General features: G+C 38.1%; 2 protein-coding genes and 1 pseudogene across 2 annotated transcripts; 1 reads left to right on the top strand and 2 right to left on the bottom strand.

The window, feature by feature from the left end:
* Positions 1-31,827: 31,827 nt before the first annotated feature.
* LOC145163818 (G-type lectin S-receptor-like serine/threonine-protein kinase At4g03230 pseudogene) lies at positions 31,828-33,370 on the top strand (annotated as a pseudogene).
* Positions 33,371-33,604: 234 nt separating this feature from the next.
* On the bottom strand, positions 33,605-36,768 carry LOC145162478 (G-type lectin S-receptor-like serine/threonine-protein kinase At1g11330). Its single transcript, XM_079081613.1, has 7 exons — positions 35,413-36,768; positions 35,170-35,319; positions 34,917-35,086; positions 34,605-34,815; positions 34,290-34,527; positions 34,031-34,178; positions 33,605-33,938 (listed from the first exon to the last, which is right to left on the bottom strand). Exons 1-7 carry the CDS (start codon positions 36,200-36,202, stop codon positions 33,645-33,647), a joined length of 2,001 nt encoding a protein of 666 aa, XP_078937739.1. The 5' UTR covers positions 36,203-36,768; the 3' UTR covers positions 33,605-33,644.
* LOC145163817 (G-type lectin S-receptor-like serine/threonine-protein kinase At1g11300) lies at positions 36,215-36,682 on the bottom strand. The gene has a single exon (XM_079082570.1). It carries the CDS (start codon positions 36,680-36,682, stop codon positions 36,215-36,217), a length of 468 nt encoding a protein of 155 aa, XP_078938696.1.
* Positions 36,769-72,089: the final 35,321 nt, after the last annotated feature.

The raw sequence follows: 72,089 nt of genomic DNA, 5'->3' as shown, positions 1-72,089 counted from the left end.
ATTTAATTAAATACATACCTGCGAAGGTGGGCTTTATCTTCCCATCCTTGATATCCTGCAGATACTTGGGGCAGCTTCGTTTCCAGTGGCCCTTCTGGTGGCAATAGAAGCATTCTGCTTCCTTGGGGTCAGAAGAGGGCTTAACAGAACCTGCTTTGGTCCCACTAGAAGAGGAACTATCTTGGGTCTTACCCTTATGGTGGCTCTTGGAAGGAGCCTTCCTCTTCTTACCCTTTCCTTGGCCGATTGCCAACACAGGAGCAGCTACAGTAGAGGATGATGCAACAGATTTGTCCTTGAGGTTGCTCTCAGCTGTCCTCAGGAGCCCTTGGAGTTTACTCAGGGTGACCTCTTCCTTGTTCATGTGGTAGGTCATCCTGACTTGGTTGTAGCAGGGAGGCAAGGAGTGGAGGATGATGTTGATAGCCAAATCCTCATCAAACTTAACATTAAGTTTGAGAAGACGATCAACATACCTTTGCATTCTTTGCAAATGAGATGTTAGGGATTCTCCACTTCCCATCCTAGTGGTGATCATGTTGGTGATGATCTCATAGCGCTCTTGCCTCGCGCTCTGGTGGTACCTGTCCAGCAAATCTTGATGCATTTCATATGGATACATGTCCTCATAGGACTTTTGGAGTTCGAGGTTCATGGTGGCCAACATGATGCAATGAACTTTCGTTGCATCACGCTCGTGGGCCTCAAAGGCAGCCAGCTCTTCAGGAGTAGCTTTTTTTGGGTTAATCTTCTCAAGCTTCTCGTCGAGGACATATTCACATATTCTTTGTCCTCGTAGCGAGTTATCATGCGAATGTATCTCATCCACTCGTTGAAGTTCGAGCCATCAAATGTCACCTTTTGACACAGGTTCATCAACGAGAATGACCCAGAAGTGTTGTTGTTTGCGTTTGCGTTAGACATCTGAAATAGAAAGGAACAAAGTTTGATTAGAAATGAATCCCCAATTAAACACCCAAATGAGAATTTAGGGCTAGGATCCAACAACATTAGATACAACTTAGAAAAGGGATGTCGTAATCTAAAAGTAAATAATATTGAAGGTAAGTGAATGACGATTCACTAATTTTCACCATGCAAAACGAAAAGAATTAAGTTTTAAATGTATTTGAAAATTCCTAGACTTCTTTTGAGATTCATTGAACATTTCAATGGCATGTTTAAATCTCGATATGCACTTCAGATTTGCGACTGGGATGCTGAGGATCGCAAACAAGTTTGTGAATAACCATGCGAATCAACATGGTGCACTCAATGTCTTCACCACCTAATCAATGTGCTGGTTAGCCATGCACGCTCCATTGATCTATGATAAAACATCGAGCCACCCTTTGTTATCAATGTCAATCCCAAATTAGTGTGCCGGTTAACCACGCACGCTCCACTAACGTTTGACAGGGTTACAAAGTGTAATTCCATTGAATAGCATCATTTTCACATTTTACCCTAAAGTAACTAAGACTGGGAATTTATAAAACAATGTAGTTACTTTAATATTTTCATTATACTTATAATGAGGAACTAAATGCCCTATCCTATCCGTTCGGCTAACGACCCTCCACCAGTCAAGCAAGCGGTAGGTGTGAGTGTACACCCATTAAGCGCCATTTTATAGGCAGCAACCTTATACCCATCTTATAGACTGGCTTCGTGAATGAGGCCTACTAGCGATAAGACTAGCTTATTCTTATACATATATATTAATTAATCTTGTAATAATATAATAGCATAGGGTTGAATTTTAAACTTGTAAAATTCTAAGGGTTTGAAATTTAAATTATTCAAATTAAACTTTTAATCACAAAATTCAAATTTCAAAACTTGAGGGCAAGTTTTTAACTTTTCAAAACATAAGGGATCAAATAACACATAATTTAAATTAAACAATTAATTTCATAATTATCTATATTTGACCTAGCTTTATTTTAGTCATTAGATAATTACCAAATAATTTTAAATAATCCATATTTATCATATAAACAACCAATATTCAAAAGATTTGAAATTATCTATTGTTTTTGCAAGGATAATCATTTAATTAAGATAAAATTCGGATTTTAACTTCAAAAAACGATTTAGGCATTATATCCAAGACAAAACAGCAACTAAATCCCGAAATATCCTCTGTCTGACGCTCGAACTCGCCGAGTCAGCTCTGAACTTGCCGAGTAGGGGCCAACTCGCCGAGTCCAGATACTGACTCGCCGAGTTGAGTCGGGCAGAGGCAAAAAAACTCGATTTTCAGCAAGCAAAACAGTTAAGCATCACATACAATTGAAACCAATCAAGGCTCTGATACCACTGATGGGTTTTATACATAAGAACAATCCTATGTGCTCATACAAACCCTAATGCTTGGATCTAGGTTTCTCTATTGTACATGCTTTGAATCCAAGTCTTGCAAACCCTAAACTAGCATACATATTATCAAAATAACAAATAACATCAGATCTAGATGTTTACCTCTTCAAATAGCTTGAATCTTCTTTGCTTGAGCTTAGAATCACACTTGTAATTCCTCTAATGGATCACAAACACCAAGTAGCAAGAAGGCAATAAGATAGAGGAGGGAGGATGCTAGAAATCGGCCTAGGATTTCTCTTGGAAGAAGTCGTAGCCGAAAATCACATGTAGGGGTCTCTATTTATAGTGTAAGCTCCTAGGGTTTCATTCTAAACCCTAATTGATAGCTTAGCCACCAAGCAGCCCAAGGAACCTTCTGGAATAGGGCCTTGGACGAAATATGATGATCCTTTCATCATATTTTCGTTCCCCCTCTTGTCCATTAGGTTTCCTAGCCCAAAATTCAACTATCACACATTTGATAGTTTATACCCCTTTATTTAATTAATCTCTTTTAGTCACCAAATTAATTCCTAATTAATTTATGACTAATACTAATTAAATAAATATGATTTATCCTTTAATATATTATTCTTATAATATACTAATAAACCATAATATCCTCTCTCTCATATCAAATTACCTTGTCAAGTTGCTTTGGTGAAGGCAACCCAAAAGGACCATACACAACCGGGTCAAGTACATACCAAATATAGTTACGGGCTTAGACACTAATCCAACACTAAGCCCACAACCAAACAAGGAACAGGAATGAGGAAGAATGCACACATCCCATTGTTTGTTAGATCATCGTTGTATATAACCCCGACGTATTCACTTGGTACTCACAGAGTTAACTGTAATAGTTCCTTTATATTTGATGAAAACATTCTTTAAGAAAACCCTTATTTCTTTTAGTAAAAATAGTAACCACAATAGTTCCATCTATAATCACTTAGTTTATACAGGCTATATATAATCTAATATCGAACGGATAGTTAGTTGTATGAATATACCCTAAGCCCACAACCAAACAAGGGACATGAAGTATGGCGGAAAGCACACATCCAACTACCTATCGGGTATTAATTATATATAACCATGATGTATAATCTAAGGTGTTATAGAATTAACCACCTAAGGTCCTTTCAGTTATACTGGTTTAATAAAATGGATTAAACCCTTTACTGGTAAGTTTCTAGTTTTGTCTATCAAATGTTCTACTTGAAAAGTATGTTTTGTACTAGAAAACGGTGTATTAAATTTGTATACTATGACCTGGCCCAAACCTGGTACTCCTTATGATAACTTGGTGTATACGGAATATATATGTAGCTAAGATTGGATAGATAGTAGGTTGGGTGAATCTGCTCTAAGCCCAAAACCAAACAAGGAACAGGAAATGAAGCGGAAAGCACACATCTTACGACCTGTCGGATCCGATTAATATATATTCCTGATGTATAAACTAAGGAATCATAAATTTAGCATTATAGGCCCCTTCCTACTGAATGTAGTAGACTCGACTGTTCTGTTTGTCGTTTGAAAAGATGTAAGTTTTCCTTAGTTTATAACTAGCTTTACTTGAAAATAGTTTGCATTACCTTTCAAGTGAGAATATCACAACATGAAAGTAATGGGAAAATGTAAGTACGCAGTAGTCTTTTAAAATGACTACTGAAGTACTGACTACCTTAAAAACCAGATTGTTTTAATAAGGTCATAATGTGATGTGGTTGTACCCATACTATACGCTCTCCCTGCAAGAGATTCTTGTTACAAAACGCGTCTTCAGCAAACAAATTGCTAAGCCGTGAAATAGTCTCACATTAAGGTTATCTTGATCTTGTATACCACATTTATTATCACCTTTTGTTTAGAACAATGAGTTAGTGATCATTGGTATAATTTTGTTAATCATGATTTGTTCTTCTGTTATAGTATATTGTATGTTCTCTTTGTTATAGCGGATAGTATGTCTCTCTGTTGTATTGTATCTTCCTCCCTATTTCTCTTTATAGTATGTTCTTTATGTTATCGTGTATTATATCTACCTCCCTGTTTCTCTTTATAGTATGTTCTTTATGTTATCGTTTATTGTATCTACCTCCCTGTTTCTCTTTATAGTATGTTCTAGTGTGAACTGAACCCCTAAACTATACCTATTATAGTTTACTATTACGTTTACCTTGAAGTGTTATTGATTTGAAGAAAAGACTCATTTATCTACTAAGTTATGATTGTACTTTAAAACGGACTTTTTATAAACTATAAAGTAACATAACTTTAAAAGAGTTTTTGAAATATTTTGATCACTTATAAATACATAAGCAATCTGTTGAAATGATGTTTATAACAAAACATTTACACAATTATCATTGTGTTCAACTTGTATTCCCCCCCCCCCCTAAAAGCATTTAAAACAGTTTAACAAATTGATTATAGGGGTATGAACTCACCTTATGTGGGTGATTCATTCGAATATGCGCGTAAGGATGAGAAGCTCCAATAGTGAAGTCCCGAGACACATACGAGTCCTAAATGACATATATGGCATGTATTGGCATGAAAATAGTGTTTAAAAGCAACTAAATGCAAGGAAACACCTCTAAGGACTAGGAAACACTTGGACCAAGTGTTAGAATCACATGTGATTCATCTAAGGGGAGTGTACGACCACTAAAAGGAGTGTGTGGCCATGGAGTGTACGACCGTACACTCATGGTCATAAGTGCACAAAAGTTTGCTTGAATGATAGGGAAGCTTGTGGGACTATTGCTCATCAAGTGTTGAAGCTAGATTTGCATTTTGGAGTCCCTTTTGGGGTGTTTTGAGGGGTCTACGGCCACACATAGGTGTACGACCGTACACTCCTTTTGATCTTAAGTTTTGGACGATTTTAAGGTGTTAAACAAGTGTTCCTAACATGAACTAAGCATAGGTAAATAATAGCTCACCTTACTTCCTGTTCCTTGTTTGGTTGTGGACTTAGGGTATTCAGGTTATTTATCCGAAGGTCGTTTGAATCCTAATTATATATTATATATATGTATATAGGTATAAAGGTTCCTTCTTTCATTCAGTTCAATACCTTTGGGTAGCAAAGGTATACACACATGTTCATACATTCAAACAACGTTACTAGTAAACTATAATAGGTATAGTTTAGGGAGATACTAATACTATTACTAGAACAGTGAAACATACAATGAGTCAATTCATACATGAGTCGATAACATACAGATAGAGAATACTATGATGAGAAACAAACAATACCATACAAAGAGAACATACATATATGCTAGACAGGGAGAGAACACACAATACAACTAGCACATACATATACTAGAACATTACTAAAGTTATGTGAGCCACATAATGGGGCATGGCACTACCTGTCATGACCGTTTTGTATCCAGAATCTCCTTAAGTGGGGAGCGTATGAGTTTGTGTATAGATCTATACTGGATTGACTATCCTACACCTTGTTGCTCGCTATAGTGGGACTTGCAAGTCTACGGGTGCCAAACGTCATTTCTTACGATGTCTTACATCGTCGTTTTTCTAGAGTCGGTAGCAGGGTACAGGCCGATCACATGGTACTTTAAATAACCATTGGTTTAAGGTAGTTAGTACAGCAGTAGTAACTTAGTACAACACTACAGTACTATTTCATTTTCCCATTGCATTCAATTTGGGATATTCACACGATAAACAATAATGTAAAAACTATATTTTTGGTTAATGATAGTCAGAATTAGGAAAATACACACTCTTACAAGAGACACACCCACAGATACTAGATGCCTTGCTAGAAGGCTACTTTTAGTAGGAAACATAGGGTTTTCTACGGGAGTTCAAACAATTACAAACTTTTACAAACTTATACAATTACAGACTTACAAACACTTTCATACAAATACAGACACTAATATACTTATGATCTCACCAGCCTTAAAGCTGATAAACTCTTTCAAAATAACTTGTATTCTCAGGTCACCAGTAGACAGGTACCAGAGCCAGGTTTTGAGAAGATGGAGCTCGTTCAAGACTCATCTTTTATTTTGATTCATATTTTTGGTGTCTATTAAACTTTACAGAACACACTTGTATGAAATTATATTATTAATGCAATGGATGATGTTGTTGCTTGTTTACTACTTTGCATTGTTGTGATACTGAACATGACGTCCTCCACCCCCAAATGTTTCCGCCGTTCCGGTTTTGGGGTGTGACATAAGAGAAATTTAAGTCTCAAAGATTCTATTGATTTATATCCACAGGTTTACAAACTCTCAAAAACCCTAAATGCCCTAAAAATCTAAATTTATGAAATTTAACCTTAAAAATTCTATAAACATAGTTATGAACCTCATAATATTATCTTCTAATAATTAAAATTATAAAAATGCATTCAAGGAAAATAAAATTTAACTCATTAACATTTACGCTTAATTGATAAATCAAAAATCAAGGTTTTATGACTAAAAACTTGGTTTTAGTGCACATTTTATATAAAAATTGAGATATTTTATAAAAGAACTTAAATTTTATAAAACAAAATGAATGAGAAAGGGTTATTATACTCAAATTTTCGGATCCCTCTCTCCCCATATCTCTCTCTCACACTCTCATTCTCTAACACACACACATCTCTCTTCTTTCTCTCTCTAGAAAACTCTCTCTACCTTCTCTCTAATTTTTTTTTCTCTCCAAACACCACTCCATTTTCTCTCTTCCTCCCCCAAAGAACCACAAAATTTCTCCAGAAAGTAAGTCCAAGAACACTCAAGATACTTAAATCTTCATCATATTGTGGTGTTCTTGAAGGTAAAATCGATTTCTACTTTACTTTTCCTTCAAGTTTTGCTATTTTCTTGCACTTACTCCTTCTTCTCCTTCTTCATCTTCTTCAAACTTGTTTTCTTTTTGTTAAAATGGTTCTTGGAACATCATGGATGTGTTTTAACACCATGCATGTATGATAAACAAGGTTGCATGTTCATGATCTTAGTGCAAAAATCGATTTTAAGGATTAAAACATCAAACTCAAGTTAAAAGTTTTTGAGAAACAAAATTTTGTTCATAAATGCATGTATACATTTTGATAAGATTTAATCTTTTGATATCTGGAAACATGACTAAAATATGAGTTTATCATGATATATTTAAAATATTTCAAAAGATTTACTCAAGGAAATGATGAAAACTCACTTTTCTAACAAAATTTCTTAAAACCTTGAAATTCATTATATTTCCACAATTTTTCAAGTAGTAGTGGTAAAAGTTTGTATAACCAAAAATTTACCATTTTTGAGTGTAAACTCTTAGATTTATAATTTCACTTAGCAACTTGTTTCAATTTTAACTTGATACAAAAATATGTGGAACTTACACCAAGATAACTTTGTTCCAACAACTTGAGAGTTTGTGAAATTTCGATTTTAAGGAGTATTAGCATGAATTAGCAACATTTCAACACACATAAACATATAAACATACAAGTGCATGCAAATATCCAAGGATTTTAACAAGACTTGATTTGTATCCCCCCCCCCCCCAAAAAAAGAATGAAAATTTGAAAAGAGTGGGGTTTGAAGCTCACCTTGGGTAGTTGAAGGGTGTAGTTGAAGTGATGAGAGGATAGTTTGTTGGGTTATGAGCACTATAACATTCCTATGGTGCACATGCAACCCTAAATGCTTTGGATCTATGTTTTCTCTAATTATACATGCACATTTTCAATTTTCCAAAGCATTATCCTAACTAGCATACAATTGAACAAATGAATAAAACATCTAGTTAGATGACATGCCTTTTAGAAGGACTTGTAGTTCTTGACCTTTGAAAGCTTGAGAACCTCAAGTTTGATGCCTCTAATGGTTCACAAACACCAATATGCAAAAGGTGGCTTAAGAGAATAAGTTACTTAGCTCAAAATGAAGGTGCAACCGATTTTGGTTCATGAGGGTTCTATTTATAGCGTTGCACATGCTAGGGTTACACTTTGTAAACCCTAATGACCCATGAATTTCCACATTCTAATGCTCCATTGATTTAACCTCCATGGACTATCCATGGATCTACTCATTGGATTATCCCATCTAAATAATCATGGATCATTGGCCCACACTACAATAATCATTGATTTACAAAATCAATCCTCATATATTTAATTAGTCTCTTTTGACCACAAAATTAATTCCAAATTAATTCTTGATCAATACTAATTAAATAATTTCATATTAATATATTATACTTGTAATATATTAATAAACCATAAATAACCTTATTCTTAAAAGTCCATCCTATCAAATTGCACTGTTGAAGGCAACCCAAAAAGGACCATGCTACAATCGGCTCAAGTACATCCCAGTTATAGTTATGGGCTTAGACACCAAATCCAACAAAGTTTTGATCCTAAACACTTGGAGTGTTTGATGAACTTGTGGAGATTATGATACCCTAGAGTTGTTGACACATAATGTCGTGTAAATGGAAGGAAATTAACAAGATGATGTGTAGGATCACTATACAAACTTGCAATACTTACTAGGATTTAGGAAATGTATTGATGAATTACGTATCCTTAAACCTTGAACCTTGAATTCTCAAAGAGCAAATTTAGGAGTTCACAGTAAGTGAATATGAGAATGTGATATGGAAGAAGGGAGTTTTTTCCAATATAAGAGAAGGAAAGGTGACTTGATCTTTGCTTATATTACTGAAGGATAAAGCCTTGGAAATGGTTGAAATGTCCCAACCTAAAGTAAAATGTATTTGTCTTTTCCTTAATTCTAATCCGTAAACACCTCAAAATATTCAAGCATGGGCATAAACACATGTGGTTACGCCCTAGGATGGTTTTCCCTTTGAGTTTTCGCCCAATATGTGGTCCACCAAGAGTGTTTACCCCCCTAAGTGGGTTTCCCTTTGATTTTTCGCCCAAAATGTGTACACCAAGGGTGTTTACGCCCCTAAAGTGGGTTTCTTTTGGGTTTACGGCCAAGGATGGCCCAAGTAAGGGTGTTTTCGGCCCATTACAACCCAATAGAGGTGTTTATGGTCAAGGTTGATTTCCATAATTGTGTTTACGTTTTGGATGATTTCTATACATGTATATATGCTTCTAGTGATTAGGAAAGTCAAAATGATAGCCTTGAAGTTTAAGCATTCAAGGTTGCAACATAAACACAAGTCCTTATGTCTATATCAATTGACTCTTATTTGATTTGTAATAATCATTAGGGCTTAGGGTAACATGAGCTCCAATTATATATCATAATTGTATCATAGCTAAAACATTTGCGTATACAAGACCCTTGGACTGGGTTTTGACCTAAAATTTCTGGTTGTGACATCATCCCCCGTTAGAGGGAATTTCTTCCCGAAATTTATTCTAACGTGGCGTTCATGAAGTAGAGAAGAGGTGTGGATACTTTTGCATCATCTAGTCCTCGCGCTCCCGGGTGAAGTCCTGTCCTCTTTTGGCGTTCCACCGAACTTTCACAATGGGGATGCGGCTTTGTTTCGTTCGCTTCAATTCTCTATCCATAACTTCCACGGGTTCTTCGAAAAAGTGAAGGTTCTCATTTATTTCGATCTCATCAAGCGGAAAAACAAGAGTTTCGTCAGATAAACATTTCTTTAGGTTTGACACATGAAAGACGGGGTGTACATTGTTGAGTTATGGTAGTAACTGCAGCTTGTAAGCCACCGGGCCGATCCTGGCGAGGATCTCGAAGGGTCTGATGTATCTTGGATTTAGTTTTCCGCGCTTTCCAAATCATATCATCCCTTTTCAGGGAGATACCTTTAGTAATACGCGATCGCCGACTTGAAATTCCAAAGGTTTTCGTTGTCTGTCAGCATAACTTTTCTATCGATCTCTGGACGCCTTCAGTCTTTCTCTAATCCGGACAATCTTCTCAATGGTTTCCCTGATGATATCGGGTTCTATAAGTGCGCATATCCGGCACCTGTCCCTTTTCCAGTTGGGTGTCTCCCACCTCAACCCAACCCAACCCAACAGAGAGGTGATTGACATTTTCGTCCATAAAGGGCCTCAAAAGGAGCGACTTTGATACTTCTGTGATAGCTATTGTTGTACGAGAATTCCACTAATGAAAAGTGGGCATCCCAAGCCTTGCCGAAATCTATCACACAGGCCCTTAACATGTCCTCCAATGTTTGGATGGTCCTCTCATTCTATCTATTGGTCTGGGGATGGTAGGTGGTGCTCATATCGATCCGAGTCAAAACCGAGAGGTAAACCTACTATCTCTATCCGAGAAAATAGTTATTGGCACGCCATGTAATCTCACCACCTCATTTATGTAGATCCGTGTCGGTCTCTCTATTTTATACGTTTCCTTTATTGGTAGGAAATGGGCGGATTTAGTCAACCGATCGACAATCACCCAAATGGCATCCAGCCCGTCTGCCGACTTAGGCAATTTGGTTATAAAATTCATTGTTATTCGCTCCCATTTCCACTCGGGTATCACTGGTTGTTGTAATAAACCCGAGGGCTTCTGATATTCTACCTTAACCTTGGCGCAAGTCAGGCACTTGCCCACGTAGGTAGCAATTTATGTTTTCATATTTGGCCACCAATATTGTTGGTTGATATCCCGGATGGAAAGAGTATCGTGTCTTGTGTGCTTCATTCATGACTACGTCTCTGAACCCTCTGAATTTTGGGGTCCAGATCCGGTCCATGAGGTAGTATGCTCCGTCCTCTTTGATTGTGAGATTCTTTTCCATTCCACGCAAGGCTTCGTTTGCGATGTTCGTCGGCTTCAAGGCTTCTAATTGAGCCTCTTTAATTTGCGAAGTCAAGTGGGAATGGATGGTCATCGCTAGTGTTCTTACCCGACGACCCGAGTATTCCTTTCTGCTTAGGGCATCGGCCACCACATTGGCCTTGCCCGGATGATACTTGATCTCACACTCATAGGCATTCATCAGTTCAACCCATCACCGCTGTCTCATGTTTAATTCCTTTTGGTTCAGGATATGCTGGAGGTTTTTGTGGTCTGTGAAAATAGTGCACTTTGTCCCATACAGATAGTGCCTCCAAAATTTTAGAGCGAAGACCATAGCTCCCAGCTCGAGATCATGTGTGGTATAGTTTACTTCATGGGTCTTTAGTTGTCTGAATGCATAGGCTATGACCTTCCCACGTTGCTTAAGCACACAGCCTAACCCCTGGTTTGATGCGTCGCAATATACCACGAAATCTTTTGTTCCCTCTGGAAGCGACAACACAGGAGCACTGTAGAGGGCTTGTTTCAGGGTTTGGAAGGCAGCTTCTTGTTTTGCACTCCAGGTGAAAGGTACACCCTTCTGGGTTAGAGCAGTGAGTGGCTTGGCGATCTTGGAGAAATTCTGAATGAATCTCCTGTAATAACCAGCAAGGACCAAGAATTGCCTGATCTTCGTTAGTGTTCTCTGGGTTGCCTAGCCCTTAATTTCTTTGATCTTGGATGGGTCCACATGTATTCCCTCTTTACTGACCACGTGTCCCAGAAAGTCCACTCTGCGAATCCAGAACTTGCACTTGGAGAATTTCTCATACAGCTTCTCCGCCCTTAGTGTTTCCAAGACCTGCCGTAGATGTTGGCCATGCTCTTCTTTACTCTGAGAATAAATGAGTATATCGTTGATGAATACAATTACAAAGTTGTCGAGGTACGGTCGGCAGACTCGGTTCATCATGTCTATAAAAGCCGCAGGTGCATTCATCGGACCAAAGGGCATTACTACGAACTCGAAATGACTGTAGCGAGTTCGGAAAGCAGTCTTGGGCACATCTTCTTCTCGGACTCGCAATTGGTGGTACCCGGACCTTAGATCTATCTTGGAGAAGTAACTGGCTCCTTGTAACTGGTCAAATAGATCATCAATCCGAGGAAGAGGGTATCGGTTCTTGATAGTGAGCTTGTTTAACTCCCAATAATCGATGCACATTCGGAAAGATCCATCCTTCTTTTTGACAAACAACACCGGAGCTCCCCATAGTGAGAAGCTCGGTCTTATGAATCCCTTGTCTAGCAGTTCGTTCAATTGGCTAGATAGCTCTTGCATTTCTGCAGGGGCTAATCTATATGGCGATTTGGCAATTAGCGTGGCTCTGGGTACTATGTCAATTCGAAATTCGACCTGTCGCTCAGGGGGTATTCCCGAGAGGTCTTCAGGAAATACGTCTGGAAAATTACATACCTCTGGGATATCCTTGATGTTCTTTCCCTCTTTCTGTTTGTCTACTACGTGGGCTAGAAAGGCGTGATTCTTTTTATGCATGAACTTTTGTGATTTAATGCACGAGATGAGACGGAGGTTTGTACCAGTTTTATCGTCGTAGATAACTAGGGTTTCATCATTGGGTAGGTGAAGGCGAACGACCTTCTCGTGGCACATAATATCGGCATGGTGGGGGCCTAACCAATCCATGTCGATGATCACATCAAAGCTCCTAATATTAATTGGCATCAAGTTGATTTGAAACAAATGATTATTTAATGTTAACGTGCACCCTATGAAAATGTCGTTTGTTTTTTCAGTTTTCCCATTAGCCATTTCCACCATGAAGGTTTCGTTTAACTTTTGGGGATTTTGGTTTAGTAAGTGTTCTAATTTATGACTCACGAAACTCCGTTCTACCCCACTATCGAATAAAATGCATGCATAGATGTTGTTGAGGGGAAACGTACCAGTGACTACGGCCGGTTCCTGCACCGCCTCCCCTTGTCCCATGGCTAGGACTCTATTTGTTCCTCCTGCATTTCGATTGTTTGCCTTGGGGCAGTTCCTTTTATAATGACTGGTCTCTCTACACCCATAGCATGTCTGACTTGCCCCGAAATTGTTGGGTTGGTTGTTTTGTTGTGGCTGGGATCTGCAATACCGGGCGGTGTTCCCTTTACAATTGCTGTTGGTGCACTGCAAGTCTCGGCATGCGTCGTTGTGGTGGAAGCTGCATTTATCACATTTTGGTTGAGTGCATGCGTATGGCCTTGAAGGTGTCGGTGTGATTGATGTTGATGCAGTTGGAGTTGGTGTGGTCTGAGCGGTAGCAGCGTGAAATGCTACAGTTTGCTGTTTGTTGGATGATTCTTGAGTCAGTCGCCCTTTTCTCTTGTTTCCCCGGTTTTTCTTGTCGTTATCCTCCTTCTTTCTTTCAACGTCGGAAGTCTTTGTGCCCTTTTTATCACCATGGTCGTACATATTTTACACCAGGCGCTTAGCACTATCGAACGTTGAGGGGTTCGCAGCAATCACATTCCCCTGGATTGGAGGAGTTAACCCCCAAATAAAGCATTCAACCTTCTTGCCCCAGAAGTTATCATTCTTAGGCACAACAATGCCAGCTCACTGAACCTGTAAATGTATGCTTTAATGTCAGAGTTCTGCACGGAAAGATTCCACAGTTCTTGTTCGAGCTTTTGTACTTCACCTCGAGGGCAGTACTCATCCAGCATCATTGTCTTGAGGTCTTCCATGACATAGCATTTGCGACTGGGAGGGTTAGGGCCTTGACGTGGCCGTTCCACCACGAAATAGACCTGTCGGCAAACATACAAGCTGCAAATCTTACTTTGCTTTCATCTGGACACCCGCAGATTTCGAAAACAGACTCGGTCTTCTTGAACCACCGAGTGAGAGCTATTACACCCCCACTTCCATTAACTGACTTCGTTTTCCGTTGGTGAAGTCTTTATAGGTACATGTTCTTTGGTGCCCTTGGTTATCCCCTTGGTTGGAACTTCCCGTCCCTTTCTCGTTACCTCCTCCGTTTGTGCCCTGGTTGATGTGTGCTAATGTTGTCGTAACCGCAGCTGAGATTGCCGCCTGGAAAGCAGCAGAGTTCATCTACGGTAGAGGCGGCGGCGGTGGTGCTGTCATAGTGTTCTTGGGAATATATCTTCTAGGCATTTCCTGCTATGAGACAGGAACGACGATTAGTTTATGGAACCCTTTGTTTCTAATGGTTACGGTGGTTCGGTTTCACTTATAATTGAAATGGTATTACATCAATTAAAAATGAACAGGGAGAACATAGCAGATAATAACATCACAAATATAATACATCATCGTTTCATTAATGATAAATGTTTAGTACATAATACATGAAAATTGACCTTTGAAAGGTCTATAGTATATAGTGAAATAAAAATCTAGCAGCATAACGACTCTGCGAGTAGTGTAATCACTTAAACGTAGGGTCGATCCTACATACATAAAAGTTAGAGAGAGGGTAGGATGAGTCCTACACACGACGAGTGGTCCCGGGTGGCACCTGCGATGAGGTAGAAGCGCCCTGATACTCAGCAAGTCGGCGCTCAGCGACTCGCACGCTCGTCTCAAGAGTAGCCTGTCGCTCCTGAAACTCCCGCACGAGGACCTGGGTGTGCCTCTTCGCACGCTCCACCGCGGATCTCATCTGGATGTCACCTGTGCCTGGTCCCCAATGTCGTTGGTCCGCCGGACCATCACCGGGAGAGCTCGGTCTGCCGGGCATCCATGCTGGAGGTTGTAGAATCCCCGCTCCATGCCAAAGGGCGGGCGCCGGCCCTGGTGTCGGCTCCATCTCTCTATGTCGAGTGCCAGGGGGCGTTGGGCCATTGTAGCCAATCCGGTATGCCGGCACCCTCGCCATGTAGGGTGGATTGATGACTTCGGACTCCGCATCTGAGTCATCCTCCTCGACATCCTCGTCGATGTCATCCTCTTCAAACTCTACTATTGGCTCCGCGGGGTCCTCCATAAGCTCCTCGGGATCCTCCTCTGGTTCTGCCTCTAGCCATCCCCCATTCCCCTGATTGGGGAAGTAGGGGTCTCCTGGCAAATGTAATCCTGCCATGTCGTCTGTACTAGAATGTAAATATAAAGAAAATGCAATAAAATTCAAGAAGATCATACATAGTGCTAAAGTACCCCTATAGTATTTAAAATATTTATGTTTGGTTCCCTATAACTTTTAGGTATAAGGTTGGTAAGTTTTTAGATTCGTTCCACCTCGATCACTCCCAAACACATGTTGGTCGTATTTCGAATAAATATATTTGATCAGTCTATATTTATTCCAAATATGATTACATAATTGCCCGGGTTTAATCTCGATACACAACTCCCCTAAAGACTTTTTATTTGCTTCACGTTATGACACCATTCACCAAGTATGTATATTTTTAGTCAGAGTGTTTTTAGTCCCATGAAATTTATAGTTGTATATCTTGTATGGTTTAGATATACTAGTTCACTATAAACAATACTCTGATGCCAATCTGTCACACTCCCGAACCGGGACGGCGGAAACGTCCGGGGGTGGGTGACTTCATCTTGTAATATCATAACAATTGAATATAAATGATACATAGTAACCCAACATCATACATTAAAATATACCAAAATTCATTGTTTAACCATGCTAAATAATATTTTTCTTCTCTATGTGAGTCGTTATAACCATGCTAATATGACTAACGCGCCTGTCTTAACGTTCTTCAGACGTCGGTTTCTAAAGGATATTTGTCACCCTAGACTGGCCCGTCTAGCTGTAGCGAATAACTCAGGTGTGGGGGTGCCAACCCCATATAGATCTATACACAATTACCTCGCTCTCCCTCCAGGAGACTCTGGCTATAACTATAGGGCTTACGGTGTACGCTAGGTAGGTACGGTGAAGGAGCATCCCACAAGAGCCTCAATACAATTTACGCGAATATTCTTATCATAAAACTCTGATTTGCTTATCGGTTATATTAAATTATTTATAACGATATTTATAAATAAGTATTGAAAGGCTGTTAACCTACAATATGTCTCGTAAAAGTAACAAAATACTCTAGGTTTTAATCTTTGAAATAGTACAACCTTTTACAATTATTTTGCTAATAAAAACTAAATTTTAGTAAAATATTCAAGAATTATGGTGGGTTTTTAGCACACAAAAAATTTGTTTGAAATATTTTGTAGCACCAAAAATACTCCATTTTTGCTGTGGCTAGAACTTGTTACAATTTACACAAAATTTCTTAAAACCTTCAAATTTATTATATTTCCATGGTTTTTCAAGTAGTAGTGGTAAAAGTTTGTATAACCAAAAATTTACCATTTTTGAGTGTAAACTCTCAAATTTACCATTTCACTTAGCAATTTGTTTCATTTTTAACTTGATACGAAAATATGTGGAACTTACACCAAGATAACTTTGTTCCAACAACTTGAGACTTTGTGAAATCTCGAGTTTAAGGAGTATTAGCATGAATTAGAAACATTTCAACACACATAAACATATAAACATACAAGTGCATGCAAATATCCAAGGATTTTAACAAGACTTGACTTGTATCCCCCCCTCCCCAAAAAAAAAAGAATGAAAACTTGAAAAGAGTGGGGTTTGAAGCTCACCTTGGGTAGTTGAAGGGTGTAGTTGAAGTGATGAAAGGAAAGTTTTGATCCTAAACACTTGGAGTGTTTGATGAACTTGTGGAGATTATGATACCCTAGAGTTGTTAACACATAATGTCATATGTAAATGGAAGGAAATTAACAAGATAATGTGTAGGATCACTATACAAACTTGCAATACTTACTAGCATTTAGGAAATGTCTTGAAGAATTATGTATCCTTAAAGCTTGAAGCTTGAATTCTTAAAGAGCAAATTTAGGAGTTCACAGTAAGTGAATATGAGAATGTGATATGGAAGAAGGGAGTTTTCGCCAATATAAGAGAAGGAAAGGTGACTTGATGTTTGCTTAGATTACTAAAGGATAAAGCCTTGTTATTTGATAGTTAATACGTGTTTACCCGTGATCGCCTTGGAAATGGTTGAAATGTCCCACCCTAAAGTCAAATGTATTTGTCTTTTCCTTAATTCTAATCTGTAAGCACCTTAAAACATTCAAGCATGGGCGTAAACACATGTTTTTACGCTGTGGGATGGTTTTCCCTTTGAGTTTTCGCCCAATATGTGGTCCACCAAGAGTGTTTACACCATGTTGGGTTATGAAGTGTTGCGTCATTGGGCCTTTTGTTTAGGTCTATTATGTTCTCGGTTATGGGCCTGTCCAGCCGTTTTACATTTATTAGGGTTTACTTTATATAGTGCATGCATGCACCTTAGTATGGACGCTTTTGACAGTTTATTCTTTTGATCATATTGTAACCCTAGCACACCTCTACAGTATCAATTCTTCATAGAGTTCTTCAGAGGTCGTGACTGATTAATCATTCGACACAAGCATTGATTCATCTGGTATTATTATTTTCATTGTGTTCTTGATTTATCTGTTTAAGAATCTTATCGATCTAAACGTTTTAATCTCATCACACCCGTAAGTGGGTTTCCCTTTGAGTTTTTGCCCAACATGTGTACACCAGGGGTGTTTACGCCCCAAAAGTGGGTTTCTTTTGGGTTTACAGCCAAGGGTGGCCCAAGTAAGGGTGTTTTCGGCCCATTATAGCCCAATAGAGGTGTTTATGGTCAAGGTTGGTTTCCATAATTATGTTTACATTTTGGATGATTTCTATACATGTGTATATGCTTCTAGTGATTAGGAAACTCAAAACGATAGCCTTGAAGTTCAAGCATTCAAGGTTGCAACATAAACACAAGTCCTTATGTCTATATCATGTGACTCTTATTTGATTTGCAATAATTATTAGGGGTTAGGATAACATGAGCTCCAATTATATATCATAATTGTATCATAGCTAAAACATTTTCGTATTAGGGGTTAGGCTAATTAGCTACGGATTTTTCTTATTTTCGATTTTTCGGGAACCAAACGTCGTTTTTTCCGCTTCGTTTTTTTCACACCTCTATTATACATGATTATATATATTTTCACCAACTTATAGCTGTTAATATCAGTCATAAAGTCGTGTGCACATACGAGATCCATTACTCGTTTAATGGTTTAAAACTATAATACTTATGATCTACATTCACATATAAATGCTCACAAACACGTATACATACACATATACACGTATATATATATATATATATATATATATATCTATATATATATATATATATATATATATATATATAGATCCGGTAAGAAATTTTTTTTGGTAGGAAGGTAAGAAGTTTTTTTCTACATATTTTTTTGACGAACAAAATAAATGAATCACTAGATGATTCATTTGTAAGATGATTCACAAGAAAAAATTCCCAAAAAAACATCTTTATGATTCATTTTTAAGTAAATTAAGAAAAAATTCACTTTTATGACAATTTTAGTGAATAACAACAAAATCATTGTATAAATGAATCGTCGAGATGTTTTTTTGAGAATTTTTTTTTGTGAATCATCTTACAAATGAATCATCTAATGATTCATTTTGTTTGTTCGCGAAAAAAATATGTAGAAAAAAAACTTCTTACCTTCCTACCAAAAATTTCCTTCTTATTTGATCTTGACTCTCTCTCTCTCTCTCTCTCTCTCTCTCTCTCTCTATATATATATATATATATATATATATATATATATATATATATATATATATATATATATATATCACGACTCATTCATGTATATAAATATACATATACAAAAATAAACTCATCACAAGTTGGTGAAAAGTATAATCATTACATTGTTAAACTGTGAAATGAGTACTTGATCTCGAAGGTGTACACGACTTTATGAATGATATTAATAGCTATAAGTTGGTGCAAATATAGATAATCATGTATAATAGAGGTGTGAAAAAAACGACGTTGGTGCCCGAAAAATCGAAAATAAGAAAATTTCATAGCTAATCCGTAGCTAATTAGCTACGGACTAGCTACGGAATTCTAACGGAAAGCACATTCTCTAATTCTACCGACACGTGGGTCAAAGTTTAAAATTAAACGTTGTTTTTTTAATGTTTTTGATTTGGACATCCAAGGAGTTGTGATACCTGTCTCGATCTAGGGAAAATACAGGATCTAAAATAATATTCCAATCCTAAGGATCCATAGGATTAATTGTGGATCCAACCAACACAAAAATAGAAATATTTGAGTTATTTAGTCTTCGAGTTTTTAGTTGAAATTTTCTATATCTATATAAGTTTGTATCTATCTAAAATATATGCATGTTGGATTCGGCTCAATCCTTTTAGTAAAAGATTGGGCCGAGTTTAATTGAAATTCAATTAAGAGAACGAAAGTTATTGATCCAAAGTATCCATTGCCTGAAACTCAAATTTGTGTTGTTTTAAACATATGTTTTGTCATGACTTATCAATCTTATATTATATATCTAACCATTCTTGTTCTATTAAATGCGGCATGTCGGGTAATGGACGCAACGATAAACGCCGCAGTACCAACTGTGACAACCCGAACCCTTTTCTAGTTTCCGTTAATTAATTTCCGTTAATAAAATTTTATTTTATTGGGTTCCGTAAACTTCCTTCGGTTTGGAAAAAAATCATTTAATTATATATTTTTGAGTTCTATATTCAAGTCAGAATCAAAACCACGCGAAATTTCGGGAATTCCTTCGGACAAGACCTAGTTCACGGCCCGACTTGAGTTCATGGCCGTACACCCGTGTATGGTCGTACACTCGTTTCCGGCCAATTTCGGGTGGACCCTACCACCGACCAATGACAACCCCTATAAATACAAGACCCTACCCCTCATTTACACTTTTCTGGCCGAACACCCACTCCTTCTCTCTCTAGACTCGTGACCGTACACCCCTAAAGCACCTTTATTCTTCCGGAAAACATCGAAAAACACCGTTGGGGGTCATTTAGGAGCATCCAGAACACGTTTTTCATTGATTTCAACATTCTTGTTCTTGAGTGTACGGCCGTATACCTTCAAGTTCGATTGACCGTACACTCATTCACGGTCGTACACCTTCAAAGGCCGTACAGCATTCAAGAACCTGTTCACGGCCGTACACCTTGTTCATGGCCGTAAACACCATTTACGGCCGTACACACTTCCTAACCAGTGAATTACATTGAAAAACCCACTTTCCTCGATTCAATCAAGTCCCGATAACATTCCTTAACCGAAAGCAAGTGTTTTCCTAACACTTTATCTAACGGAATCGCTAATTTAGATATATATATGTATTTAATTTTTAATAGGATTCCGTTAAGTGCCACACACTATAACTCGAGGGTCTTCATTCCAATTCGGTGATTCGACGTTTGCACACAATTAACTGTGAGTTCATACCCCTATGTCTTTACTGTTTTTAATGTTTTCAAGGGGAGGGGGGGGGAATACAAGCCAAACATAAATGATTTTATGAAATTTATGCAAAAAGGATTTCAATAAACTTAAAACGGATGCAATTGATACAATCATACAGTTTCTATACTTTTATAAAATATGTAGATATTTTGTCCCTTTTGTATTATGCAGAGCGTAAGGGAAGTTTTCATCATAATCATAGAGCTTTCAATGTAAAATATGAATTGAATACATGAATGAACATATAAACTATAATAGGTATAGTTTATGGAACAATTAACATATCAATGTACAAATCATAGATTCAATGCAACCAGACATATAAACTATTAAATGTGTAGTTTATTAGATATACAGACAACAAGTTAAATTCAATGGATTCATTTTTTTCTACATGTAATCGTTAGTATAGCATTATATGAGTGAGCATTCTTCGCGTACTTACCTAAGTACTAACAAAAGTCCTGAGATTATAACCAGAGTCTCCTGGAGGGATAACGTGAGTTTGTGTATAGATCTATACGGGATTGACAATCCCGCACTATAAATGCTAGCTACAGTTAGGCCGGCAGGCCTGGGTGACAAAATCATTTCGATTCCGACACTTGAAGAACGTCGTTCATGCAATTCAATGGTCAAGTATGGTTATAACAACTCATAAATTTGGTACTAGGAAAATACGATTAATGTATGAATGATAATAACTTTAATTAGTTTATTTATAAAGTAATAGAATTACTAAACATATTACAGTTTTCAGAGCTTTCCAAACTTACTATACATACTGGTAATAATCAGGGTTTTTCTTGTAAAAGAGGTTTCTTATTCAATCAAACAATGCACAACACATTCAATGAGATTCAGTAACAAACATTCATAGTCAGTTCTATAACCCCTTAAACTGTGTATCAGGGTTACGTATGAAGAATATTCGATAGACTATGGAATATGTGATTTCCGCCTCATTTTCCTGTTCCTTGTTTGGTTGTGGACTTAGGGCAGATCCACATAATCCACTCTCTGTTCGATATTGGTTTATACGTGACTAGTATGAACTAAGTAGTCATAGAAAGAATTGGTTTATCATACTTCAACTAAAGAAAATAATGGATTTTCTTGGAAACATATGAACATTTTCATAGATTCATTAACATGTTTTCTATTCAAAAACATACTTGTGAACTCACCAGCTTTATGCTGATACTCTTTCAAAACTGCTTGTATTCTCAGGAAATCAGTACACAGGTACCTCCTAGAGTTTTTAGAAGACAGAGCGTATAGAGTCTCGTCTTTTGCTTTGTCTTACTTTTGATGCATATAAAAATGTATCAAACCGATGTAAATATTTTACTTAATTAATGTAATGGTTGTGTTCACTTTGATTACTGTAATGTAATGGTTGTGATACTATACATGAAGTCATCCACCCCCAAACGTTTCCGCCGTTCCGGTTTGGGGGTGTGATAGATTGGTATCAGAGCTATTGTTTATAGTGAACTAAGTATACCGAACCTTACATGGTATACAAGTATCCATAAGTACCAGAAACAGTATCATAAGTAAAACAAAACAAAAGTATTTGGATGTTGGACACTGCGGTTAAACCTGGGTAGTTATTTAATTATGTATGGGATCAATATAGCCTGATCAACTATATTTATTTGAGACATGACCAACATGTGTCTGGGAGTGATCGTGGTGTTGCAGCAAGTCTAAAACTTACCAAGCTATATACATCAAGATATCAATAGAATAGAACATACAACTTAAAATACTATAGGTGTATTTTAGCTAGAGCCGAATACAGTATAGAGATTCATTCCAAGTGTTGCTACTTATTTCTTCCTAGCGATAGTTTACTTGCATTAGTAACTTTTCTCTGTTTATCGCTTAGTAGAACGCTTTATCTATCAGGGTAAGATATGTCTTGTTTCATATCTCTTGATTTAAGATCTAGGGGACTTACCATCCTCTTCTTCCTGATTATTTTTAGAACAAGATGCCTCCCAGAAAGAGACCCAACAGGAAGAACAACGACCCTCCGCCGCCACCACCTCCTCAGTTCGATCCTGCCATGTTCCAAGCAGCAGTTACAGCCGCCGCGACTATAGTAATTGCACAAATAAACCCTAGTGGGGCTAGCGGATCCGGAGGTGGTACTCATCCCCAAAATCTCGGCGATCAGGGACATAAAAAGGAGTGTTCCTATAAGGACTTCATGAATGCGAAACCCAAATCCTTCGATGGCAATGGAGGAGTCATTGCCCTAACTCGATGGTTCGAGAAGATCGAATCCATTTTCAAGATTTGCGCGTGTTCAGAGGCAAACAAGGTGAAGTTTGTCGCGTGCACCTTCACAGACAGAGCAGTGACCTGGTGGAATGATCGAGTCAAATCCCTAACCCTATCGGTGGCAAATGCCATGGGTTGGGAGAGTCTAAAAGAACTCATGCTTGCTGAGTACTGCCCAAGGGGCAAGATGTAGAAGTTAGAGCACGAGCTCAGGAACCTGAAGATGAAGGGTTCCGACATTGCTACCTACACAGCTATATTCTGCGATTTGGCTCTTCTCTGCCCGGGGGTGGTCACCACGGAAAGCAATAAGATAGAAAGATATATTTGGGGATTGACGCTGCCAACTCAAGGAAATGTCTTGGCTGCTAAGCCTACCACTTTCGACAGCGCCAAGTGTCTGGCGTAGACCCTAATAGATCACGGAGTTGATCTTGATGCATCCATGACTGTTCCCGAACCACCAAAGGAGAGTGGTGGGAATAAGAAGAAATTCTGGAACAAGCGTAAGGGTCAGTCTTCACAGGAGCCCTCCAAGAAACAACAAACAGTGGTAGTCCACGCTGCTACTACTCCTGCTGCAGTTCCCACTACTCCAACAACTCCCAGCCGCTATGCTGGAAACCTACCTTTATGCAACAAATGCAACTTCCATCATTTGGGATTTTGTAGAGAAATGCAATGTAACAAATGTGGTAGAAAGGGGCATACAGCGCGATTATGCAAGACACCAGCTCAACCAACCAACCAGGCTACTGAAGCAGGCGTGGGACAACCCTGTTATGGCTATGGGGAGGTTGGGCACTTCAAAAGAAATTGCCCCAAGGCAACAACAGGTGGTAACACAGGGAAGGTGCTGGCGATGGGCCAGGAGGAGGCAGTTGTTGATCCCACAGTTGTTACGGGTATGTTCCTCCTTGACAACTCTTATGCATGCAATCTTTTCGATTCTGGTGCGGAGAGGAGTTTTGTTAGTCATGCATTCAAACACCTACTCAAATGTAAATCCCAACCTTTAACCGAAACATTTACCGTCGAGATGGCTAACGGATAGAAAGAGAGCACTAACGACATATTCATAGGCTGTACCCTTACCCTAAACGATCATTCCTTCCCAATCGACCTTATGCTGGTTTCCATAAAAAGCTTTGATGTCATCATTGGTATGGATTGGTTGAGCCCCAATCGTGCCGATATCCTTTGTTACAAAAAAGCCATCCGTCTCAATCTTCCCTCTGGCTAAACTCTCGTAGTTTACGGTGATAAACTCAGCTCAAACCTTCGTATCATTTCATGCATCCAAGCCCAGAAATATCTGCGGAAGGAGTGCCATGCATTCCTAGCTCACGTCGTTAACGAAAATCGGGAAGTGAAGAACCTCGAGAGCATCCCCGAAGTCTGCAACTTTCCTGATGTCTTTCCCGAAGATCTTCCAGGAATCCCTCGCGAGCGCCAAGTCGAGTTCCGTATCGACTTAATTCCCGGAGCTACTCCTGTAGCAAAATCCCCATACCGTTTAGCGTCGACAGAAATGCAAGAGCTATCCATCCAACTCAATGAGCTGCTCAGCAAAGGATTCATAAGGCCAAGTTCCTCACCCTGGGGAGCCCCGATCTTATTCATGAGAAAGAAGGATGGATCCTTTCGGATGTGCATTGATTATAGAGAACTGAACAAGCTTACCATCAAGAACCGTTATCCCTTACCCAGAATCGACGACCTCTTCGATTAACTTCAGGGAGCTAGTTATTTCTCAAAAATAGACCTAAGATCAGGTTACCATCAGTTGCGAGTTCATGGGAGTGATGTTCCCAAGACAGCATTCTAAACTCGTTATGGACACTACGAGTTTGTAGTAATGCCCTTTGGCCTAACCCATGCACCGGCGGTAATCATGGATCTGATGAATCGGGTGTGCCGCCCGTTCCTAGACAAGTTTGTAATCGTGTTCATCGATGATATACTTGTCTACTCTTGGAGCGAGGAAGATCATAGACAACACTTGAGGCTAGTATTAGAAACACTAAGGGCGGAGAAACTCTATGCAAAGTTTTCAAAGTGCGAATTTTAGATCAGAAAAGTAACCTTCCTTGGTCACGTGGTTAGTGAGGAAGGCATACACGTGGACCCTTCCAAGATCAAAGTGATTGAGAATTGGTCAGCACCAAAGACGCCCACAGAAATCCGTCAATTCTTGGGTCTCACTGGCTATTATCGCAGATTTATCCAGAATTTCTCCAAAATTGCTAAGCCTTTAACCACCCTGACAAAGAAAGGCGTAACCTTTAGTTGGGGAGAAAAGCAAGACACTGCATTTCAAACATTGAAGCAGGCCCTATGCAGCGCACCTATCTTGTCTCTGCCCAAAGGGACGGAGGACTTCGTTGTCTACTGTGATACATCCAATCAGGGCCTAGGCTGTGTGCTCATGCAGCAAGGAAAGGTTATTGCCTATGCCTCGAGATAGCTAAAAACACACGAAGTCAATTATACAACTCACGATCTAGAGTTGGGAGCAGTGGTTTTTACATTAAAGATATGGAGACATTATCTCTACGGAACCAAGTGCACTGTCTTCACCGACCATAAAAGCCTATAGCATATCTTTGATCAGAAAGAGTTGAACATGAGGCAACGGCAATGAGCAGAGCTGCTCAATGATTACGAGTGTGAAATACGCTATCATCCCGACAAGGCCAATGTAGTAGCCGATGCCCTCAGCCAAAAAGAGTATTCAGGTCGTAGAGTGAAGGCACTAACAATGACCATCCATTCCCATTTATCCGCTCAAATCAGAGAGGCTCAGTTGGAAGCCTTAAAACCAGAAAACATGTCGGATGAAGCTTTGAGAGGAATGGAAAAGAACCTAGAGATCAAAGGTGATGGAGTCTACTATTTCATGAACCGGATCTGGACCCCGAGATACGGTGGTTACAGGGAGGTTATCATGAATGAATCTCACAAGACTAGATACTCCGTTCACCCAGGTTCAGATAAGATGTATTTGGATCTCAAACAACTATATTGGTGGCCGAACATGAAAGCAGAGATCGCTACCTTCGTGGGCAAGTGCCTGACTTGCGCCAAGGTGAAGGTTGAATATCAAAATCCCTCAGGTCTTCTCCAGCAACCAGAAATACCTGAGTGGAAGTGGGAAAGGAGTACAATGGATTTCATCACTAAGTTGGCTAAGTCTCAGAGCGGACACGACGCCATCTGGGTAATTGTCGACCGACTGACTAAATCCGCTCACTTCCTGCCAATCAAAGAAAACTTCAAAATGGAGAGATTTACACGAATCTACATTCAAGAGATAGTTCGTCTGCATGGTGTGCCTGTGTCCATTATCTCCGATCGAGATAGCAGATTCACCTAGAGATTTTGATAGTCACTGCAGAAGGCTCTTGGAACTAAACTAGATATGAGCACAACTTATCATCCACAAACAGACGGGTAGAGTGAGAGAACCATTTAGACATTGGAAGACATGTTGAGAGCATGTGTCATAGATTCTGGTAAGTCGTGGGACATCCATCTACCCTTGGTCGAATTTTCCTACAACAACAGCTACCATACCAGAATCAAGGTTGCGCCGTTCGAAGCCCTCTATGGCCGTAAGTGCAGATCCCCTCTGTGTTGGGCTGAAGGGGGCGACACGCAGCTAGTCAAGGGTCAAGTCCCCGACAGCACTCTCACAGGCCCAGAAATCATCCTAGAGACTACCGAAAAGATCATACAAATCCGAGAACGACTAAAAGCTTCAAGAGATAGACAAAAGAGCTATGTCGATATGAGGCGAAAACCCTTGGAGTTCCAGGTTGATGACCGTGTTCTATTGAAGGTCTCACCCTGGAAAGGCACGATACTCTTCGGAAAGCATGGAAAGCTGAATACGATATACATTGGACAATTCGAGATCTTCGCTAGGATCGGTCCCGTAGCATACAAACTTCTTTTACCCCGAGAACTTAGTAACATTCATCCTGTCTTTCACGTCTCGAACCTGAAGAAATGTCTGGCCGATGAGACACTTGTGATTCCCCTCGATGAGATTGAACTAGACGAGAACTTACACTTCGTAGAGGAACCCGTAGAAATCATGGATTGGGAAGTAAAGCGAACAAAACAAAGTCGTATCCCGATAGTGAAGGTTCGCTGGAATGCCAAGCGGTGACCTGAATTCACTTGGGAGCGCGAAGATTCAATGAAACAGAAGTACCCTCATCTATTTCCAAGTCTATGATTTGTATTCTGTGTCTGAATTTCGGGATGAAATTCCCTCTAACGGGGGGATGATGTGACAACCCGAACCCTTTTCTAGTTTCCATTAATTAATTTCCGTTAATAAAATTTTATTTTATTGGGTTCCATCAAATTCCTTCGGTTTGGAAAAAAATCATTTAATTATATATTTTTGAGTTCTATATTCGAGAAAGAATCAAAACCACGCGGAATTTCGGGAATTCCTTCGGACAAGACCGAGTTCACGGCCTGACTTGAGTTCACTGCCATACACCCGTGTACGGCCATACACTCGTTTACGGCCAATGTCGGGTGGACCCCACCACCGACCAACGACAACCCCTATAAATACAAGACCCTACCCCTCATTTACATTTTTATGGCCGAACACCCACTCCTTCTCTCTCTAGACTCGTGACCGTACACCCCTAAATCACCTTTATTCTTCCAGAAAACATCGAAAAACACCGCTGGGGGTCATTTCGGAGCATCCATAACACATTTTTCATCGATTTCAACATTCTTGTTCTTGAGTGTACGGCCGTATACCTTCAAGTTCGATTGACTGTACACTCATTCACGGCCGTACACCTTCAAAGGCCGTATACCATTCAAGAAACTGTTCATGGCCGTACACCTTGTTCACGGTCGTAAACCCCATTTACGGCCGTACACACTTCCTAAGCAGTGAATTATACTGAAAAACCCATTTTCCTCGATTCAATCAAGTCCCGATAACATTCCTTAACTGAAAGCAAGTGTTTTCCTAACACTTTATCTAACGAAATCGCTAATTTACATACATATATGTATTTAATTGTTAATAGGATTCCGTTAAGTGCCACGCACTACAACTCGAGGGTCTTCATTCCAGTTCGGTGATTCGATGTTTGCATAAAACTAACTGTGAGTTCATACCCCTATGTCTTTACTGTTTTTAATGTTTTCAAGGGGGGAATACAAGCCAAACATAAATGATTTTATGAAATTTATGCAAAAAGGATTTCAATAAACTTAAAACGGATGCAATTGATACAATCATACAGTTTCTATACTTTTATAAAATATGTAGATATTTTGTCCCTTTTGTATTATGCAGAGCGTAAGGGAAGTTTTCATCATAATCATAGAGCTTTCAATGTAAAATATGAATTGAATACATGAATGAACATATAAAATATAATAGGTATAGTTTATGGAACAATTAACATATCAATGTACAAATCATAGATTCAATGCAACCAGACATATAAACTATTAAATGTGTAGTTTATGAGATATACAAACAGCAAGTTAAATTCAATGGATTCATTTTATTCTACATGTAATCGTTAGTATATCATTTTATGAGTGAGCATTATTCGCGTACTTACCTAAGTACTAACAAAAGTCCTGAGATTATAACCAGAGTCTCCTGGAGGGAGAACGTGAGTTTATGTATAGATCTATACGGGATTGACAATCCTGCACCATAACTGCTAGCTACAGTTAGGCCGGCAGGCCTGGGTGACAAAGTCATTTCGATTCCGACACCTGAAGAACGTCGTTCAGGCAATTCAATGGTCAAGTATGGTTATAACAACTCATAAATTTGGTACTAAGAAAATACGATTAATGTATGAATGATAATAACTTTAATTATTTTATTTATAAAGTAATAGAATTACTATACATATTACAGTTTTCAGAGCTTTCCATACTTACTATACATACCGGTAATAATCAGGGTTTTTCTTGTAAAAAAGGTTTCTTATTCAATCAAACAATGCACAAGACATTCAATGAGATTCAGTAACAAACAATCAAAGTCAGTTCTATAACCCCTTAATTGATGCATCAGGGTTACATATGAAGAATATTCGATAGACTGTGGAATATGTGATTTCCGCCTCATTTTCTTGTTCCTTGTTTGGTTGTGGACTTAGGCAGATCCACATAATCCACTGTCTGTTCGATATTGGTTTATATGTGACTAGTATGAACTAAGTAGTCATAGAAAGAACTGGTTTATCATACTTCAACTAAAGAAAATAATGGATTTTCTTGGAAACATATGAACATTTTCATAGATTCATTAACAGGTTTTCTTTTCAAAAACATACTTGTGAACTCACCAGCTTTATGTTGATACTCTTTCAAAACTGCTTGTATTCTTAGGAAATCAGTAGACAGGTACCTCCTAGAGTTTTTAGAAGACGGAGTGTATAGAGTCTCGTCTTTTGCTTTGTCTTACTTTTGATGTCTATAAACATGTATCAAACCGATGTAAATATTTTACTTAACAAATGTAATGGTTGTGTTTACTTTGATTACTGTAATGCAATGGTTGTGATACTATACATGAAGTCATCCACCCCCAAACGTTTCTGCCGTTCCGGTTTGGGGGTGTAACACCAACACTTCTTCTAGAAGTGCGGGGCATAGGAGGGGGGAGGGTTATCCTTTAATTCTACCGACGAGCCAAGTTATAGGACGTCACTCATACCGATCGATACGCCGATAGTGACAGGAGTCGCAGGCTCCAACAGTCAGGGTGCCATTAATGAACAAACCGACATGGTTGATCCTTTAGCAGACTTGGCTGGGATTCTTCTCCATCCGGCTCGAGGGACGGGTCATATGTCCCAGCTCATACAGACAGATTATATGCCCCAGCTCCTACAGACGTTTTATAGGCCCCAATCCCCACAAATGGGTTATACGCCCTAGTTTCCAAATACAGGTGTTGAGTTGCCGACCCCACAAACGGTTTTGAGGTCGAGTGGTCATGATGGATTTGAGGAGTACTATTTTGAGGGTGCAGATACACATGCATCCTCTCGGTCGCCACAAACCCCGCATACGCCACGGCCACCGAACATGCCACCGACGCCGCATGGCTCCACCTCTAGAGGTGTTACGGGCGGTCACGACTCGAATACGAGTGATTTTCAGGACTCTTTGTTACCCATCATCAGCCAAAAAGGGAAAAAGTTAGTGTTTTCATATTTTAAAACTTTAATTTTTGATGTTAAAATTCTACTTATATAGTTCTTTTCAATGTAGGTTTGGGTCTAGGAAAATCCACAACACGTGTATTAGTCTCTATTGGGAGTATATGGATCATCTGTGGCCCCGGTTTAGTGATATTCCCTATGAGGCTCTTCTACAGATGTTTTCGCATTTCAAGGCAATATATTAAATATTAATTATTGTATCTTATAATCATTTGCTTTTAGTTTGTATTTTTAAATTTACGTTGTATTTTTTTACAAACCATGTACAGGTGGAATTCACTAGAGAATAGTAACATATTTGATGCCTTCAAGTGTGTCCTCAAGGATAGATAAAGGGATCGGATGAAGCGTATCAGGATTAAATCTGGGGACATGGCACGAAATGATGGGAAACCGTCCCCCCAGGTCATTGTACCTACTTCGAAGGGATGGATAACTACCGCCCCGGGCGCGTACCGAAGAATGTGTGGCTACGTTTGTGTGATGTAATGGATATGATACATTATTATCTATTTTGTTGAGTTTTAATTTCCTATTGTATTAGTATACTAATATTTTTTTTTTCTTTTCACAACATTGGTCCACAGATAAGTGGAGAAAGAATTCAAAAATTGCTCAGCAGAACCGCAAAGTCGCAGATGCTAATGGGCCGACAACAAGGCACACCACGGGTAGTATAGGATTTGATGAGCACCGTAACAACTTAGTTAGTATCATAATTATAAATTTTATCATCTAATTTTTTTTAACACTAACTACATCAATTATAATTTGTATTTTATGTAGGAAAAGATGATAGGTAAGCCACCCACACAATTTGATGTTTTCATGAAGACGCATGGCACAACTGAGGCGAATTTTTTTTTTTTGCGGGAGATCATGAAAATCTCGAATAATGCTCACAAACTGCCAAAGAAGTAGAAGTAACTTATCTTTTATCATTTATGTATATTGATTGTCTCAGTATTTTTGGACATGACAATGATACTGTTTTGGTAATTTGTAGGAGGCGTATCTACAGGGGTTGGTCAAAAAATACGGAGAAGACTCTTCAAACCATGAAGATGATGCGGGGGTATAGGAGGAAACCCAACTTAGGAGAAAAGAAAAGAAGAAGGGTGATATCTATGGCATAGGAGCATCAGATACACATTTTGTGATTTATGGGACACCATCTTCCCAATCCACCCAATCGGATAGCACACAACAAGAGGTATGTTGTTATGGTTTAAAAGTTAAGTAGTATGTTGATAATATTGATTAAGTTGATAATAAACAAAAGTACGTTGCTATTATGGTTAAAAGTTAGGTAGTTTGCTGATAATATTGATTAAATTGATAATAAACATAAGTACGTTGTTATTATAGTTAAAAGTTAAGTATATTGCTATAAGTATTATAAACAAAAATGCATTGTTATAATAAACTAAATTACATTGTTAATATTGTTTAACTATTGAATTGTGTTGCCATTTTTCTAGGTTGATAGGTTGCGTGCACAAGTTTCTACCATGGAACAACAACAACAACAACAAATGAAAGAAAAAATGGAAATGATTATGAGGATGATGAATATGTCTGGAAATCAACCCCGTGCTCCCCCCGATAATCCACCTGAGGACAATTGATAAGTATTTTTGAACAATTGAATTTGTAAACATTTGGTATTGTTTGTTTTGTTAATTAGTGCTTACTTTTGTAAGATATTTTGAACAATGGAATGGAATGTGTCAAACTTGGTATTAGGGATGTTTTTTGGTATATTTTATATGGTATTTGGGACAAATGTGAATTGAATGTGGTATTTGACAAAAAATTGGAAATTTTAAATTTTTTTTTTTTTATAAATAAAACGAAGTTAGCTACGGAATAGTTACGGTTTTCCGTAGCTATTTAGTTCCGTAGCTATTTGGATCCGTAGCTATTCTGTAGCTATTTAGTTTCGTAGCTATTCCGTAGTTATCTAGTTCTGTAACTATTGTAACTATTCCGTAGGAAATCCGTAGCTATTCCGTTGGTATACTAGCTACGGAAAATTCCGTAGCTATTCCATAGCGATTCTGTAGCTAATCCGTAGCTATAATTTAGTCACGGGCCATTATGCTACAACCAATTTTCCGTAGCTATCCGCTTATAGCTACGGAATAGCTACGGATTGTGTTGTAGCTATTACACCAATTTTCTAGTAGTGCAATAAGATGATTAGGGTTCATGATCCCACAAGAGAACCATTTCATGATCCCACAAGAGAACCGTTTCTCTCAAAATCCTAATTGAAGCATGTCAACTGACAAGGAAGTGTATCTTAAATACCCAATACGATTATGATTTACTAGGCCTGCGCTCTCATCCCTAGGCTTAGCCTGATACATGGGAACGCCACCCTTGGCTTGGCTCACGACGTCCAGTAATTCCCTAAACCTCTATTAATTATTGAATTAGTTTTCCAATTAATTAGTTACAACTGGTGTAGTATTTATGTGTTCTTTCAACTTTCAAGCCCCTTTATCTATTTATGGACTATCCGCACTAAATTTGTTGGAGGATAAATTATATCCTCATGGCATACTTTCCAGAAAATCATAGATCTACCACCAACGGAGTACTTTACGAAAATCACCCTAAGGCCATATGATTTACACCCTTAGTAAAAGATTGCTAAATTTTAGAAGGGAAATTGAATATAAATCAAAACTGGACTTGTGTAGTTAATCATGGGTAATTATCTTAGGGAGTGCTCCCTGGATTAGGTGAAGTGGCAGTGAAGGGGTTGGCCATCCAATCTGGACAAGGGCTGAAGGAAATTAAAAATGAAGTCGTGTTGATTGGCAAACTTCAACATCGTAATCTTGTTAGGCTTTTGGGATACAACATGAAGGATCATGAAATGATACTACTCTACGAATACATGCCAAATAAAAGCTTGGATCATTACATATTTGGTTAGCCACAATTATTTATCACTTTTTGTAATTACGAATTTTGGATTTGAAATCTAAAATTCTTGTTTTGATGGGAATTTTGGCAGATAGGACGCTTTGTGTGACTCTTGACTGGGATTTACGGTTCGATATCATCATGGGAATTGCTCGAGGACTTTTGTATCTTCACCAAGATTCACGGTTGAGGATTATTCATAGAGATTTGAAAGCAAGTAATGTGTTGTTAGATGAGGATATGAGAGACGGGTTTTTTTCAACAAATGCCCCCATACGTGACGGGGCCCCCACGGGAACGGGGTCCCACTGGACTTTTTGACATACCTAAGACATAGTACAAACATATTTCCAAAGATTCAAAAAACATACAATTTAAGAACATATTTCTAAAATCAATTTTATCTTCAAATCTGTGTTCAAACCGGCTTATCTTATCTGCTAGTTATATATAGAATAAGTAATTTGTATGAAAATATTTTAAAGAATAAAAGGGTGCTCAATAGAAAAGACATGAGAAGTAGACAGATGTCAGAGTAAAAAACTCAGCCTAGGGTGCAAATGAGAATATACATGGTGCATTTAAAATCCCCCCTTTATCGAGGCCCTACATTAGTTACTGTAACTTCGTTGTTGGAGAATCTACTTGACGCATGGGCACTTCTATGTAATGTAAAAGCAGGCTTTTTGGGAGATGGAACAGTTGCGTTTTCATTTATCAACATGACAACCACTTCTGACATTGTTGGTCTGTCACTCATTATTTCTTGAATACATAGAAGTCCAACATTTATGCACTTTACTGCCTGTTGATCAGCATTGCTACAGGTGCCCCTGATTAAAGGATCAATCAACTCCAAACCTCTGCCTTCTATCCACCTTTTCCATGCCTAAAGATGATCCAAATTAAACCTTCAAACTGAAGTTGTTTGCAAGTAGTTATCATGTAATAATTGAAAAAGAACACATCATATATACTTACCCATTCCAATATTGTAAGAAAGCCTTCGATGTAATTAGAAGTACTCCTTTTACCAGTCACAATCTCCAGCAGTAAGACCCCGAAACTAAATACATCAGATTTCTCAGAAAACCTCCCGTGAAGTGCATATTCAGGTGCCATATATCCACTGAAATCAAGAGAGCAAGGACATTAATTAACACATCATCTCTAATTTATTATCAGCTATATAATTAATTTAAGATGTAATTTTGATGCATTGAATGACTTGTGGACTTACTAGGTACCAACAACTCTGTTGGTTTTGTCCTGAGTTTGGTTCATCCCAAAAATCCTTGCCAATCCAAAATCTGAAATTTTAGGAGTCATCATCTGATCCAGAAGAACATTGCATGCTTTTAAGTCCCTATGGATAACTCTCAATCTAGAATACTTGTGCAGATAAAGGAGTCCTTGAGCTACACCTTCTATTATATTGAATCTTTTGCTCCAATCAAGATTCACACTCTCCGATGGATCTAGGGACGATAGATAAAAAAATATATCATGCAGCGTGAAATATAATCAGAACAGATGAAAAGGAATAAAAGTGTACCAAAGAGGAACTTGTCTAGGCTTCTATTAGGCATATACTCATACAGGAGAATCTTTTCATCTTCTTCCACACAACATCCCAATAGCCTAACAAGATTCTTATGCTGAAGTTTTGCAATAATCCTCAACTCATTCATAAACTCCTCGCGTCCTTGTGATGATCTTGCTGATAACCTTTTTACCGCCACTTCTCTATTTCCAGGCAAGGAACCCTGCATTACCTTTCTCATCTTTATTACATATATATTTGAAATTATATGTCTTGAAGTAATAAATAATGATGTTCTGGGGACTAGCTAGCAAGGTATCATACCTTGTAAACAGAACCAAACCCACCCTCTCCAAGCTTGTTTTCGACTGAAAAGGAACCTGTTGCTTCGAGTACGCTCCTTAAGCTAAACGATACAAGCTCTACGCTGTTATGTGCATCTCCAATGGATGTGCTCATAGAATCATATCCAAGTAATTCCCTCCTTATTCTCTCTGCATAGCATAAGCCACAACTGTCAACTGGTAATCTTGAAAATGAATTGATTTAAAAATCTTGACTTTATTTAAATTTTAACCTTCCCTTATCAGCCTTCTCCTTCTCCTTCTCAAGAAGTAACCAAAAATGCTGATTAGAAGCATTCCTACAGAAACAATGGCAACTGTAACTGCAACTTCACTCCTGAATTTCCTTTTGTGGGTGAAATTATTTGCATGTATCTTGTCTACTGCATGTTCATCATGGAAGAACACAGAAAGTTTTGATCAGGACATTGCAATGCAAATGAAGCACAGCTATTCGTAAAGAAAAGTAGACATACCGAGTGGAGAGCTACGAAAGCGGACATAGAGATTATGAAGAGTAAAATCGTCGCTTGAGGTATCCACAAGGTCTCTGAACCAATTCAGACAAATTATTGTAAGTTCATTGGTTACATTCTCATATGCATAAGCTATACAGGAGCAGTTGCTGAAGCAACCAGATTCACAGTCGCTTAAACTTATTTTTCCTATGCTGACTGCATGATCTGGTAGCTTCACTCCTTCATATACTGAAAACACATCTCCCGTGTCGCAGCTCAACGCCTTAATTCTCACACATCCACCAGTCCAGTTCCCTTCACTCCATTCGTTATGTGATTTTGGCTGGAAACCAGTCATACACTTGCATGCTGGAATTGATTCATTTGTCTTGCTGCAGACTGTGAATGGACCACAGTAGCCATAAAAATCACATGTAGCTCGAGGTGACTGCCATACAAAATTCCATGTCGTTTTCATCCATACCTGTAGCTCAATTTGCCCACGAGGAACTAAGGTAAACCGTGTGCTCTTTGAGTTTGTAGAGATATCATACAAAATATAATCTTCATCATCTTTGATAACATAACTCATGTATCCGGGAAATCCTCCATCCATAACTCTATTGCCAAACCAGCTTCCATCTCCTATAAAACCACTACCAAACGTCAAATTAGTTGCGTAGACATTGCTTCTCCAATACGGTTCATCCCCTTTCCAAATATATACCTGATGATGAACTGGATCTATCCCTAGTGAGAATATACCTGGTTGAGGATTCTCATCATCGACCCAAGATGTAAGATGCATTTCTTGACCACATCAGTTGGAGCTAAATTTCAAGTCAGTCAGAATCGTGTCGGTTGGATGATCAAAACTATGCCACAGTTCATCTTTACCATGTCTAAGTACCAGATTACCGTTATCAAGTAATACTGCATCTGTGGCGTTTATGACAGACACGTTTGATGTCCAGACGAGCTCTTTTCCACTTAAAACCACAAGATTCCCATCTTCAGAAAGCCTGAGAATTGATGGTGAGCCTTTAGGAACTGGAGATGCTCTATTGGCAACCCAGATGACTGTTTGCTTTGGGATTGTGTTGTACCATATCCCCAGGTAGCTACCAGTAGAATTACCAGGACTGAAGAAGCCTAATGCAAACGTACCTCCAGCTGAGATTATGGTTTGGTTGCTAGTGATGGAGCTGGTTGCAGTTATGGTGTCTTGACTTTTAGAAAGAGGTAAGACATAAGATGAGATAATCAACACAAGACATAGCCACTCCATTGATGGTACCTTCAATTCATGTAGTTTATAGATTCTATTTCTCCATTTCTTACTCGCTCCCAATTCCCAAAAGTGAGAAGAGAGTGAGAGTGAGAGGTGGCGATGATATACAGCAATGGTGACTTGCTATAGCTTGTTGACAAATGTGTCAAAAAACAAATTTGAAATCTAGGTTGTTTGATAAAAAAAATTCATTTTTATATTTATTTCACTCATGGATAAATTAATTTTTAACTTGGTTTAGATGTAGGTCCGGCTTATATGTAGGTCCATTAATAATTTGTTGTACTATACTTATCCATTCATAATTTTTTTGTACTATACCTTTTCATTGTTGTAAAATGTATTTTGATTTTCACTTTAAATTATAATTTATCAACGTGCACAATTGAATAAATCATATCAAGAAAATTAACATGTGATAATATATGTGTGCACTTTGAATCGTAAAAATTGAAGTTATTAATTCAAAAAATTTGTTATTTCAAAACCTTATGTGATGTCATAAATTTTTTATATGTGTGCACTTTGTATCGTAAAAATTTACTTTATATTTTTAGCATTAACTGTTTATAAAAATGGTCAAATTTAGGGGATGTCATAATTAGAGTTCATGATCCCACCATAATTGTTTCTCTCAAAATCCTAATTGAACAAAAATATATAAACATATCAATTGACAAGGAAATGTATCTTAAATACCCAGTAGGATTAGGATCTATTAGCCCTGTCTCCCATCCCTAGGGATCCATTAGCCCTAGGCTCCCATCCCTAGACTTCGCCTAAGACATGGGAATGCCAACCTTGGATTGGCTCTAGAGTTCCAATAATTTCCTTGAGATTTTTTTAATTGAATGGTTGTTTAATGGTTAGCAGTTAGTATCCTTAAGTTTGTACAATTCGTATATGCCCATATTAGAACTCGGGACCTCCAATCTAAGAGGCAAAACCTATACTAAGTGGGCGTTTGCCTTAAGCTTCTATTAAATAATGAATTGGTTTTCAATTAATTAATTACAACCGGTATAATATTTGTGTGTTTATTTCACGTCTCTTTATCCATTTATGGACAATTAGAACTAATTGCGACCTAATATATGTTTAACTGCCTTTGTCGTTAGTGTGTTATATCATAGGCACATATACCTTATATCATAGGCACGTATACCGACATGAACATACATAAAACGTCTCTTGTGTCACTCACAAACAATGCACAAGAGATATTACAGTCTTTTGGAGAGAAAACGATAATCCCCTATTTTTTATTTATATAAGTTACTCCCATCAAGAACATGCTAAATTTGGTAAAGAATGAACTATGTCATCATGGCATACTTTACAGAAAATCATAAACTATCACCAATGGAGTACTTTACAAAAATCGTCCTAAAACCACATTAATATATATATATATATATATATATATATATATATATATATATATATATATATATATATACTAATAAAAGAATAGTTTTAATCTCCTTTTGCCATGTGTCACTCTAATACAACTTCACATTAATATTATGACATGTGTCAAGAAGATATATTAGGCAAATAATTATCACAATTAATGAGGTTAAGGTTTTAAATAATAGATTAAACTTTTTATAGATACATTTACTTTTTTAGTTATATGTTAAATTTGAGGTTATAACTAACTTTAAAATTTTGGTATATCTCTTAATTAATAAATTATTTAAAACAATTGATTAATAATTATGAATTTTTGCTATCAAAATTAAATTAATTTTGTAACCGTGGTTTCCACGGGTTATAAACTCATATATATATATATATATATATATATATATATATATATATATATATATATATATATATATATATATATATATATATATATATATATATATATATATATATATATATCATTATTCTAATAAATGAATAGATTTAATCTCCTATTGACAAGTGGCATTATATTAGAACTTCTCATTAAAATTATATGTCCCCTATCATGCCACTTGTCAACATATTAATTATTAATTTCAAATTTCAAAATTTAAATTTCTCACCCCAATTACATTAAATTTTAAATTTTTTCAATTTAATTATATTAAATTAATTACATTAGATTAAAAAATAAAATTAAATTAATACGGATTATGATATGATATAACTTCATGTATTTATTTAAATCAACGATTATAATTTTATATAATTAAAAAATATCTCTTAAGTAATATTTTATTTAAAATAAATGATTAAAAATTTTGATTTCTTAATATAAAAGTTTATTTAATTTTATAACCGTGGTTCTCACGGGTTATAAACTAGTATATATATATATATATATATATATATATATATATATATATATATATATATATATATATATATATATATATATATATATACGCCTAGGTTATTCTATTCAAAGTAATTATTTTGTTATTGTATGCATAACTGTGGGCAATCAATTTTTAATTATTTTTAAGAAAGTGATTAATATATATTATTGAATTAAATGTAATTGAAAAATATCATCTAATTTAATTACAAGGGTATTTTAGTCAATTAATATAGATTTAATAAAGGAAAATTGCATATTTTAAACGATCATAGATTCTATTAATAAATAATAAAAATTGCATATTTTAAAGGAAAATTGCATATTTTAAAGGATCATAGGATCATCTGACAGAATATATTTATTTATTTAATTATTTACTCAAAAATAAAAGTATTCTTGAACAATAAATAATAAAAATATTCTTGAACCTATTTCTTGATCATGACTTGAAGAACTTCTTGTAGAATAAAAAATTCTTGAACAATCAATTGAAGAATAAAAACAAAAAATACATTATTTCTTATAGAATACGGGTAACAATTGTTAAGAATTACATTTATTGTTAAAGAATAAAACTAAAAAAACTTTCAAAACGGGAAAAAAACATCAAAATCTAACAACGCGTAATACATTCTAAAGGAATAATGTGGTCCGTTTCAATTTTGTGGTCCGTTCTTCAAGCATCAACTTCTGTGATTCCAACAGAATTGGAATTCGTGATTCCATTCCAACATAATTGGAATACGTGATTCCATTCCAATAGAATTGGAATCTCACCAATATCATCCATTGAATCATCTACATAACCATACTTGATACCTTTTCAGAATTCAACATTGTCAAGATCCTGCACTGTCCACATAAATGAAGTGTTAAATCAGAAAAAAAAAAAAAAAAAAAAAAAAAAAAAAAAGAACATAAATTGAAATATGAATCAGACCATTTGAATCGGTCCCTTTGCTGCATCAATCAGACCATTTGAAAGAAACACAGATGATCTCCATATCACTCAAAACCCCCAAATTCCACTTGAATTGGAATTATGAAGCTGAGTTATCGATTCCTGTAACAAACAAAAACGGAAGGAAAAAACCCTAAGTGAAAATTAACTCGAACAGAGCTTCATGTTACTTCATTATATCAAAAATCGAATCTAACCAAACATCGATTCACTCGAATACGAAGCTCGAAAGAAAAATAATTCAATCAAACAAGTAAAGCAATAAACCTCGTAACCAACAGAGAAACTCGAACTGGACAAAAAATGGATCATCGGAAGAGAAAAAAACGTTGACTAAAGAGAAGAGAGTAAGCTAACCTGATTGGTACAAGTTGGTTGATTGATTTGAATAGAAATCGATGGATCAAAGGAAGTAAGAAGTGTAGATAGGAAGAGGGATTAGGGTTCGTAATCGGAATCTTTTCGTTGGAAGGATGGTAAAAGTCAGGGGCGATGGTGGGGTATTGGTATTGGAGTACGTTGCTGTTTCAAAAAAAAGATATAAAACCTGGAGAAATTAGGGTTACAAGTCAATACCATGATTATAGGGATTATTTTTGGAAGTTGTTAATCATATTACTAAATTACCCTTATTTATTTATTAAATTATTTAATTTTTTTTTTATTTTGATTGGCCCACATTTATGCATACGATAACACAATAATTACTTTAAACATCTGAACCTATCTCTCTCTCTCTCTCTCTCTCTCTATATATATATATATATATATATATATATATATATATATATATATATATATATATATATATGCTTAGGTTATTCTATTCTAACTAATTATTGTGTGGTTGTAGCAATGATTGTGAGCCAATCATTTTATTTATTTTAAGAAAGTGAATAATACATATTATTAAATTAAAGATAATTAGAAAATACCATCTAATTTCATTTTAAGGGTATTTTAGTCGATTAACATAAATTTAAAAAAGGAAAATTGCATATTTTAAGGGATAATAGATTCTATTAATTTTAAAAATCTGATTATAAGGATGATAATTCCCCGATATTCTGACAGAATATGTTTAACAATATATTGAAAAATAACAAATATGCTTTAATCATAAAAGAATACACATTTTGATAGAATATATATATATATATATATATATATATATATATATATATATATATATATATATATATATATTGATTTAATGAGTTTCTTGAAGAATAACAAAAATTTGGATACAAGTTCAAATTTTTATAGTACATTTTTAGAAGGATATATTGAAATCAAGGTAAAATACTAATACATTCTGAGAGAATGTTGTTGTTAATCCATTCTAATAAAATAAAAAAATACATTCTTAATGAATAACAAATCAATTCTATAAGAATACAATGTCAATGGCATTCTGTATGAATACATTCTGCTAGAATATACTCTCGTCCCTCCATGTTTTCTTTCTTTTCCTCTTCAAAACCTTAACCCACATGTAATCTGAGCTTAGCAACTGCATAAAGTTAGTAAAAAATTAGTCACCTCGATCACCATGTCTGTAAATTAATATGGAAAAAGTGAAGTATGGTTTATCATAGCTTAACAACTGCGTATATACCTTAATTTGAAGCTGCAAGAACTTCACATAGTAGACAACTTCTTCAAGCATTGTGCTAATGTCAACCTTCGTCCCATTTGGAACAAGGTTCTGAAGGACTTTCATCATAGAATTTCTTCCATAGAATCATCAGATAAAACTTGGGCTAGTAATGAGTTTTCATTCTTCAAGCATTGACAGAAAAAAATACTAATCCATTCTGAACGAATATTATTGTCTTACTTTTTATTCTTCACCAGGCTTCAAACCGAGTTTCCATTCTTCATCAAGTTTCTTTTTCTTTACTTGATGTTATTTCTTTCAGAATATATAACTTCATAAGAATTTATAACCTTCTTACACCTTGCTTCATTACTGTACATACAAAAAAAACATTATAATTAGCTTAAGCATGAGAATTTCTAGTCAGAAGCATAGGAATTTTGTTGAGACATTTAATATGCAAACCAAATGTGTAAACAACAGTCATAAACACACAAAACCAATTGAATGAAAGAAATTAAATAGTAAAAGTACCTAACCAGTAGATAGGATAATAAGATCTGTCATGAGTTCTTTAAAGAGAAGGCAACAAAATTCCAGAGAACAACCATTGAGTCGTGTAAACTAATCAACTAGAAATTTGATGTTAGTAAACTAATCAAGTAGAAATTTTACAAAACGTTTGGTTTACATAACTTATATCAATTAGAATTAAACATAGACCTCAATTGCATTTTACAAATATTCAAGATGATTATCAGTCAGTTAAATCCCAAATTAATTAAGCAAACCCCAAAAACCCACCATGATTCTAAAAAAAACAGAAAATTATATGTAAATTTTACCGTATACCAACATTCATGATTCAAGAAACTGAGAACTTATATGTAAAATTTACCTTAGACCGAATTGTGCATATTCTAAAGAATCGGTAAACCTAAAATAGAAAATAGAAGAAGGGATGAAAGATGGGTTTCTGACGTACCAATGATAACGTGATACAGCCTTTGAGATGAACCTCGAAAGCAATAAAACGAGGCATGGGAGTGCAATCGGAGATATGTTGAAGAACTTTGAACAATGGAGGCGTCGATTGAGAGAAGGCACTGGCGGAGGGCTGCTCTCGTCGAAGGTGAGGAGTTGATGGACTGAATGAATCATCGTTGGAAGGCAGCAAATGATGATGGAGTGCAATCATAGATTTGTGGATCAGAACTTTAAAACATGGAGACGTCGATGGAGAGAAGGCACGGTGGATGGCTGCTCTCGTCGAAGATGAGGAATTGACGGACTGAATGAATCATCGTTGGAAGGCAGCAGATGATGATGGATAGGTTTTCAGTGACTAAGATGGAAGAATAAACTGGTCTGTGAGATTTAAGGGGGTTAGGGTTAGATGCAACGTGAATCAAGGGGATATTTTAAATTTATTTAATTAACATAATTAATCAATAGGTAATATTACTTTTTTGCCCTTATTTTAAGTTTTGAAATGAGTGGTCCACACTGATTCCTACATCCATACAATAGATAGTTAGAATACTTGAACCTAGCTCTACATATATATATATATATATATATATATATATATATATACACACACACTAGATTATAACCCGCGTAAAACACGGGGAACATATAAAAAATACATATAAAGGTATAAAAAGCAGGCACAATAATTAAAAAAAGAAAGATAAAGTAACAGAAACAGTTATTGGTAACATTGAAATGTCCGAAAAAAACATTGAAATGTGTGAATATGTATAATCGTTGAATGACATCTTTTTAGACAACATTTTTTTGTTTTAATAGTTGGACGACCTTACTCGTCACATATGAGTACCTTAAAGCATTTTTTTACTTGTGATGCGGGAAACAACATTATATAACTGACCATAAATGAAGACGAGTATATACAAGTATAATACAACATTTGATAATGATTGTCCCTAACTTTTATTAATAGTTATAACAAAACAAACAGCTACGTGTAATTGCCTCCGTCGAAAATGGAATGAGATGCTTTTATCGGAAGGGGTTAACTTCATGCGAGGTATATAAGTAGTCTTGTTGAAGAATCTTCTAGATATAAAAGAGAATGTGGGGCCTACACCTCAGTCGTTAGTCATGGATTTGCATATAATTTGAGAACGGCTGGTTTGACCCCCTGATTTTAAACCCTTTTAATTATTCGTTTTCATTTGATGGTGTCGGTTTCATGAAAAAATAATGTCATTTATTTGATTTCAGTAGAAATGAAGATATAACTCATAAAATAAAGAACATATACGAAGGGAAAGATGTAAAAATTTACAAATTCGAAGTGCCATGAAATAGTATGAGCATTTAATAAATGTTTTTTTTAATTTTTTAATGAGAGAAAATGTTGTGAAATTCTTTTTCTTCGTTGCTTTGTTTTCCATACATAAGGTTAAAGTGGTGCAAAATGAGCATTTTTAAAGTAAGTTATACACTTTGGTCAAAATCAGACTGTTTTGGCAACGTAAAAATGGGTTTATTTTAGCTTCCGGGAAAAAAAAAGTGCAAAATGAACATTTTTAGAGCAATTTATACCAACGTACTTCCATTAAAAGGGAATTTTGAAATCAGGTACAAATGGTTTATAATAAGCACATTTTGTTCAAAATAAGACTATTTTGGACAAGGTTAAAATGGTAAAATGATGTTTTTTCGGCATCATATTAAAATTGTGCGAAGTGTGCATTTTTAGAGCATTTTATAGCAATATACTTCCATTAAAGGGGAATATTGACATATGGTAAAAATAGTTTAAAATAAACACATTTTCTTCAAAATGTTATTGTTTTGGAAATGTCAAAATGGTAAAAATGAGGTTGTTTTGACATCAGGTCAAAATTGTGTAAAAATGGGAATTTTAAGAATAATTTATAGCAACGTATTTCCATTTATGCCATTATTTTGGCATCAAGTAAAAAGGATTCAAAATGAGCATAGTTTGGTAAAAATGATAAAATAAAAAAGTTGTTTTGGCATCACGTCAAAATTATGAAAAAAGAGCATTTTTAGTGCAATTTATAGCAACGCATTTCCGTTAAACGGGCATTTGTATATCAAGTAAAATGGAGTAAGGTTAGCAGATTTTGGTCAAAATGTGATAGTTTTTGGAATGGTCAAATTGATATATATATATATATATATATATATATATATATATATATATATATATATATATATATATATATATATATATATGGCCATTTTGGCAGAGGTCAATATTGTGCTATAAAAATAACATGGAGACTATAAAATTCGTAATCATTAATCATAAACTGCAAACAATTATTTTTCTACAACATTAGACATTTTGTCCACAAGTCTATCATTGTTAGCTATAATCTAATTTTACTGGATATTAAAATGCCCTTTTAAGGACAAATTATTTTGAAAATGTTATTATTGCGTCGTTGTCACCTGATAACAAAATAATCTCATTTTGACCAATTTGAGTAAAATATGCTCACTTTAAACCATTTTACATGATTTCAAAAAACCCCTCAAAGTTAAAAGAATTTGTAAATATAGTTATATTGATTTCTTAAATAAAATAATAAACTTCGCTAGGCTGTAATTAGTCTAGAGATTATTTGTTGCTGCTAATGTTTACAGTAACTCAAAAGATAGTCCAAAAAAAACATTTCTATGATATAGATTATATAAATATACAAAAAAATAAAATATTACTAATGATTTGTTACAACTAACGATTATTAATTGTTCAAAAACAAAGTCTTAGAAAATAATAATAATAACAGACATTTACATGATAAAGAGTATATAAAATCCGAAAAAAATAATAAAAAATCATATTCCCATTTGTTTATTACCGTCTTTTACTATATGGTTTAACTTCTATGATAAAAACCGTAATACAACCTACTATTAATTACCAAAAAAAAATAGAAAAATGTAAGTAATAACAGTAAACGTGGCTTGGTGTTTTGAGGTTTGCCAAATGTAGTCTCGGGTGTCTATTCAAAAGGGTAGACATTTTCTAGGTTTTATTGGGGACTGCATATCACAAAAAAAAATTCATGTGATTTCTTAGCTTATATGGGGTAACTTTGGTGTGTGTGTATGTTTTTTTAAATCATGTGGTTATGGTGCTTAATCTGTTTATTCAGGCGCTTATCAGGCTTGATGACTTAGGCTCTAACCTTTTTATGCAAGCTTCACTCCAGCAACTTCAACTACATACAAATTCAGAAAGTTAAAACAGTGTGCTAAAACATTTAAAAGACCCAAAGTAAGATGCTATAAAAACCAATATAAAAATGCTGGTTTTTTTCGTTGAAAATATAAGATGCTATTTTTGGCGTCAAAAGTAGCATGTTATTCTTACCCTAAAAACTAAAGTGGAATGCTATTTTTGTCTAGAAAATGAAAGTCATGTGCTATTTTTGTCTAATAAATGAAAGTATAATGCAATTTTGTTGTATAAAAATGAAATTAGTGTGCTATTTTTGCATTGAAGTTAACAGTAACATGCTACTTTTACCTTAAAATTAAAGTAGCATGTTATTTTTTTCCTTCAAATTGAAAGTAGCATGTTGTTTTTGTCTTACAATGAAAGTGAAATGCTATTTTTTTCGTGAAAATAAAGGTAGGAATATTATGCATCATAAAATAACATTCAATTTTAGAAAAAAAAATATTCAAGCAGTTAAAATTAATTATATGTTAGAAATAACAATTTGTAAAATTATATGTTAGAAATAACAATTTGTCCTCATGGTTACCCATATCTATCTTCTTTCACAATGATGCTACTTCTTTTCTTATTGGATCTGTCAAAACTTCAAACTCCTAATATATTTTCAAACCTGCATCGAAACATCATTAACATTAGATCATATCCTTGTTTATCAATAGAAACATTGCCAAAATCAAAATCGAGAACACACAGATATATTAAATGACGAAGCTTTGACCTTGAAAGGCAACGAATCCACCTAAAATCAACCTTACTCCAACCCTTAATAGACTACAAAAGCAAAAAGAGAGGATTATTTCACAGACTGATATGATTGTTTCCTGAACAAAATGCTATAAAAACAAATATGCATACACAATTGAACTAAACAAAGTCAAACTACCATTTTTAAAAACTAAAACCAACATATTTCTAACAACATTGGAATGGATAAGCAAGTGATCAATATTATTGTCATTTAGTCGAATCAATTAAATTTAAAGTAAATAGATGATTTACAAATAAAACAAAGTTTATGGTAAGTACAGACCTATATATCTTTTGTATTAAACAAACTTAAAGGCCAACTTATAAGAACTAATAAACAAAATTTTTATTCATGTCAAAGGTGATGTTCAAATACTAAACAGATCATAATAAAGTTACAAATATGCTAATGATCTTAAAATGCTAAAGTAGATGATAATATCAATTTCCAACAGAAAATGAGAAAAAAAAAAGCATCAAATCATGAGTTAGTATGAACTAATAGATATAGAAAATGAAAACAAATTAATGAGATGCATTCTTAAGGCCTATCATTAAGCACCCACAACTTTTTGATTTTTTTGGTTTTGTTAATGCTAAAACTGAAAATATGCTCCCATAGAAAAATTCTAATCAAGGGACAAATCAAAGAAATATCAATATAATTCATTGCCTATTTATTCTATGCAAATTTCTTCCTTTTACTTCATTTTACTTTACAAAATCTACCAGTTAAGCAATTTCTACAACTAAAATTGGTAGGTTTACCAAAGTATGAAGTCCAGATAAAAAAACATTGAATCCACAATGTTATAATTAGAATCAACGTCTCTAATCTCTGTGTGCCCATCTATTATTGAAGTTCACAATAGAGTCATATGCCTCTATGACCAACAATTATACTAAGAGTACATAATTTTTAAACTAAATTACATTTTTGTCTGAGTATAGTTGATGTTTCCGATTTTAGTTCCAAAAAGTTTTTTTTTGCAATTTTGGCCCTTATTTGAGGTTTTTAGTCTCCTTTCTAAGTAGATGATTATATTTTTAGGACAAACTTGAAAAAAATCAGCTATGCAAACGGACCAAAAAGAGTCATTTTACTTTAAAATAGGAACCAAAAACGTTACAAAATTATCTCTAATAAATACCAAAAAATGCAAAAAACAGCCAAACTCAAGAAATGTAAATTGTAATTGTCTCTAGTATTTAAGTCCACCATCATCAACTCAATAGGAAATGCATAACTTAAAGTGATATCATTGAACTTCAACCACTATGAAATACAAAATAAATAAATAAATAAATAAAAAGAAGAATCTAACATATTGATGAAAAAAAGTACGTAACAACGATGAAAATCAATTTTCATTAATCAAAGTTTCTTGTGTTTTATCAATAATTGTTCTAGGATGGTTAAAAACGACCTTTTTGAAATATGTAGATGTAATAAAACTCAATTTGAGAAAAAAAAATTGAAACGACAAATCTAACCTACTCATAAACTACACCTTAAATCCACATATGTCCACGACGGGACTTGAACCCTCAACCTCAAGGAGGGAGGGCAACACCGAATACCGCTCGGCTAGAAGCCCTTTAGTTCAATTTGAGAAATTTTAACTTACATTCCTCTTATGCTTGAAGCAAAATTTGTAGAACTAGAACCAGGAACAGTTCCTTCTAGTTTATTTATGTCCAATCAAAGCTCTTGAATTAGGTAGTTAATAAAAATGCATTAGCTATTCCTTCCTAGTTCCTATAAACGCTATCATCTATCTGAAAAATGAAAAACAGAAAATTGATTAAATTAATCAAAGTAATTTTATATCTGTCATCAACCATCATAGCGAATTTAAAACCTAGTAGAAGGATTTTTTTACAGCTCTCTCGAAGCCTCTTTTAAAAGGAAAGAATAAATCCAAAAACGTTATAGGCATTGAAATCATTTAAAATCAAGAAAACATTAATGTTTGCTTGAAAATTGAGTAGGAATTAGAAGTAACATAAAGGTTATATTGCAAATTAAGGACTATTATACAACAAATCAATATACTTATAAGGGTAAGCATCACAAGAAAGTAAACATTAAACTGACAAATGAGATTCTCAAAATGATATAATAGTAAATAAGAGGTATTTAATGGCTTCTTTTCGCCTCTCCTACTTCTGCAATGTTCGTATTGAAGGAACTACAAACAACAACAAAATCACAGAAGCTTTATTGTATGTGTCAAACTAAAAATCACAATGTTATTAATTGAATTACATTATTCTTTTTTATCTCAGAAGTAAAACTATACAGCTTATTACATTACATGACATGAAAAAGTCATGAATGCAATAACTTTTGATGAGTATGCCTTATTAGATGAACTTCATTTCTTACCACTCAACCTAAAGAGAACTTACACAAACCTCTTGTGTGCATGAAAATTTTCAGTGTCCTTCCATCAATAGGTAAAGGTTCAAGGGAACCAAAGTCAGCTACCAACTTAGGAAAGGTAGTTTCGTCACATAATTTATATGTTCTGTTAACCAACTCATTAGGTGATTGCTAAAATAAAGCAATACCAAAACAAATACAAATCAAGAAACCGACAGTTTTCCAATATTACCCTCCAAAAGCTTTTATCAGTTAGAAGAAAATTGTATTGGTGCATCAATGTCACTTCTGCACTTCATAATAACAACACATGAAACATCCCAAAAATACGACCCAAAAATTTTCGTTTAATTAATAATAAAATCATGCACTGAATATCATATCATAGCAACCGTACGTCAAATATCTCAAACCATAGTAAAATATCATAATAAAACTGTATCAAACTGTATCATCTCATATCAAAATAAACTGATCAAACTCCCAGGACTAAACTGAAGCTGTGGTGTGTGCGATGTCATCATCCCGAGCTCTTCCCTTTACTTGCGGAAGTACCTGAAACCAAAACTGAAAAATGTAAGCACAAAGCTTAGTGAGCTCCCCCAAACTACCACATACCATACAATAACATATAAGCAACTACTGGGCCTTGCCCACTGCATCAGACCGAAGTCCGGAAACTGCATCGGACCGAAGTCCGGAAACTGCATCGGACCGAAGTCCGGAACTAACCAAGGCATTGCCCTCTGCATCGGACCAAAGTCCGAAAACTGCATCGGACCAAAGTCCGGAACTAACCAGGGCCTTGCCCTCTGCATCGGACCGAAGTCCGGAAACTGCATCGGACCGAAGTCCGGAACTGACTGAACATAGCATAGCATAATCACAACTACTGGCATAAACACATACACTGCATACTGCATCGGACCGAAGTCCGGAACACATAACACAAAATCATGCTTGAATCACAAAGACATCAAGCACACTGAACTACTGCATCAGACCGAAGTCTGGAACTACTGCTAACTAAACGGGCCGGCATTGTGGCCGTAGACCCGTTCCTACTGGAATGAAACTCACCTCGTGATGCTGACTGCTGAACTCCTGAATGAGAAATCCCTGACTGCTGCTCCGGCTGCTTCCCGGCTATCAAGGGAAATAAAACACTATATCAGAATAGGGATCCTCCTATGGGTAAAATGACCCTTTTACCCCTGTTATGGCATGGGTCACAATATGGCCCAAACCCTCAATTCCTTCTAAGTCCATTAATGGCCCCACTATAGGCCCACTAAAGGCCCAATTTTCTATATTGGGCCCAAAACCTTTTATTGGGCCTTACTCAAGCCCAATAATAATCCTTGTACCCAAAGCAACTCAATTCTGATGGCCATTAAGGCCCAAAGACCCTAAGTCTAAAACTTAGCCCACACCGAGGCCCAAACACTCGAAGTCCAAACTGGCAGCGTACGCGGGGCGTACACCAAGGTACGCTGAGCGTACTGGCTGTTGGTTTGTACGCGACGCGTATCTCCTTGTACGCCCAGCGTACAGCCCTGTTAAGCCAAAAATCCCATTAAGTGCTTAATAATCCGATCCAGAAGCTACAAATCCAGATCCTAAGCTTGTTCCACGTCTTAAGCCATAAAGTTGCTTACTTGATGGCTTACAAGTCTCATAAAGGCGCAAACTTCCATAAATAACATTCTACTTCCATGGACTTAGCTTGATCTCATGCATGGTTCCATATAAGCCACAAAGGTTGCAACTTTATTGCTAGGAAGATGTTTCTGAGCCTTAAGGATGGCAATCCAAGCTCCACAACCGACTTACAAGATCAAGACTCAACCTTTGGACCTAAAAAGGTCCAAACTTCCATAACCTAGATCTAGAAGGAAAGAGGAAGAAAGTTCAGAACTTTATACCTTCCTTTGCTGACAAAGAATGAGTCTAGACCAGATCTCTGAGCTCAAGCTCCTTCTCCAACTTTTGCTTTCCTTCTTTACCACTTCTTTCTCACTAAAAACTCTCACGAAGAGCAAAATCACACAAAGAGAGGGTAAGAACGAGTTAGGGTTTTCTTGTGGGTGAGGAGGCTGATGAGAAACCAGGGAGGGAGGCTATAATGGGGTTTATATAGCTCTGAAACCCCGAAATTAGGGTTTACAGTCTGACCGCGTACGCTGGGCGTACCTTGTGGTACGCTGCGCGTACGCCTCCACAACCCGCGCATCCAATGCCACTACGCCCCGCGTACGGCTTATGGGCAGCCTACAACTCGGCCCAAAAGTCTAAAGGTCCAAACCAAGATGTCAATTTCAAACATAGCCTAACTATTCACTTAAGAAAAATTAATTAATTTAATACCTCGAAAGACGATCGTTACAACTCTCCCCCACTTGAATCAGACTTCGTCCTCGAAGTCCGCTGCTACTGAATCTGAGAACAACTCTGGGTAATGCTCCCGCATCTCCTCCTCAGACTCCCACGTCCACTCTGAACCCTTCCGGTGCTGCCACTGCACCTTCACTAACTGAACCACCTTGTTCCTCAAGGTCTTCTCCTTTCGATCTAAGATCGCAACTGGTCTCTCGATATAATTCAGGCTGCTATCAACCTGAATATCCTCCATGGGTACTACTGCTGACTCGTCCACCAAACACTTACTCAACTGAGAAACATGGAAAGTGTTGTGGATCTGGCTAAGCTCTGCTGGAAGATCCAATCGATAGGCGACCCGACCCACCTGGGCCAAAACCCTAAAAGGACCAATGAACCTGGGGCCCAGCTTGCCCCTCTTTCGGAATCTGATGACACCCTTCCAGGGTGATACCTTCAGGAGGACCATGTCACCCACCTGAAACTCCAAGTCTGATCGCCTCCTGTCGGCGTAACTCTTCTGCCGACTCTACGCAGTCCGCAGTCTACTACGAACCTGCTGGATCAACTCTGTCGTCTTTAGCACCACCTCGGTGCTCCCAATGACACGCTGACCGACCTCTCCCCAACAAATCGGGGTCCTGCACTTCCTCCCGTAGAGCATCTCGAAAGGAGGGCGGTCAATAATCGCATGGTAACTGTTGTTATACGAAAATTCCGCTAACGGAAGATACGTATCCCAACTGCCACCAAAATCTAGAACACATGCCCGGAGCATGTCCTCGAGAGTCTGAATCGTCCTCTCGCTCTGCCCGTCCGTCTGAGGGTGGAAAGCGGTGCTGAAATGGAGACGAGTCCCCATCTCGTCGTGAAACCGCTTCCAGAATCTGGAAGTAAAACGGACGTCTCGGTCTGACACCACCGAAACAGGCACTCCATGCCGTGCCACTACCTCTCGCACATAAATATCGGCTAGCTTCTCCGCCGATATACTCTCCTGGATCGGTATAAAATGAGCACTCTTCGTCAACCGATCCACAATGACCCAAATCGAATCCACTCCACGTGCGGTCCTGGGAAGCTTAGTGATGAAATCCATGGTGATGTCTTCCCATTTCCACACTGGAATGTCTAACGGCTGCATCTTGCCGTGAGGCCTCTGGTGCTCTGCCTTGACCTTCCTGCAGGTCAGGCACCTCTCCACATACCAGGCGACATCCCGCTTCATGCAGGGCCACCAATAATAGGGTCGAAGATCTCTATACGTCTTTGTCGGGTGGATGGAAAATCGAGACTTGTGGGCCTCATCCATCAGTACCTGTCATACTCCTCCCCAGTACGGTACCCAAACTCTCCCGTGGAGGGTCAACAATCCTCGACTGTCATAGTCAAAGGAAGCTACTCGACCCACGATCCTCTCACACTTCTGCCTCTCCTCCTTGAGGCCCTCGACCTGTGCCTCTCTGATCTGCTCCAACAATGGAGTAATCACCGTCATCCTCAGACATATATCCTTGATCGGGGCTGCTGCCGCCTTGCGGCTCAGGGCGTCGGCCACCACATTGGCCTTCCCTGGATGATAAAGGATCTCACAATCGTAATCCTTCAACACATCTAACCATCGCCTCTGCCTCATGTTCAGATTCGGCTGATCCATGAGGTACCTCAAACTCTTGTGATCCGTGTAAATGGTACAACGGACCCCATAGAGGTAATGTCTCCAAATCTTGAGGGCAAACACCACTGCCCCCAACTCTAAGTCATGTGTAGGATAGTTAGCCTCGTGAGGCTTCAACTGTCTCGAGGCATAAGCTATCACACGTCCTCGCTCCATCAACACTGCTCCCATACCTGTGATCGAAGCATCATAGTAGACTACAAAATCCTCTACTCCCTCTGGCAGGGTAAGAATCGATGCCTCGCACAATCTCTGTCTAAGGGTCTCGAATGCTGTCTGCTGCTCAGGCCCCCAACGAAACACCACCGACTTCTTAGTCAGTCGGGTGAGCGGTACAACTATCTTGGAGAAATCCTGGATGAATCTCCTGTAGTACCCTGCCAAACCTAGGAAGCTCCGAATCTCAGATGGAGACTTCGGGACCTCCCACTGCATCACGGCCTCTATCTTGGCCGGATCTACCAGAATACCCTTCTGGTTGACGAGGTGACCAAGGAACTGCACCTCGGGCAACCAGAACTCGCACTTGGAGAACTTCGCAAAAAGTCTCTCCCTCCTCAAGGTCTCTAGCACCTCCCTCAGGTGCTCCTCGTGCTGCTCCTGAGTCTTGGAATAAACCAAGATATCATCAATGAACACTATCACAGACCGATCCAGCATCGGTCTGCATACGCGGTTCATGAGGTCCATGAACGCGGCTGGAGCGTTGGTGAGCCCGAACGGCATCACCACAAACTTATAATGACCATAACGGGTCCTGAAAGCAGTCTTCTGCACATCCTCATCTCTGACTCGCATCTGATGATACCCGGAGCGTAGGTCGATCTTGGAAAACCAAGACGCTCCCTGTAGCTGATCAAACAAATCATCTATCCTCGGGAGTGGGTAACGGTTCTTCACCGTTACCTTATTCAACTCTTGGTAATCTATACACATACGGTGCGACCCGTCCTTCTTCTTTACAAACAAAATCGGCGCTCCCCAGGGCGAACTGCTCGGCCTGATAAAACCCTTGTCTAGCAGCTCTTGCAGCTGCGTAGACAACTCCTGCATCTCTGGGGGAGCCAACCGATACGGTGCCTTGGCTATCGGAGCCGCACCAGAGATCAGGTCAATCCTGAACTCGACCTGTCTCTCGGGAGGTATTCTAGGCAAATCCTCTGGAAATACATCCGGGTAGTCTCGCACTACCGGAACATCATCAACCGTCGTCTTGCCCTTCTCCCGGGCATCTAAAACATAGGCAATATAACCGGCGCAACCCTGCTGGAAGTAGCGCCTCGCTCTCGCTGCTGAACACAGAACTGGTCCGCGCTGTGGCTTCTCGCCCTGAATCACTAACTCTCCCCCACTAGGAGTGCGAACCCTCACTAACTGTAGCTCACAATCTATCACCGCCCCATTGGGACTCAGCCAATCCATGCCTACTATGACCTTATTCCCTCGCAGGGGAATAGGGACTAAGTCTACCGGAAACTGCTCATCGAACAACTGAAGGGAACATCCTCTGTGTACTCTCGCAACCCCAACGGTCCTGTCAGCTGCTATCTCAACCTCAAGTGGACAATCTAGCTCCCCTGGAGCTCTGCTAAACCTCTTGCTAAGTGCAAGAGAGACAAATGATCGGGTAGCCCCCGAATCAAACAATATTGTGGCTGATATGCCGTTCACCGAGAACGACCCTATACAAAACATATAACCATAAGAAACAATCAATACTAAATGTAGAGATAGGGGAAAAATACATACCCGTCACTACGTCAGGAGTTGCTCGCGCCTCCTCTGCTGTCAACTGAAAAGCCCTACTCTTCGCCACCGGCGTCTCAACTCAGCCCTGACGGCCATCTGTAATCCTCAAAGTAGCAGGGGCAGGTGCTGACACCTTCCCTGCAGCAGCTAAAATCGGACACTGGGACTTTTTATGTCCCCTCTGATTGCACTGAAAGCAAATCAGATCTGATGCCGCAATGGCGGTAGTAGTGGCCGTACAATCTCTGCTCATATGCCCAGTTCGGCCGCACTTATAGCAGCCGGCACTCCCTGCCCTGCACGCCCCATCGTGCAATCTACCACACTTGCCACACCGACCGTGGCTCTGCTGACCTCTGGATCTTGTTGGATTAGGTGTCTAAGCCCATAACTATAATTGGTATGTACTTGAATTGATAGCAGCACAGTCCTTTTGGGTTACCCTCAACCTAGCAACTGGACAAGGAAATTATGAAAGGAGAGATATTAATTTATAAGATTAATAAATTAATATATATATATATATATATAAATGATTTATTAATATGTTAATGGATTAATATATTAATTAGAAATCATTATGTTTAATTAATTGTTAGCCAGAAATTAATCAGAATTGATTTTGGGGTTAAAAGAATTAATTATAAAGTGCAGGGACTAGTTTGCAATTAACTGATAGTTGAATGGAAGGATCCAGAACTCCCTTGGAAGGGGGTGGATGAAAACCTTAGGGGAAACCCTAGAGAATTCGTCCAAGGGGTCCAAGATAAGGCCTTGGGTCTTGCTTAGGCCCTAAGCAAAGGATAACTAGGGTTTTCCCTAAACCCTAGTTCCCTCAACTATTTAAGGAGCCTCCTGGCTCACATTTTAGGGTACTCATTCTTTGGAAGAATACCTTGGCCAAAATTGCATACTCCCTCCCCTCTCTCTTCTTCTACTTTCCTTCTTGCTAGTCATTGGGTGTGATTCCATTAGAGGCATTACACTTGTGGTGCTAAAGCTTCCAAGAAGATCAAGATCAAGATCAAGGGAATATCAATTGTTTGCTATAACAATTGAAAGGTATGTAAACCCTAAACCCTAGTTTGTTAATTTCAAAATTAGCCTCTCTCCTCTAGGGTTCTTATTTTGCAATTCAAAATTGTATGTTCAATAGTTAAAACATAGATCCAAAGTAGGTTGCATGTGAACTTAGGAATTATTTTCTAGTTTATTTGTTTTACATAAAACCCATCAGTGGTATCAGAGCCATTGTTGTTTTAAATTGAATTGCTACAATTGTTGAATTGCAAATTAGGGTTTATAGCTATTAAACCCTAAAGGCCATAATTTGCGATTTCTAGGGTTTTGGATCAAAGGGTTTTTTCGAAAACCCTAGCCTCCAAAGAACCCTAATCGAAACTAGGGTTAGGGTTTTGAAAACCCTAGCCTACTCCCTTGTGAATTTCGAAATATGCTAGAGGATAACTAGGGTTTCTTGTTTTGGATAATTGTTACTTAATTAGATTAATTGGATAATTATCCTTACCCTATTTTTCAAAATTTAGAGGGATAAGGATTAGGATTAAATTAATGGATTAATTTAATTAGATAATCCTTACAAGATTTAATAATTTGATTAATAGTTAATTAAAAGATAAATATTAAATCTAGTTAATTGGTTTCTTTAAATTTAAATTTAATAGCTTAAATTTCGAAATTTATAAACCCTTGAAGTTTTAAAATGTTTTAAAACACACCTTATATATATATTATAATTAAAAGTTTAATATTATATATGTATAAGAATATGGTCAGTCAAATCGCTAGTATGCCTCATTCACGAAGCTAATCTATAAGGGGGGTATAAGGAAACTGCCTATAAAATGGTAGTTGAATGGGTGTCCACTCTCACCCACCGCTTCCTTGATTAGTGGAGGGTCGTTAGCAGAACGGATTTGACAGGAAAACTACTTCTCATTAAAAGTATAATGATATTAAAGAAAGTACTAGAACATTATTTTCAAAATCCCAACTCTAGTTACTTTAGGAAAAATGTGAAAAGTATGCTAATCCATGAAATTGCACATTATGCTTTATTGGTCGTTAGTGGAGCGTGTGTGGTTAACCAGCACACTAAAAGGCACTAATAAAGAGTAGTAATGGGTATCTCATAATTATCATTTTGATGGAGCGTGTGTGGTTTACCAGCACATCAATAGTTAATGATAAAGACAATGAGGTTACCAAGCACATTTGCATGGTTATTCACATCTTGTTTGTGATCCTCGGCATCCCAGTCACAAATAGAAGAACATAATCTGAGATTAAAACATGCCATTGAATAGTTTCAATGTATCCCAAAAGAATTAGGAATTTCACTTCGTTTGTTTCGTCTAATGGTGGAATTGGTGAATCGTAATTCACCTACCTTTATGAAATTTGCACTTGGATCTCGGCATCCCATTTCTAAGTTGTGAATCTTCATAGTTGGATCCTAACCTTGATATTATATCTTTGGGTTATTTTATTAAGGTATCTTGAAATCTAACTAAAACTTTCTTTCTTTTCAGATGTCTACTCCTGGAAACACTTCTGCTTCATCCTCCTCCAACCAAAACTTCTCTTTGCTCAATATCTGCTCCAAAGTCGTTATGGATGGCTCAAACTATAACGATTGGATGCGCAACATCAAGATGGCTCTTCGTTTCGAGAACAAATAATATGTTCTTGAAAAGGAGCTCAAAGAGCTTGATGAGAATGAAGCTACTCCTGAAGATCTTGCTGCCTACAAGAAACATTACGATGATGCTACCAAAGTGGCATGCATCATGGTGGCAACTATGTCCCCAGAACTGCAGAGGTACTATGAGGACTACTGGCCTTTCGAGATGAACAAGGACCTTATGGAAAAGTACCATAAGCGAGCTCGTCAAGAAAAGTTCGAAGTAGTCAAGTCACTCATGGCTTGCAAGATGAAAGATGGGGAGTCGGTTGTGTCACATGTGCAAAGAATGCAACGCTACATAGAGCGTTTGGTCAAGCTCAATATTCACTTTGATGAGGAATTGGCCATTGACATGGTCTTGAACTCACTTCCTGAATGTTATGGTCAGTTTATTCTAACTTACCATTTGAGCAATACTGAGCAGACCTTGGCCCAATTGCACAACTTGTTGCAGACAGCTGAGGCAGGGATGAAGGGTAAAAGTATACCCTCCACACCTGCGAGTGCCCCTGTTTTGGCTATTGGACAGGGAAAGGGGAAAAAAAAGGAAAGGTCCTCCCAAGCAAAACTGGAAGAGCAAGGCTCAAGCTGGGTCATCTAGTAATGGCCCAAAGGCTAAGCCCAATGGTTCCACTCCCCATGTTTCTGATCTAAAAGAGGCAGTTTGCTTTTACTGCAACCAAAAGGGGCATTGGAAGAGATCTTGCCCACAATATCTACAAGATATCAAGGATGGCAAAGTGAAGCCATCTTTGGCAGGTATTTACACTATTTCTGCTAATAACTCATTATCTTCTCGTTCATGGGTCCTTGATACAGGATGTGGTTTTCATATCTGTTCTGATTTGCAGGGTCTAAAGGAAAGTGAGGAGATAGAGCGAGGAAGGATAAACCTGATCATGGGAAACAGAAAGTCTTCACCAGTAACCAAGATCGGAGTTTATCAGCTTCTGCTTAGTAATGATGTTAGATTAGATTTAATAAATTGTTGCTATTCGTCTGAGATGACGAGAAACATTATTTCATTTCATGCATTGTTCAGACAAGGTTTTACATATTCTTTTAATGATTTGAATGGTTCAATTTCTGTTTATAAGAATGGCGTTTTTATGTTTCAAGCTTTGCCTTGTAATGGTGTGTATGAAACAGTGACTTGTGTTGATAGCCTAGGAAATAGTACTTAATATTGACTTGTCTAATAGTGTAGACAAGGCATGCTTGTGGCATTGTCGTCTTGGACACATTAACAAGAAACGCATAGCCCAACTCCAAAAAGATGGAGTGTTGGAATCATTTGACCTAAAGTCAGATGATATGTGTGAATCTTGTCTTTTGGGAAAGATGACAAAATCACCATTCACATGGTCTTGTGAAAGAGGTGAAGGTCTGTTGGATCTCATACACACAGATGTGTGTGGGCCCTTCAGATTAACTACAAGAGATGCTAATCGATTCTATGTGACTTTCACTGATGATTATAGCAGATATGGATATATCTACTTGATCAAGCATAAGTCAGAAACTTTTGAAAAGTTCAAAGAGTTTAAGCATGAAGTCGAAAATCAATTGGGCAGAAAGATAAAGATACTTAGATCCGATAGAGGCGGGGAGTATCTTAGTATCGAGTTTAACGACTATCTGAAAGAATGTAGGATAGTCTCACAATTGACTCCTCCTAGGACACCACAATTAAATGGTGTAGCTGAGAGGCGCAATCGAACCTTGTTAGACATGGTTCGTTCTATGATGAGTCGGGCTTCGCTTCCTATTCACTTCTCGGGGTATGCCTTAGAGACAGCCGCCCACATCCTCAATCTTGTCCCTACAAAGAAGGTTGCCAAAACACCTCACGAAATGTGGACAGGGAAAGTTCCCTCGTTAGCACATATTAAAGTCTGGGGTTGTGAAGCTTTCGTAAGACGAGAGACTCACGACAAGCTAGCAGCTAGAAGTGAGAAATGTGTTTTCATTGGTTACCCAAAGCAGTCTTTTGGATATTTGTTCTACAGGCCTAGTGAGAACGTGGTCTTTGTAGCACGAAGAGGAGTCTTTCTTGAAAGAGAGCTCATATTCAAAGAGGACAGTGGGAGCACTATTGACCTTGAAGAAATTCAAGAGTCAGCCAATGAAGGAACCTTAGATGACACTAGCACTCAACCAGAGGAAACAGTTCCTGTTGAACCAATTGATAACTCATTACCTCTTAGAAGATCCACTAGGGTGAGTGTGCCACCTGAGTTGTATGGTTTTCATATTACTTCAGATGGTGACACATTCATAAGTGACAGAACACTGGTAAACTTAGATGAACCAGTCACTTATAAGGAAGCAATGGCAGGCCCAGAGGCTTCCAAGTGGAAAGAGGCAATGGACAGCGAGATTAAGTCCATGTATGACAACCAAGTTTGGAATTTGGTTGATAGTGCACCAGGTCGCAAGACAGTCGGGTGCAAATGGATCTTCAAGAAGAAGACAGACATGGATGGGAATGTGCACACATTCAAAGCTCGACTGGTTGCAAAAGGTTTCACTCAAACCCCGGGGGTTGACTATGATGAGACCTTCTCACTAGTAGCTAAGATTAAATCTATTAGGATATTGCTCGCCATAGCTGCCTTTCATGATTATGAAATCTGGCAGATGGATGTCAAAACTGCTTTCCTTAATGGGAAGTTGGCTGAAGATGTTTACATGAGTCAGCCAGAGGGTTTTGTTGATGCAAAGTTCCCCAATAGAGTGTGCAAGCTTGAGAAATCCATTTATGGATTGAAACAAGCATCTCGCAGTTGGAATCTTTGCTTCCATGAGAAAGTCAAAGAGTTTGGTTTCTCTAGAAGTGAAGATGAGTTTTGTGTGTATATCAAGGCTAGTGGGAGTATAGTAACTTTTCTGGTGTTATATGTCGATGACATATTACTTATTGGTAACGACGTTCCAACCTTGAAAGAAGTTAAGTCTTGGCTTGGAAAGTGTTTTGCCATGAAAGACCTTGGAGAAGCTGCTTATATTCTTGGGATTAGAATATTGAGAGATAGAAAGAAGAGACTAATTGGACTTAGTCAGAGCACATACTTGGATAAGGTACTAAAGAGGTCTAGTATGGAAAATTCCAAGAAGGGAGAGCTACCTATCCAGAGCAATACCAAATTGAGTAAGACTCAATGCCCGAGTACAGATGTTGAAATAGATGACATGAGTCGTGTACCTTATGCTTCCGCTGTCGGATCGATCATGTACGCTATGACATGTACTCGCCCTGATGTGGCATTTGCTTTGAGCATGGTCAGTCGCTATCAGGGAAACCCAGGTAGAGCTCATTGGATAGCAGTTAAGAATATACTCAAGTATTTGCGAAGGACAAAGGACTGGGTTCTTGTGCTTGGTGGCAGTGATACTTTGAGAGTAGATGGTTACAGTGATGCCAACTTTCAGACGGATAGAGATAACTTCCGTTCTCAGTAGGGCTGGGTATTTTTACTGAATGGAGGAGCAGTTACTTGGAAGAGTTCCAAGAAAAATACGGTGGCTGATTCTACTTGTGAATCAGAGTACATAGCAGCAAGTGAAGCGTCGAAAGAAGCAGCTTGGTTGAGGAACTTCATCGGGGATCTCGGAGTTGTTCCAACCATCCAGGAGCCTATGGAACTGTTCTGCGATAATGAAGGAGCGGTTGCCTTGACAAAGGAACCGAGAGATCATGGTAAAACCAGTAATATCGACAGAAAGTACCATTTCATTAGACATAGAGTTGAAGAAGGCCATCTTATAGTAAAGAGGGTGTCATCTGAAGATAACCCAGCAGATCCCCTCACAAAGGGTCTGAGTAGGGCTAAGCATATTCAGCATGCTCGGAGCATAGGACTGAAAGATGATATTAGTTTTAGTAGTTAGATTAGTTTTTGAAACTTGTAACAAAGTAAATGTAATTGACTTTTGGTGATTAAATAATAAAGTATTATTTATAAGTTTGGCTACTACCTTTTGTCAATTGTTTATTATTGTGTTTCATATTTTGCATGTTTTACTTCCTGAATAATGAGATTATTCAAACTCCACAGTCGCTCGTACTCTTGGAAGTAAGTAGTGAATTAAGACTGTCATGAATTGGATTGCAGATTGTCTAAGGATAGACATGGCAATAGAATTGCTGCAACGTTCATGAGTACTCAGAAATTGAGATTTGAGTATTGGATATACCCTCGCTCAGAGTATTACTTCATGGAATTCATCACGAGTAATACTGAGACGATAATATCTTATAATCTTGAAACGAAGATATATGAGTTGTGATTTACAAGTCGGTCATGCATTGGTGATACGAAAACGCATCAGTAACTTGGTGTTATAAAACGTATTGCCATGCATAATTTGATGAGTAAAAGATACAAGCATATGAGTCAACGTTTATTCATTCCTTTTGCCCTAACCGGAAAAGCGATATCTGTGGGCCCCTCGATGATTTGGTGTTGACTTATGTGTTGGGCCCAGCCAGGACTAAATTGATGTGTTCGATTAGAAGTCCTACATCATCACAAATCAGGAATCGGGAAACATAGATTCTGGACAAAGAGATTGATTACATTCCATGTCTTTTGTCTGGGGATATCAAGCAGAACGAAGGGTTATATGATCACTTATCTTAGGACACGTAGCTGACTGGGTCAGAGTTCGGCAGCAGCTTTTTGGAAGCTACAATTTGCTGGTCAAATTTAGAAGGCATACTAGCAATTATAGTTACAGACTTATCCAAGTGGGAGACTGTTGGATTAGGTGTCTAAGCCCATAACTATAATTGGTATGTACTTGAATTGATAGCAGCACAGTCCTTTTGGGTTGCCCTCAACCTAGCAACTGGACAAGGAAATTATGAAAGGAGAGATATTAATTTATAAGATTAATAAATTAATATATATAACTGATTTATTAATATGTTAATGGATTAATATATTAATTAGAAATCATTATGTTTAATTAATTGTTAGCCAGAAATTAATCAGAATTGATTTTGGGGTTAAAAGAATTAATTATAAAGTGCAGGGACTAGTTTGCAATTAACTGATAGTTGAATGGAAGGATCCAGAACTCCCTTGGAAGGGGGTGGACGAAAACACTAGGGGAAACCCTAGAGAATTCGTCCAAGGGGTCCAAGATAAGGCCTTGGGTCTTGCTTAGGCCCTAAGCAAAGGATAACTAGGGTTTTCCCTAAACCCTAATTCCCTGAACTATTTAAGGAGCCTCCTGGCTCACATTTTAGGGTACTCATTCTTTGGAAGAATACCTTGGTCGAAATTGCATACTCCCTCCCCTCTCTCTTCTTCTACTTTCCTTCTTGCTAGTCATTGGGTGTGATTCCATTAGAGGCATTACACTTGTGGTGCTAAAGCTTCCAAGAAGATCAAGATCAAGATCAAGGGAATATCAATTTTTTGCTATAACAATTGAAAGATATGTAAACCCTAAACCCTAGTTTGTTAATTTCGAAATTAGCCTCTCTCCTTTAGGGTTCTTATTTTGCAATTCAAAATTGTATGTTCAATAGTTAAAACATAGATCCAAAGTAGGTTGCATGTGAACTTAGGAATTGTTTTCTAGTTTATTTGTTTTACATAAAACCCATCAGATCTATGATCTGACACCTTGGGCTTTTTGACCGAACTCCCTGTACCCGAAGCCGCCTCCGGCTTCCTCTTCCTCTCCATCTCAAGGTCAATCTCCCTCTCTCGAGCCCTGGAAATCATGTCATCCAGCGTTTTACAGCTGGGCCGGCTCACAAACTGGCGGATATCACTCCGCAACATCTCATGATAACGGGCCTTCTTCATTTCCTCATCAGCTGCGTACTGAGGAACAAGAAGAGCCCTCTCACTGAACTTGGCGGTAATCTCCGCCACTATCTCTGTAGTCTGGGTGAGATCCTGAAACTCTCTGGCTAACTACTGCACCTTAATAACCGGTGCAAACTCGGCTCTGAACCTGGTAGTAAAATCAGCCCAAGTTATGGCATCAAGCGCTGAGTCATCCCCGATGACATGCCCTACCTCCTCCCACCAATCTCGTGCCCTGTCCTTCAGAAGATAGGACGCCAATCTGACCTTGTCCCCCTCGGGACACCTGCTCGTGCGGAAAGCGTTGGCCACATCCGCCAACCATCTAGTACTCGCTATGGGGTCCCGCGCCCCGTGGTAATCTGGAGCTCCACATGCCCGGAACTCCCTGAAAGTAAGTGTGTGCGACCCCATCATGGCCGCCACCTCAGCACGGAAGGTGCTCAACCTCTCGTCCATCAACTCTAAGATACCCTCCTTCATCGAACCGAAGATCACAGGAGTCTGCTCAAGTATGGTGCGAGTAATCTCTGAGGAGAGAAACTCCCTAGTCTGCTCATCCAACTGCCCGGCCTCCGGGCCTGATCCTGATCCCCCTCCGGCACCTGAACTGCCGACTGCTGGTCTAGGGCGTAATACCACCATTCTGAAAACACATCATAATAAACGTCAGGAACACTGATATATCTCGAGGGATCACTACTACCACAAGTTTCCTGGTCTCATCTCAGCTTTCCTTGATTCGAGTACGGATCCTCTGCTTTCAGTAGTACGGGCCCATACTACCTTCCACATCTATCCGTACTTTCCTCAAGTATTGCCTCGACTCCACCAAGTCATCACTACTGCTACTGATCTCTGTTACTCCCATCCTAGGCTTGCCCTAGGGAAATCCCTGTCTCTACCCAATCCAGTCCTTAGCTGCTGAAGGCCTCCTTGTAATGCCAACTAGCCATTACCTGAATACCATCACATGTGGCGAGGCTCAGATAATCCTTCGAGTAAAAGACTCGTCCCTACAACGGTTAGACTCAAACAAGAGCTGCGCAATAGGGCCAAATCTAGCACTATGAGATTATTCAACCCTGTTCACATGTGACGTGACGTATTCACCTAATGGCTAACTCCCATTACTCCGAGTCCCACAAAGCACAAAGCAAGCAGCATTCAGACACAAAAGACTACTCAAGCAATTCTATCCTCATAACAAGAAACTGTACTAGCATACAATGCTAAGCTCATACTACCAGGCATAACCTAAACAGGCTATCCTACTTCTGTCTACTCAATACTAGCATGCAATTCTCATAAAGCTGAAACACATATAGCAGGCACATAAGGCATCCTCCTAGATCCTTAGTCCTATTCTAGCATGCTGTTCTACTGAAATTGAAACTGATATTCATAACATAAACTTGTATGGGTAATTTGGGAGTACTTACTTGAGCTCGGCTGATCGCATGCACCACACCCTTTTTTTTTCCTTTTCTCAAAACTCTTTTTCTTTTTAGGTTTTCTTTTTCAAAAATCTTTTTGAAAACATTTTTTTGAAAATCTTTCTACCATTTCCTCGGTTTGAGTCCAGTCACACCCGAGAGTGTGCCTGAGTCCCTCAAACCAAGGCTCTGATACCAACTTGAAACATCCCAAAAATACGACCCAAAAATTTTCGTTTAATTAATAATAAAATCATGCACTGAATATCATATCATAGCAACCGTACGTCAAATATCTCAAACCATAGTAAAATTTCATAATAAAACTGTATCAAACTGTATCATCTCATATCAAAATAAACTGATCAAACTCCCAGGACTAAACTGAAGCTGTGGTGTGTGCGATGCCATCATCCCGAGCTCTTCCCTTTACTTGCGGAAGTACCTGAAACCAAAACTGAAAACTGTAAGCACAAAGCTTAGTGAGCTCCCCCAAACTACCACATACCATACAATAACATATAAGCAACTACTGGGCCTTGCCCACTGCATCGGACCGAAGTCCGGAAACTGCATCGGACCGAAGTCCGGAACTAACCATGGCCTTGCCCTCTGCATCGGACCGAAGTCCGGAAACTGCATCGGACCGAAGTCTAGAAACTGCATCGGACCGAAGTCCGGAACTAACCAGGGCCTTGCCCTCTACATCGGACCGAAGTCCGGAAACTGCATCAGACCGAAGTCCGGAACTGACTGAACATAGCATAGCATAATCACAACTACTGGCATAAACACATACACTGCATACTGCATCGGACCGAAGTCCGGAACACATAACACAAAATCATGCTTGAATCACAAAGACATCAAGCACACTGAACTACTGCATCAGACCGAAGTCTGGAACTACTGCTAACTAAACGGGCCGGCATTGTGGCCGTAGACCCGTTCCTACTGGAAGGAAACTCACCTCGTGATGCTGACTGCTGAACTCCTGAATGAGAAATCCCTGACTGCTGCTCCGGCTGCTTCCCGGCTATCAAGGGAAATAAAACACTAGATCAGAATAGGGATCCTCCTATGGGTAAAATGACCCTTTTACCCCTGTTATGGCATGGGTCACAATATGGCCCAAACCCTCAATTCCTTCTAAGTCCATTAATGGCCCCACTATAGGCCCACTAAAGGCCCAATTTTCTATATTGGGCCAAAACCTTTTATTGGGCCTTACTCAAGCCCAATAATAATCCTTGTACCCAAAGCAACTCAATTCTGATGGCCATTAAGGCCCAAAGACCCTAAGTCTAAAACTTAGCCCACACCGAGGCCCAAACACTCGAAGTCCAAACTGGCAGCGTACGCGGGGCGTACACCAAGGTACGCTGAGCGTACTGGCTGTTGGCTTGTACGCGACGCGTATCTCCTTGTACGCCCAGCGTACAGCCCTGTTAAGCCAAAAATCCCATTAAGTGCTTAATAATCCGATCCAGAAGCTACAAATCCAGATCCTAAGCTTGTTCCACGTCTTAAGCCATAAAGTTGCTTACTTGATGGCTTACAAGTCTCATAAAGGCTCAAACTTCCATAAATAACATTCTACTTCCATGGACTTAGCTAGATCTCATGCATGGTTCCATATAAGCCACAAAGGTTGCAACTTTATTGCTAGGAAGATGTTTCTGAGCCTTAAGGATGGCAATCCAAGCTCCACAACCGACTTACAAGATCAAGACTCAACCTTTGGACCTAAAAAGGTCCAAACTTCCATAACCTAGATCTAGAAGGAAAGAGGAAGAAAGTTCAGAACTTTATACCTTCCTTTGCTGACAAAGAATGAGTCTAGACCAGATCTCTGAGCTCAAGCTCCTTCTCCAACTTTTGCTTTCCTTCTTTACCACTTCTTTCTCACTAAAAACTCTCACGAAGAGCAAAATCACACAAAGAGAGGGTAAGAACGAGTTAGGGTTTTCTTGTGGGTGAGGAGGCTGATGAGAAACCAGGGAGGGAGGCTATAATGGGGTTTATATAGCTCTGAAACCCCGAAATTAGGGTTTAGTGTCTGACCGCGTACGTTGGGCGTACCTTGTGGTACGCTGCGCGTACGCCTCCACAACCCGCGCATCCAATGCCACTACGCCCCGCGTACAACGGGTTACGCCCCACGTACGGCTTATGGGCAGCCTACAACTTGGCCCAAAAGTCTAAAGGTCCAAACCAAGATGTCAATTTCAAACATAGCCTAACTATTCACTTAAGAAAAATTAATTGATTAATACCTCGAAAGACGATCGTTACAACACAAGTAAACGAAAATGTTCCCAAATACGAAATAACTCGCCTACTGTAATCATAAGAAAAAAAAAAGAAAAAAATATCAACAAACTTACTGCAACAATGGTGATGGAGAGCAACTGTGATTCAGGTAGTGGATGTGCTTCAAAGAAAACAGAAGGAAGAAAAGGCTAGCCTAAAGAATCCAAAACATGAGAAAGAATAATGAAATTTGTATATATGAAAATTCAAAATTAATTGAGAAAATAAAAATCAAAAATCATACCTGGTTAAAACTGATGGGTTTTATGCATAAGAAACAATCCTATGTGCTCATACAAACCCTAATGCTTGGATCTAGGTTTCTCTATTGTACATGCTTTGAATCCAAGACTAACAAAACTAGATCTATCATATATAATTCGAAATTATCATAAAGAAAACAGATCTAAGTTGTTTACCTCTTTCAAGTGGCTTGAATCCTTTGTAATCTTCTTGATCTTGAGCTTAGAGTCACAATTGTAACTCCTCTAATGGTTCACAAACCCCACAAGCAAGAAAGCAATATGAGAAAGGTGAGAGGTGCTAGAAATCGGCCCTAGGGTTCTCTTAGAATCAAGTGTAGCCGATTTTCATAGCCTAGGGTCTTATTTATACTTGCAGGCTACTAGGGTTTCAGTCTAAACCCTAATGGACAGCTTAGCCACCAAGCAGCCCAAGGAACCTTCTGGAATAAGGCCTTGGACGAAAATATGATGGATCCCCATCATAATTTCGTTCCCCCTTGAGTCCATTAGGTTTCCTTAACCCAAAACTTAACTATCATACATTTGACAGTTTATACCCCTTTATTTAATTAATCTCTTTTAGTCACCAAATTAATTCCTAATTAATTTATGACTAATACTAATTAAATAAATATGATTTCTCCTTTAATATATTATTCTTATAATATATTAATAAATCACAATATCCTCTCTCTCATGAAATTACCTTGTCTAGTTGCTTTGGTGAAGGCAACCCAAAAGGACCATGCACTACCGGGTCAAGTACATACCAAATATAGTTACGGGCTTAGACACTAATCCAGCAGTCTCCCACTTGGATAAGTCTAGTAACTATATGACTTCAGAATCCGATTAGCAATCGCAGCTCTTATATGCTTCTATCAACTCTGATCAAAATCATGTCCTTTAGATGAGGGATCGTACAATCCTCTGTTCTAGATATCATGCTGACAATACTTCTTGCCCCGCATTTTGTTTCTCGATCTCTGATTTGTTCGACATAGAATTCAGTTGAACACATCAACCTTATCCTGACCGGGCCCGACACATAAGTCAAACCAAATCGTCGAGTGGCCAAGATATCGCTTTTATCCTCTTAGAATAAAAGGAACAGATAAACTTCGACTTATATGATTTTATTATCTATTAGCTAAGTTACACACAATAATACGTTTTATAACATCAAGTTACTGATATGTTTTCGTATTATCAATATATAATCAACTAGAAAACAATAACCATATCTCTAGGTTTTTAAGATTATATGATATTATCATCTTGCGATCACTTATGATAACATTCAAGAAGTGATACTAGCAAGTGCGGGTTTATTCCAATCCTTTGCTATGTCTAAAACCTTTCAGACAATCTACAAACAAATTTATGACAATCTTCTTTCATATCTACTTCCAACATATGAGCGATCGTGGACTGTTCGAACAATCTTATTATTCAGGAAGTCAAAACAAGCAAAATTGAAACAATAGATAAATAATCAACACAAGATAGTAACTTTCTTATAAATAAAACACCTTTATTTAATCATCAAATGTTGAATACAAAATTATCCATTACAAGTTTCCTACCTATCTAATCTAAACTAATATCGTCCTTTAGCCCAACGCTCCTAGAGTGCTTCAAATGCTTTACCCTACTCAGTCCCTTCGTAAGGGGATCTGCTGGGTTATCTTCTGACGATACCCTCTTCACAACGAGGAGTCCCTCTTCTACCCGATGTCTAATAAAATGATATTTCCTGTCGATATGTCGAGATCTGCCATGATCCCTTGGTTCTTTGGTCAAGGCAACCGCTCCTTCATTATCACAGAAAATTTCCATGGGCTCCTTTATGGATGGCACAACTCCAAGGTCTCCTATGAAGTTCTTCAACCATATAGCCTCCTTTGACGCCTCACTTGCCGCAATGTACTCTAATTCACACGTTGAATCAGCTACGGTCTCTTGCTTGGAACTTTTCCAAGTCACTGCTCCTCCATTCAGGGTAAAGACCCAGCCCGACTGTGATCGGTAATTATCCCGATCTGTCTGGAAACTAGCGTCACTGTACCCTCGTACCCTTAAGTCATCACTCCCACCGAGGACTAGAAACCATTCCTTGGTCCTTCGTAGGTACTTAAGAATATTCTTGAAAGCAATCCAATGTGCTCTACCAGGGTTCCCTTGATATCTGCTGACCATGCTCAAAGCGAAGGCCACATCAGGGCGAGTACAGGTCATAGCGTACATAATCGAGCCAACTGCGGAAGCGTAAGGTACTCGGCTCATATCAGATATCTCTACCTCTGTACTCGGGCTCTGAGTCTTACTCAGTTTGGTATTGCATTGGATTGGTAACTCCCCTTTCTTGGAATTTTCCATACTAAAACGTTTTAGTACCTTTTCCAAGTATGTATCCTGACTGAGTCCTATCAGTCTCTTACTTCTGTCTCTCACTATCCTTATTCCCAGAATATATGCAGCCTCTCCGAGGTCCTTCATAGCGAAACACTTCCCAAGCCAGGACTTGACCTCCTGCAAGGTTGGAATGTCGTTTCCTATGAGCAGTATGTCATCGACATACAATACGAGGAAGCTCACTATACTCCCACTGGCCTTGACATACACACATGACTCATCTTCGTTTCGCAGAAAACCAAACTCTTTGACCTTCTCATCAAAACAAAGATTCCATCTGCGAGATGCTTGCTTCAATCCATAAATGGATTTCTCAAGCTTGCACACTCTATTTGGATACTTTGCATCGACAAAACCCTTTGGCTTATTCATGTAAACATCCTCAGCCAACTTCCCATTTAGGAAAGCGGTTTTTACGTCCATCTGCCAGATTTCATAATCATGAAACGCAGCTATTGCGAGCATTACCCTAATAGACTTTATCTTAGCAACTGGCGAGAAGGTCTCATCATAGTCAACTCCAGGAGTTTGAGTAAAGCCCTTCGCGACCAATCGCGCTTTATAAGTGTGTACTTTCCCATCCATGTCTGTCTTCTTCTTGAAGATCCACTTGCACCCGACCGTCTTACGACCTGTTACATTATCAACCAAATTCCAAACTTGGTTGTCATACATGGACTGAATCTCACTGTCCATTGCCTCTTTCCATTTATCAGACTCTGGGCCTGCCATGGCTTCCTTGTAGCTGTTAGGTTCGTCCAGATTTACTAGTGTACTATCACTAATAAATGTATCCCCGTCAGTAGTAATATGGAAACCATAAAACTGGAGTGGAACAATAACTCTACTTGAACGTCTAAGAGGTAAGGACTGGTCAATTGGTTCAACAGGAATTTCCTCCTCAGGTTGAACGCCAGTGTCAGAGGTTCCTTCATCTCCTGACTCTTAAAGCTCTTCAAGGTCAATCTGACTCCCACTGTCTCCTTGGCTTATGAGTTCTCTTTCTCTGAAAACCCCTCTCCTAGCAACAAAGACAACATTGTCACTTGGTCTATAGAAGAGATAGCCAAAAAACTTATGTGTATAGCCGATGAAATAACACTTCTCACTACGAGGTTCTAGCTTGTCGTGAGTCTCTCGTCTTACGAAAGCTTCACAACCCCAAACCTTGATATGCGCTAACGAGGGAGCTTTCCCTGTCCACATCTCGTGAGGTGTCTTGGCAACCTTCTTGGTGGGAACTAAGTTAAGGATATGGGCGGCAGTCTCTAAGGCATACCCCCAGAATGAGATTGGTAACGAAGCACGACTCATCATAGAACGAACCATGTCCAACAAGGTTCGATTACGTCTCTCAGCCATACCATTCAATTGTGGCGTTCTTGGAGGCGTCAATTGCGAAACTATTCTGCATTCTTTCAGATAGTCGTGAAACTCAAGACTTAGGTACTCTCCTCCTCGATCAGATCGAAGCATCTTGATTTTCCTGCCCAATTGATTCTCCACTTCATTCTTGAACTCTTTGAACTTTTCAAAGGTTTCTGACTTCTGCTTGATTAAGTAGATATATACATATCTGCTATAATCGTCTGTAAAAGTCACGTAGAAGCGACAAAGCGTCCCTTGTGGTGGATCTAAAGGGTCCACATACATCAGTATGTATGAGATCCAATACACCCTCACCCCTTTCACATGAGCCAGTAAAGGGTGACTTGGTCATCTTCCCAAGTAAACAAGACTCACACACGTCATCGTCCCTAAGGTCGAATGACTCCAAGACTCTATCCTTTTGAAGTTGGGCTATGCGTTTCTTGTTAACATGGCCAAGGCGACAATGCCACAAGCATGCTTTGTCCAAACTTGTGGACGAATCAATATTCAAAACATCATTTCCTAAATTATCCACAATTAACACAGATTCATAAATCCCATTACAAGGTAATGCATTGAAATAAAAGACACCATTCAAATAAGCATTAATGGAACCATTACTATTATCAAACGAATATCTGAAACCTTGTCTAAACAATCCATGAAAAGAAATGATGTTTCTTGCCATATCTGGCGAATAGCAAAAATTATTTAAATCTAGTCCTAACCCATTACTCAACACTAAGGAATAAACTCCGATCTTGGTTACTGGTGAAGACTTCTTATTTCCCATGATCAAGCTTATCCTTCCATGCTCCACTTCCCTACTTTTTCTTAGCCCCTGCAAATCAGAACAAATGTGGTAACCACATCCAGTATCAAGGACCCATGAAGTAGCAAGTGATGAGTTATTAGATTTAATTAAATACATACCTGCGAAGGTGGGCTTTATCTTCCCATCCTTAATATCCTGCAGATATTTGGGGCAGCTTCGTTTCCAGTGGCCCTTCTGGTGGCAATAGAAGC

The sequence above is a fragment of the Lactuca virosa genome, chromosome 3 (assembly GCF_052849685.1).
Source record: "Lactuca virosa cultivar CGN04683 chromosome 3, Lactuca_virosa_CGN04683_v6, whole genome shotgun sequence".
Classification (NCBI taxonomy): Eukaryota; Viridiplantae; Streptophyta; class Magnoliopsida; order Asterales; family Asteraceae; genus Lactuca; species Lactuca virosa.
This window is presented reverse-complemented; position numbering and strand designations above follow the sequence as displayed.

What these genes read in the sequence shown, in the direction of transcription:
- LOC145162478 (XM_079081613.1), bottom strand. Translation starts at nt 36,202, where the DNA reads ATGCATCTTACATCTTGGGTCGATGATGAGAATCCTCAACCAGGTATA. An exon ending in GAGAAGGCTGATAAGGGAAG is followed by an intron (nt 35,087 to 35,169) that starts GTTAAAATTTAA and finishes TATGCTATGCAG; the next exon opens with AGAGAATAAGGAGGGAATTA. An exon ending in CCTAGACAAGTTCCTCTTTG is followed by an intron (nt 34,528 to 34,604) that starts GTACACTTTTAT and finishes TATCGTCCCTAG; the next exon opens with ATCCATCGGAGAGTGTGAAT.
- LOC145163817 (XM_079082570.1), bottom strand. Translation starts at nt 36,682, where the DNA reads ATGGAGTGGCTATGTCTTGTGTTGATTATCTCATCTTATGTCTTACCT.